The sequence below is a fragment of the Grampus griseus genome (assembly GCF_964374135.1).
Source record: "Grampus griseus genome assembly, chromosome: 1".
Classification (NCBI taxonomy): domain Eukaryota; kingdom Metazoa; phylum Chordata; class Mammalia; order Artiodactyla; family Delphinidae; genus Grampus; species Grampus griseus.
Genome location: NC_139017.1, coordinates 149737334 through 149807690, shown reverse-complemented (window position 1 = coordinate 149807690; position 70357 = coordinate 149737334). Strand labels below are relative to the sequence as shown.

At 55.2% G+C, this 70357-nt stretch overlaps 1 protein-coding gene across 2 annotated transcripts; it reads right to left on the bottom strand.

Annotated features, from left to right (window-relative positions):
- Positions 1–13986: 13986 nt before the first annotated feature.
- Positions 13987–69993, bottom strand: HIVEP3 (HIVEP zinc finger 3; the record flags this gene model as incomplete). Of its 2 annotated transcripts, none has more annotated exons than XM_082666116.1 (6): positions 13987–14799; positions 15919–16817; positions 21047–21133; positions 27512–27687; positions 60937–61082; positions 64924–69993. In XM_082666116.1, the coding sequence occupies 6 exons, from the start codon at positions 69991–69993 to the stop codon at positions 13987–13989; spliced, it is 7191 nt and encodes a 2396-aa protein (XP_082522242.1). The 2 variants fall into 2 exon arrangements, with proteins under 2 accessions (XP_082522242.1, XP_082522243.1); XM_082666117.1 differs by having other exon boundaries at positions 13987–14796.
- Between the last annotated feature and the right edge of the window lie 364 nt (positions 69994–70357).

The following is a 70357-nucleotide window of genomic DNA, read 5'->3' as shown; positions in this document are numbered from 1 at the left end:
GTCCCACTGGAGCTGACCTCTTTCTGAGTTCAAAGTGGAGTCAGCTCACATCTGCGCCGTGGTGGCCCAGGCCCACTGGGACTCAAACCAGTCCTGGCTTGGGGGGGGAACTTCCTTCTAGGGCCTTACCTGGACTATCAGACAAGCCCCAGGTGGGGCATCACAGCCGGGGGAAGAGCTGCCCAGTCTATTTCTGCACCTGAGAACAAAGCCACCTGGTGGCCACCTCATTCCTGCAAAATCTGGGCAGGTCTCTGACCCCGACATCCCACAGGTCCAAAGAGCTCCACTTTCTCTGAAACCAGGTTGCAATGAGGAAAGAGGCCAGGATGGCAGAGGGATCATGGCAGGGATCCTCCCACTGCCTCATTTTCCCAAGGGGTACAGGCAACTCCGTGCTCCCCAGCCTCCTGGGCACCCTAAGGAGGCCCAGCCCGGTACAGCCTGGCCTGGCTGGTGACCCCAGGCATAGCTCGGCTCCTCTCTGTACTTTGGTGTTGGCTCAGATGACCACAGGAACCGGTGGTTGGAAGTCTTTTTTTTTTTTTTAACATCTTTATTGGAGTATAATTGCTTTACAATGGTGTGTTAGTTTCTGCTTTACAACAAAATGAATCAGTTATAAATATACATATATTCCCATATCTCTTCCCTCTTGTGTCTCCCTCCCTCCCACCCTCCCTATCCCACCCCTCCAGGAGGTCACAAAGCACCGAGCTGATCTCCCTGTGCTATGAGGCTGCTTCCCACTAGCTATCTACCTTACATTTGGTAGGTTGGAAGTCTTGTGGAGCCAAATCTGTCTTTTCTTTTGCAGAACACACTTGGATCTTCACTTGTAATTTCCCTGGCAACCCCTTGAGGGCGCCCTTCCGCAGGCACCCACTTTACAGGTGAGGGAATGGAGGTTTAGTGAGGTGGAGTGAGGGACCTGGTCTCAACCACCAAGGGACAGGGGGCGGGGAGGACACCCGCTGCGCGCCAGACACTGTGATCTGCACTTTAGCGTAAAGAGGATACGTGCAGATTCCGAAACCTTACAATCCGGGTTCAAATCCTAGCTTTGCAGCTCACTGGCACCTGACCTCGTGTAAATCAGTGTCCATGCCTCAGGTTCCCTACCTGCAAAACGGTGATAATAATAGTACCTCCGCATTGGGTTGATGTAAGAATTCCGGAAGATAATTCATACCAAGTGCTTGCAACCATGCCTGGCACATCCCCATTTGGCAGATGGGGAAATTGAGGCTCAAAGATAAGCAGTGCCCTCGGGCCGGAATTCATCCCCAGCCCGCCACCTGCGCCCTATCACCCTCCTCACTCCCACGAGGTGGTCCCACTGCCTGACCCTGCACGGCCATCGCGGGAACCAGCGGGAGCCCCGGTATCTCTCCCTCTCCTGCCTGTTTCAGGAAATCCTAGGACTGGGGGCCCCCGCAGCCAGCGCGGAGCAGGCAAGCGAGCGGAGGACCTGCAGCGGCTGTGCTCGGCCCGCCCTCGCCTCGCGACCAATTTTGGGCAAAGCAGCGGCGGCAGCGGGCGCTACGTGCAGGCGATGAGTCAGCGCGCAGGAATGCGCAGGACGCTTTGTTCCCGGCTCTGCCAACAAACGTGCCGGGCCTGGGGCGCGGCGGGTCTTGATTTCACTGCGCGGGCAGCGCTGCCACGTGCCGCCCCGGGACCCGGTCTCAGCTCCCCCGCTGGGGACCCCAGGAGACCTCGGGGAGGCCGGTCCCCTCCCCAAATCTCAGCGGCTCTGCCTCTAAAAGGTCCTGGCAGCCCAAGCGCCCTGTGTGGGTCACAGGGCAGCAGCCACGGCGGGGTGGGGGTGGGGGGGAAGCGCCAGTGGGTGGAACAGAGAGGTCGAGAGGTCGCTTAGCCACAGCAAGACCCTCAGGGTGCCCTGGAGACACTATTTGGGGCCCGGGCCCTTTCTCTACATGAGGCTGGCGTGGGAGAAGGAAGCAGGGCAGGAGGCCTCCAAGCCCTGACACCTTGCTGTGTGTCTCCCCCAAGTCACTCCCCTTCTCTGGGCCTGGGTCTGTCCAGCTGACAAGTGGGATGACACTGTCTGTCTTGCTTTTCCCCAAAGTCCTGTGCTGGGTAATGAGGTCTCTAGATGTGCTTTGGAAAGGAATGCAGGGGCCTTGAGAAATCTTTGGAAACTACAGGGGGCTACAGTGAGGCCTTTTGTGTGCCATGCCGGGCCATGCTTTGACCGTTCTAAGTGCGACGCCATCTAATGATCAGAGCAAACTTGAGTGGTAGGCATTGCTGTTTATAAGAACTGGAGGCTCAGAGAAGCGAAGTCATCTGCCCCAGGCCACACTCTGGTACTGCAGAGCGGGTGGGAACCCGAGGCAGCGCGACTCGGCCACCCTTATTCCTGAGAGTGTGGACCCTCTTCCTGGGCTGGAGGGCCAGGCGGGCCTCCCCAGGCTTCCAGGAGCTGCTGTTGTGGCCAGCCCTGGTGAGTGCAGCAGGAAGCCTTGAGGTTGTCTGTCTGGTTGTCCCCAGAAGGAGCAGTCATGACTGGAGTCAGAATCTTTCTGCCCTGTGTGGCCTTGGGCATGTCACTTGCCTTCTGGTCCTCCCATGACTGCACTGTCATTTCCCCATTTTAGCTCCCCTAGGAAGTAAATGGCCAAGTCTGTGAATAGAACCTGCAGGGGGCAAGCAGAGTGGCTGCTGGGGTGTAGGGAAGGTCCCCAGATGGAGTTTTTTCATGCACTGACTCCTTTCTTCCTTTCCTTATCCTGAGGTCCTGGAGATCAGGGCATAGCCCGCCCTTCCCCCACAGTCCCACCCAGCAAATAGACAGATCTGGAGTGTGGGGTTCCTAGTTGGCCTGGGGGCCTTTCGCAGGAGGCCACCAGCGTCAGCCCTGACCTCAGAGACTCAGCAGTTGGGCAGGTCCTCACTGGGGCCCTCGCTAGCCCCTCCCCCGCTCAGTCTCTTCGGGAACTCTTTGGCTTCTGGTCCCTCTTAGGCCATGTTTTCTATACAAAGAAGATGGAGGATGACCTCTCTCCACCCCAGGGTTGAACTTGCAGAGGCCATGTCCCCACCTTAGTGCCTGTCCTCTCTTGGAACACTGACAAGGCCCCCACCCAGCCTCAGCTGGTCCCCAGGGACGGATGCTGGCAGAAGAGGCCAAAACCCCCAGATGGCTCTCAGCCTGCCCCCCTCCCCTGCCTGCAGCTGCGACCTGGAGAAGGCTGATGCTGCAGGGGCCTGAGAAGGCCTCGCTGCCACCTGGGCCAGAGATCCCTACATTTGGGACAGTGACTTTCATGCTGCCTGCAGTGTTTAGGCCTCACTTGCAAACCTCTCCACCAGGGTGTGAGATAAGCCCTGCAGCAGAGGTCACACAGCACAGTGATTAGAGACTGGTATCTGCAATCAGCCACTTCTGGGACCTGAGGAGGTTATGCCACGTCTGCTCCTAAGATTCCCCATCTGTAAATGGGAGCAGGGTCCCCTTGTAAGCATTCAGGGAGTTGATAGATGCAAGTGCCTTACATAACGCACAGTGGCTGTTGAGTCAGCCTGAATCCTACCTGAAGCGTTCTAGTGACTTCCACATTGTCTCTGTCATCTCTGACTTGAGTCAATGACAACACTCCTCCTCTTGTCGATCTCTGTGGTCATAGATTCTTCTGAGTCTATGGGTAAGTGATTCTTACCCATAGATTCTTCTGAGTCTTCTGGGTAAGTGCTTTGCACTAATCTCATCTCATTTAATCCTCAACAACACTCTGGAGACCAGTGCTATTGTTAGGCTATTATTATTATACTATATGTAAATAATACTATATATAATATTTGTATCATAGTATAGAATAATAATTCTCATTATTCTCAAATTAGAGATGAGGAAACTTCAGCACCAATGTGTTAAGTAACTTCCCCAAAATCTCATAGCTGAAAATGGCAGAGCGGGGATTTGAGTCCATGCTGTCTGCCTGCAGAGTCCCAGTGCCCACCCCCTACACGTGCCGCTCGGGCCGGTATCTCCTAGTGCTTGAGACCCCAGTCTCATCCCCTTTCTGCTGGGCAGTCTCCAACTCGATCCTCCATGCAGGCTCAAGGAAGTTGAGGGCTGGGTGTACCAGGCCCCCATCTCACAGATGGGGAAACTGAGTCTGGGCTGCTGTAGTGCCTGGGCCTGAAAAGTTGACTCCTGATGGCAGGTGCAGATCTAGCTTCACCCACTCCCAAATTACTGTGGGATTTGAGGCCAAGGTCCTACTCTCTCTGGGTTTCAGTTTCTGCCCTGCCCCCAGAGAGCAGGTAGGAAGGGCTGTCCCCAAGTTTGCAGACAGGGAGTCCTGGGAGCAGGCAGGGCAGGCCTGGCAGCAGGCACCAGGTGGGCAGGCAGGTGAAGGTGAGACTGGGCCAGGGCTGAAGTGGAGGCTCAGAGCCGGTTTTCCCTGGCTGTGTCTGAGTAATCCTGTGTCTATATTTATCTCCTCCTTTCTTGGGTGAGCAAACAGAGCCCGATGCCAGCCTGGCCTGCCACCCCCTAGTGCCGGTACGTTTCCCTCACCTGCTGGGTGGCCCTGGGGAGTACCGCAGTCGTGGCCCTGAGCTCAGCTTGGCCCACATAGGACACACAAGGATGCTTGAACCCAGTGGCTTCCATGACAAACCTAACTGTCAGTGATGGCCTGGGAAGCTCCACAGGGGCTGCTGCACACGTGCACAGCCGTGACCATGGCCTGGGCAATGGCGGTGCACTGGGGGCCTGGGAAAAGCCCTACCCCGCTCAGGAACAAAGGACCCTCTTATCTCGGACAATGATTTTCGCTCCTCCGTTCACACTTTGGTCTAAATGGCAGTCCTCTGTCCCTCCAGGATCTGAAATTCCTAGAGGAGGAAGTCTGCAAGCTACAGAGGTCTAGAGTCAGACCACTCTGGGGTTGAATCCTGGCACCCTGACCTTGGGCAAATAACCTCTCTATGACTTGGTTTCCTTGCTTGTCAAATGGGGCCAATAGTTCCCACTCCCCAGGTATCTTTTTTTTTTTTTAATTTTTAAATTAAAAAAAATTTTTTTTTTGCAGTACGCGGACCTCTCACTGTTGTGGCCTCTCCCGTTGAGGAGCACAGGCTCCAGACGTGCAGGCTCAGCGGCCATGGCTCACGGGCCCAGCCGCTCCGCGGCACGTGGGATCTTCCCGGACCAGGGCACGAACCTGTGTCCCCTGCATCGGCAGGTGGACTCTCAACCACTGCGCCACCAGGGCAGCCCCTCCCCAGGTATCTTGTGAGCATTAAGTCAGAGGTGTTATGAGTTGACAGATGGGATGGGCTTTGGTGGGCAGGGGCTGCCTGTCTCCACCTGCTTCCACCATCCCAGGCCCAGATCCATGGCAGGGACAGTGGACCCACAATAGGCCCACAAGGGGACCTATGCATACCTGACTCTCACAACGTGCACTCAGTAAAGCACACCCCAATTCCAAGAGGTGCATGCAGCCTTAGACCCAGGATGGATAAGATGAGTTGAAGCTTGGACCCTGAGAAGACCCCAGAAGGAACCAGATGCTCACTTTGCTGAGACCCTTCCCAGAGGTGAATGGGGAAGGACAAGTGGCCATTCAGGCCAAGGGGTGATGGGAACAGAAGGTCGTCTTATTGAGGGATGGCTCAGCCTGGACCGGACCTGGGCTCCACCACCCCTGAAGCCAGCTGGGATCACCATGGCTGGCTGAGTCTTTGCCCTGACTCTGGCCTCTGCCCGGGCAGTGCTACCTTCCTGACCTTGGGGAAACCCTGGGCGTGGTGCACGTGCGCCGCAGCCCTGCCTGCTCCCAGGTTGGATTAGGCAGAGTCCGAGGACGTGCTGGCTTGGCAGGCTCACGGGCGGGGCGGGTGCCGGCGCTGGGGCTGCCCTGTGCCGGCTGGGGACTGGGCTACAGCGAAGCCTTGTATGGCTCTGGCAGAGAGAGCAGGTGGCCGTGACGAGCCCCATGCGGTGTAGCCCCCTTCTGCTCCCTCCTCAGTCATCCCCTGTCCTCACCTGACTCTTGCTGCTTCCTGTTTCTCTCTGCTCACGCCCAGCTCAGACTGGCCTGCCCTCTGAGCCCACCCTGCCGGCAACGGTCTGTCCCTGGGAGCCTCTAGCACCGAGTGTGACCTCCGGGTCCTGAGCCCAGAGAGCGTCCAGGCCTAGGGTGAGGGCCCAAGGGGGAGCAGCAAGGCCTGGCTGAGGCCTCGGCGGCAACAGGCAGCAGCCCAAGCCTTCCTGAGGCTCTGGGTCAGGTGTAACCCGGGTTGGTGGCCCTGCCACTTGTCAGGGTATGATCTTGGGCTCTCTTCTTCTGTGAAGTGGGGATATGGGGCCCAACCTGCCTCGCTGCGAAAGGGAAACTGCTTCGTGAACTCCAGAGCGGCCGTGGGAGGCCTGGTGTGAGCGACTGGTGGGCCTTGGGCCCCGCAGCTTGCTGGGGAGTCTGGTTCTTCAGAGAATTCACATCCACTTTCCACGCTCTCAAGCACCGGATCCCCAGCCCCGGGGTCCGCTAGCGCATCCCTGTGCCTGCAGCCTCAGACCCGGGGATCCACGTGGCTACCAGACGGCACTGCTGAGCCGTCGGGCAGCTGCCGGGAAGGAGCTCTGGCCAGGGCCCGCCTGGTCCCACTGGTGCCTGGGCAGAAGGAGGTGAAGACCCAGGGCTCCCCTTGGGGCCAGAGCGCAGGCTGGAGAGCAGAGGGAGGAACTTGGGGTCCTCGGAGGCGCTGTGTTGGAGCCGGACTGGAGTCAGTCCTCACGCTGCCTCTGGCTAGCCCTGCACCTTTGGCTGGTGGGGGCCTTTTGGAACTTCTGTAGACATGGGGACAGTAACTCTCACCTCCCTGGGCTGTTGTGAGGACTGGAAATAGGGCTTGTAAATGCTGAAGGCAGGGCCTGGCGGACACTGTGCCCTTCTTCTGGGCCTGCTTGGGATTCCACTTTCCCACTGGTCTCGACTGAGACCTGGGTTCTCCCCGAGGACTTGCTCCCAGGCAGCTGCTCCTTGCCTTCCACATCCCATGATTGCAGCGCCAGGTACCATCTTCGCTCCCAGGCCTCCTTCCACGCCATTAGTTTTTTCACTCCCTGTAAAACCCCAGCACCTTTGAGGCCAGTGCCATCAGGCCCTGCCCCTCCCCTGTCCCATTGCTGACATCTGCTCAGCGCTTAGGCACTTCTGACACTATGTCCTAGCCTCGTGCGATTGTCATTAGTGCTGTATCCATATATCCCTCGTCTCTTCCGCTAGGCACAGCCGTGTGACTTGCTTTGGCTGATGAAATGTGAAAGGAGGAATGTTTGTTCCCAGGTAGAGCATTTAGTTGTCAATGCAATGTTTCACAGCTGTCTCCTTTTTTCTGCCTCTGAGGTCATGGGAGCACGGGATAAAGCCTCCGTCAGCCTATAGGTCTCTGAGTGATGAGGAAGAGTACAGTTCTGCGGCCGACCCACCTCAGACACATAGCAGAAGGGAAAACCTCAGCTTTCATTGTTTTCAGCTCCTGAGCTTCTGGGTTGCTTGTTTCTGCAGCGTGACAGCCCCCATGCTGACTGATGTAGCCTGGCTCACAGCTCAGGTCTCCAGCCCAGCGCTGCAATCGCCAGAGAGGACTGCACAGGGCACTTGCACGACCCACTTGGCATCCTGGACACTCGCTTCCCAGCTTCTTCATCTCCAGTCGTGTCCTCTTTCCTTCCAGCTCAGCACCCACACCTGTGGTCCACATCACCTTCATCCACAATTGTCCTGCCTCTGGAAAAATGAGCTAAGACAATTCCCAGTCTTTTCTTCTCTGTTCTCATCCAAATCCCCAGTCACTTGACCACTGGACTAGCTCTGTGGAAGCCACCCCTGTTTGCTTCCTTCCGAGCCCGTGACTTCAGGGGTCCATAACGTCACCTCTTCACTGGCCAATTCTCTTACCTCCCGTACCCCACTCCTTCTGTCCCATGGCCGGGCAACCCCCCAGCCCCCAGAATGAATCTACCTGGCCACCTTCTCCACGCTCACAGCGTGGCCTCTGGACACCGCTGGACAAACCACACGTTGAGCAGGAGTGGCACCACACCGGCTTTCTCCCACTCCCCTCAAAGGCCATTCACACCTTCTCAAGTCTCCAATCTTCCCCCACCTGCAGCTGCCTCCTCCCCTCTCAGCAGGTGACCTTACTCCATTGCACAGAGAAAATGTCCTCAACTTCTGTCACGGACGTCACTTGCGCCTCTTCCCTTGGGTCAGACTGGGAGAGGTGTCTGCATCTCCTCCTAATCAAGCAGGCTGGGGTCTCACCATCTCCTTCCCACACTCAACGTCTTTCTTTCCTGGACTCCGTACACCCCTCCAGCTGCTGCCCCAGCTGTCCCCTGACCTCCACTGCAGGCTCCTGGGAGGGTGTCTGGATCTGCTGTCCCCACTGCCCCCTTCTCCTCACTCCCCAGCCACCACCCCGGGCCTCCACCATTCATTCAACACTCGGCAGTGTCTACCAAGGGCCTCCCGTGGGCCAGGCGCTGGGCTAGGCCAACTTTTCCCTAAGTCAGCAATGATCTCCCTGCTGCTGAAACAAGCAGGCCCTCTTAGGTTCTTAGTGCTGAACTTGTGGGCGGCATTTTACCCTGAGGACCTCTCTTGATTGTCCATCTACCTCTTCCTCTGCTCCTTCTCCTGGACTCCCCCCACCCCTGCTGCCACGACCCCCCACCCCCCCACCCCCACCATCCCCCTCACCCCCGCCTCCACCCCATCCCCCCCCATCTCCCCACCCCCCCGACCCCCGGACCCTCAAGAGTTTTCCAGGAAAGGTCTCCAGATGTCTGACTCACTCTGGACTAGAGCTTTGCTCTCTCCCACAACAGCAATTATGGCCACTGCCATTGAGTAATTCATGATGTCATTATTTGCTTAAGGATGGCCTCTCCTGTTAGAATGTAAGCTCTTTGAGGGCAGGACTGTCTGTTTTGCTCACTGTTCTATCCGATGATTAGTCCCGCACTGGCGCTCAGCAAGTCATTGTTGAATACAAAAGGTGGGGACCTATACCTGTCTTTTTCATCTCTGTGACCCCAGCACCCTGTGCAAGGTCCGCTCAGAGGATATTTGTCGAAGGCTTACTATGTTCAAGGTTCTGTTAGCCGTGCTGTATACACTGTCTCAGTTAATGCTCACAACAACCCTCCACTTTACAGATTAGGAAACAGAAGCCCAGAGAGGTTGTGTGACTCGCCCAATATCACACAGGCAGTAAATAGCTGTGTCATGATCAGTTTCCAGGTCTTACCTTGTAGTGAGCTGAACGGTGACCCCTCAAAATTAAGTGTGACTGATATAGCCTGGCTCACAGTTATATCTTCACCCCTGGAACCTGTGAGTGTGAACTTATTTAGATCAAGATGCGATCATACTGAATTAGGGTGGGCCCCAAATCCAATGACGAGTATCCCTAGAAGAGACACACAGAGAAGGCAGCAATACGAAGGCAGAGGCAGAGATGAGAGTGATGTGGCTACAAACCAAAGGCCAAAGATCGCCTGCTGCCACCGGAAGCGAGGAGGGAGGCGTAAAAAGGATTCTCCTCCAGAGCCTCCAGAAGGAACCACCACCTTGACGTCAGACTTCTGACCTCCAGAAATGCGAGAGAATAACTTTCTCCTGTTTTAAGCCACTTAGTTTGTTAATTTGTTACGGCAGCCCTAGGAAATGAATATAGACCCCAAACCACATGGCAATGGACCTGTGCCTCCTGCCAAGCCAGGAAGGGAGGGGCCCCTTGAATCCCAGGCTGTGTGACTGTGGCCTGCTCACTTGCCTGCTCTGGGCCCGATTCTCTGTAGCAAAAGAAGCACTTGGGACTCCAGGTGTCCCTCCATTCTACAACCCTAAGAAAAACCATGAGCCGGGCAAGCAGGCCTCTGTTGGGATTTTCAAATTTATTCCAACGTGCTGTTTTTTTTAAAAAATACCCTCAGGCTGAACACTCAGCCGGAGCTGTAATAAAGGCAATTATTATACTTGTAAAAACTTCTCATTCACAGTACAGATGTAATTTACAACAAAGGTCACACACATCAATACTGAGCAGTTTTTTCCTTTTGTACATCAGACTCTGTGCTTTAGACCCGCAGGATTTTTTGTTGAGATTTTTTTTTTTTCTTTTGCACTGATATATACCATACCAACATTGCAAGATGCAAGTGGAGAAACTGGAGTTTAAATAAAATTACAGGCAAAACTACCCTATCCCAGTGTGGTTGCTGTACATATCTACAGTACGATTTTTGGAATGTATTGCCATTTAAGAACATAGAAACTCTCTACAGACAATTTCACATACAGAATACGTACACCTTTTAGAAAAAAAAAGGCAAATTTTTATCTTACAGAGAGCGTGTATCTTACATTTGCCTATACGTTTCTTTTTTCGGTTTCTTTTTTCTTCCTTTTTCAACACTAGGTTTAGTAAAATGATCGTAAGTGCCGAAGAAGCGGTTTTCCAATGGCAAGCGGACGGGATTCTCAATGCAGAAGCAGACCTGGTGGGACAGGTCTTTAGGAACCTTCTCCCCTTGGTCACTGCTGTGGATCTGTCTCCATGGATGGCTGCCCAGGGAGGACTTTTGCTTTAAAGATTTGCCTGGAGGAAGGACTAGAGAGCAATTCAGCTCTGTTATCTTGCTTGTTCCTATTCAAAAGGGCCGGGTGAGGATGGAGCATGAGTTAGAGGGGTCCGGAAACTAATTCTTTCAGACTTTTTCGAGGAGGGACTGCTGGGTCTGGAAGTTGGAGTTGATGGAGGAGGGAGAGTGGGAAGTTCACTGCTGTCAGCCTCCTGGAGGGTCGTAGTGGTCGGGGCTTTGGCGGGGGGAGGGAGATTAGGCTCGTAAAAAGGCGCCTTGGAGAGGAGCAAGGTTAGTACCCAAAATGGCCCTGAGCTTGCTGAGGGTGAAGGGCATCCTGGAGGGTAGCCCTGGGGGGCAGGTGGCTTGGAATCCCCAAGACAAGGCTGGCTCTGAAACCTCGGCAAGTTGGCCCACACCCCCCAACCCTGCCGACACCCGAGGACCACAGCAGGCCTGTATCAAGGAATGGCCATCCGGCACATTTCAGCAGAGCACATGACGGGTGTCCGTGCCAACAGATCAGCACTGCTTTCTCTACCGTGTCCCTTAACAGGGACAACAGGGTCACAGGCAAGCTGTAAATGTGCAAGTGGTTGGGAGCAGGGCAGTGGGTCCCGGGGTAGGGGGTGGGGGAGAGTGCGGAGTGAGAGTCGTCCCTACATTATGAGGGTGGGCGTGTGGGCTGGGAGCTCCGTGCTTGGGGGAGCCGGAAGAGAGGCTGGCAGAGGGGCTTAGAGCCATGCTCAGTGACACACGGCCAGGGCTGGTGGCATCAATTCTATTTCTCTGGGCACCTGTGTAGGGCAGTAGCCCTTTGGCCAGATTGCTCGCACAGTGTGTCTCTGTCATTGAGAAATGGCTCTCCAGTGACTCCCGGCCCCCATCCCCTCTGCCTGTGCCTGTGAGCCCCAGTGGCGGTGAGGACTCTCCCCTGCTGGCCACACAGGCCTCCAGAAAGGAAACCTTGGCAGCTGGGCTGTCTGAATACAGGGGGGAGTGACGCCCAGGAGAGCTGGGGTGCAGGGCTTGGGGGAGGGGCCCAGCCACCCCCAAGGTCACGGGCTAGTCTAGCAGAGCCCAGTCTGCTGCTCTGTAGGTCTGGGGCTGGAAGATCTGGCCCAGGAATATTTCAAGCCTGGGCTGAAGCAATGCCCTTTATCCAGCTCCCAGGCCTCAGTGCTTGAAGTCTCCAGTCCTTGGGCAGCCCCCTGGGGTGGGGCCGGAAGGTAATGATGAGGAAAGCCCTGGCCTCTGGACTAGGCTGTGACTGGGGCTCAGGCTCCTTCCCACCTGCTGCCAGACCTGACCAGTGCCAGTACAGCAAAGGCTGGGCTCGTTGGCCTTCTTCCAGGGGGGCCGGGAGCCCCAGACTCTGGGTCAGACAGCCAGGAAGTGCTGGCTAACCCCACCCCCTGTACCCTGGAGCCCAGCAGACCCCCAGGTAGGCCCTTCCCTATTGTCCCCTTTTTGTCTTAGCCAAAGGGAAATGAACTAGGTGGTCTGGCTGGAGGCTGACCTGTGGCTGGTTTGTCCTGGCAGCAGAGGCCAAGCAGGGAAAGGTCCTGAATGGGCAGAGGAGGGAATTATGCCGGAGGGCGGGGAGCTCACAGAAGTGCCCCAGCCCTATGCACCTTATGGTGTCCCGTCTAAACAACAGCTCAGGAGCCCCTTATGGCCACACGATTCATGCAGCCTGCCTGAGGAATGGGGACTGGCCAAGGAGGTCTCTGCTCTGCAGCGTTAGCACCTAGCCTGGCTGGGCCGTGACCGTGGTCCCCATGCTTTCTCCCCCTGGTAGAAACTACAGAAAATGATTTCAGAATATTGTGGAAAACCCCACCCATCCCAGGGCTGGGTAAACGTGCTAGAGTTCAAGTTCCATATTTCAACTCCGGATTTTAATTTCTAGTCTTTTTTTTTTTTTTTTTTTTTTTTTAAACAAAGCAGGCTTTTGCACCAGGAAACACAGGGCAGCTTCGTAAAGGAGGAGATGGGGATGAGGAAAGAGGCACTAGCTCTTACTGATTGCTTTGGAGAAGAATTCAAATGACCTTGGACAATAGGAGGCTAGGGGAAATATCAAACACCAGGTTTATATATATATATATATATTTAATTTTATTTTTTAAAAGAGATTTAAACCAACCAATAGGAGGCCTGGGCAGTTCCCACCAGTCATGGTTTTGGGTACTTCCTGGGGGTAGTGGAGACCTGACGGTGTGTGGGACGGGGACAGGGGGACCAGTCGTGCTGCAAAGTGGTCCAGAAATGAGTCCTTGCAAACTTCCAGTGCTGAGCACAGGAAAAGCCCAGCCATGGAGGAAATAGGGCCCTTTGTACCCCAGGGACCAAATGTAAAATGAAGCCCAAGCCTGGCCTCAGGAATGGCGAGGCAACGCACCTTGGATCTTGACCCCCAGGGGTTGGGCCCTGTCACTTCAGCCTTGTGGGTAGTTTCTAGAACAAGGATGGCAGCCAGTGGCTGGGACCCTGAGAGCAAGGCCGAGGTCAGGTGCTCAGGAACCAGTGGAGATGGTCAGGAACTCCTTTCCCAGCTCAGACAGAGGGGGAGGGTGCAGTGAGGGGCAGAGGTGCTGGGTCAGGGGGCAGGGGGATTTGTCTACTGGTCAAGTGCCAGGATGGGATCGTGACGCAGGCCACCTGGACGTCTGGGAGTCCTGGGGAAGCAACCAGCTCCTACCTTCTACCCGTTCCAAATATTTTGTGTCGAAGTCCTAGGAAAAAGAAAGTCGGAGTTTTCTGGGCCTGCCCGTGGAGTCTCCCTGCCCGTCCCTCTGCCTCGGGCTGCTGGCCCTTCTGCTGGGAGCCGGGGGAGGCCACTAGCTGGGGTGGGATAAAGCAGCAATAAATAGGAACCATAAACAACTGTACATAGGAGAGCTTGCTTTTACATTTAATTATATATATCTTTAAAGTTTCTTTTTCTCTCTCTCTCTGCTTCAGTGCATTCCCCTTTCTCTTAGCAACTGACCGCCTCTTGCCAGCCTTGGGGGTAGCTGCTGACCACGGTGGCCCAAGGTGAAGCCCCACCTAAATGTTCACAGCCTCAAATACCTCGTGGGGTTTTTCATGTTTGTGTGTGTGTGTGTGTGTGTGTGTGTGTGTGTGTGTTGTTTGTATCTTTTCAAGCAACAAAAGGTCACAGAAAAAGGCACAGGTAACTGCATACATGGTGGGAAGATAAGACAGACGGGGGCTGAGCAGAAGCTTCTTGGACAGAACAACAGATGGGACAGGGAGCCCGTGACAGCAAGATGATTCGAGGAAGTCGGCTGGAAACGTCTGTGGCCAAACACCGGAAGCCAGTTGCTGAAGCGGTCGGGGAGAGGCTAAGTGCTCCGGGGCCCCCGGTCCTCGGGCTGCTGTGGGGGCGCCCCGGGCCCCCCACTTCCCGAGGGCTCGGGGGAGCCCTGACTGGTCCTGGGTTCCCCGGAGAGGTTCCTCCTCCGGGCTGGGAAGCGAGCGGAGGCCTCGGCCAGGCAGCCCACGGAACTGCTGCGGTCCAGCGGCGGGGTGGCGGAGGCCGAGGGGTTGGCCGGCGCACGCGGTGACTCCAGGCGGGGGCTCCGGGACCCTGCCCGGCGGCCCTGGGGTGGCCGGGGCGAGGCCTCGGGTGGGGTGCGGGGACTGTGCGTGGGCACGGGCTCTGCGGGCACCTCGGCTGCGCGGGGCTCCCAGTCGGGAGGTCTGCCCAGGCCCCTGCTCGTCCTGCCCCTCTCCTTGGGGTAGTCCCTGGCCTCCAGCTCCGAGGAGAGTGTGAATTTGGAGACCTTAGCCACGGGGGACACGGAGGCCGATGAGCTCTCGGTGGGACTCCGGCGGGCTCTCTCCTGGGCCTCCCGGGCCCCCGTCAGGTCGCTGCCACCCCCTGAGAAGCCGCTGACCCAGGCCGTGCTGGGCCCGGGGAGCAGGGTGGGGTGGGCCCCCGGCCGGGCCTGTACCATCTGGATCCCGCCGATGGGAATCAGGGGGCACGGGGCGCGGGTCAAGTGCTGCGAGTGCAGAGGCAGGTGGCTGAAGACGTTCTCCTCTGTCCGGGCCGGGGTGTGGCCGTGGAAGTCATGGGGGGTGGAGAAGGGTCGGGAGAAGAGAGGATGAGCAGGGCCAGGTGAACAGGAGGGACTTGGCGACTCGGCCTTCTGCTGGGGTCAGAAAATAAGACAGAGTAAGGCGAGGATTATGTGCTGGGCACGTGGAGACCCCAAGGCCTAGAGTGAGGGGGAGGGACTCGCTGAGATCACAGAGCAAGTCCTGGCTGAGCTGGCCCAGAACCGAGTCCCGACCCCTGCCTACGGTGTTGCCCTGTGTGGGCACCCTCTCTGGAACGGTGACCATGGGTACACTCAGGACATGGTCCCCCGCCTCCAACCAGCTTGTCTGTCTTCCGAGGACGGGGCTGCCTGGTTGGCCCCTAGGCACCTGGCCCTCTGTCTCGGTTCTGTGGCTTCTCTTGTTCCTCAAATGATACTGACCCAACTTAACCCTAGAACATGAGTTCCCACTCCAGTCTCTTGGCCTTCTCCCACCTCCAGGAATTTTCACACGACCCCAAAATTAAAAATCAAGTTCAGATTCCTAGCTCGTGTTCCCCCTGGAGCTTGAATCTCTGCTGGTGGTGAGCAGCGGTGCTGGGTTATGACAATCTGGTGACAGAAGAGGTGTTGGGAGGGGAAAGGTGAGTTGACGATGATAATGATATCAGTGCTGGCGATCACGACAGCGGTGGTGATGGTGATACTGTGACAGCCGTGATCAAGCTGATGGGGTGGCTGGAGTGTAATGATGGCAGATGGCAGTGGTGATGTGACAGTGACAGTGCTGACGGTATGACAGGGAGGGTGTTGGCTGCAGTGACTCTGAGGGTGCTGGTGGCAGTCATGCTGGAGATGTGATGATTTTGGTTGAGCTCTGCCATCTGCTCAGAGAATACGTGGGGATGGCGATGGGGGTGCGGGGGGAGGAAATGGCACAAGTATTTACACTCACATCCAAGGCCACACAGCTTATAAGTGGCAGAACCTGGCTTTAATCCTGGGTAGTCCAGCTCCAGAGTCCGTGCTCTGCTGCTTCGGACACTAAACTAACTGGTTTCAGGCCCCAGCACAGTGCCTGGCACAGGAGGTGCCCAGTACACGTCTTCTTGGTAACCGCTGAGCTGGCAGGGGTGTACCTCCAGGTCTGAGGCCTCAGGGAGGTGTGAGCTTACAGCCCCCCACCTGCCGGCGAGAAGCGGCCCAGCCACCCCGGGGACGGGAACTCACCCACGTGGAGGTGCAGGTCTCCGCTGGGCTTCTGGCGAGCAGCTTGTGAGGTAGAGGCGCGGGTGGGTAGAGAGCCCTTGGGGCCAGCCCTGAGCCTGGGCCGCGCTCGCCCGCCGAGGGGCTGCCCGGCCCCGCCAAGGCCCACTTCCCTGGCAGCGCTGACCGTGGCGGTGACTCGGCCTGGCCTGGAGACCATCTCCTCGTGGGCGAGTGTCTGTGCGGGCCTGGGTCTGTGGCGCCCTCGCATTCAGGGGGCAGTTCCCTACCCAGGGGGTGGGGGGTGAGAGGAGACAGCTCGAGTCTCGGAGACCCACGGGGGAGAGGGCCCGTCTGGGGGCCAGGTGGGCTCGGGGCCGAGGCCGGTGGCTCTCGGGCAGGTGAATGTCGCCGGGGAGACGAGTCGCTTTTGGTTAGTGAGTGTTTTGGGGCGAGTGGTGGGCGGCTGCCTGCTTCTTTGCTCGGGGACCATGGCCTCCTTGGGGACACGGCCTTGGAGCTCAGGGCCGAGCCTGTGTCCTTCTCCATGGGGCCCGGTGGGGCCGGTCCCAGCCGGGGGAGGCACAGGATGCTTTGGCTGGACATGAAGCAGCTGCCGGCTGCCAAGCGCTCGGCTTCTGAGACTGAGCTGCTCCTGGTGGCCTGGCTGCCAGAGGTGGCATCTGGGGGCTGGGGGCCCTGAACAGGTGAGGAGTCTGCCGGCAGCGTGGCGGGCGGGCCGGGCGGGGGTGCCTCCGAGGATGGTCCTGATGGCTCGTCCTGGCTCTCCTCCTCGTCTTCATCCTCATCTTCGTCCAGGTCCGAGTCTGAGTCCGAGTCGTCCAGGTCTGAAAACTGGTGCTCCGCCACGGCCTCTGTTCCCTCTCGCCCTTCCGAGTCCTGGAACGGGTCATCGCTTGTTCCTGAGGGGCAGACACAGGAGACCCGAGGTCAGAGCCAGCCCCAGGCTGCTCTGCTCTAAGCCCCAGAGTCCCAGTCTGCAAACTGGGCCTGACAGCCACAGCAGTGGCACAAGATCATTGAGAGGATGGGAACGCTTTGTAAATAACCACAGCAAAAATTACCTTGTATCTACCATGTGCCAGGTTCAGTTCTAGGGCCTGCATGTGTTAATTCACTTAGTCCTCAAATAATCCCGCTGGGTCGGCACTATTCTTATCTTCGCGTTATAGACAGGGAACCAAGGTGAGAGAGTTGAAGTCACTTGTCCAGGTAAGGTAAGTAGTAGGGCTGGGATTGAACCATAGCAAACAAGATGGGTCTTTTCTTTGTGTTTTTTTTTCATTAGTATTTCAGTGCTGCCTCCACCATGAGCAAGTTAAGTGACCCTGTTGTGCCTCAGTGTGTCCCCCTCTATCAAATGAACTTGACAGTCTCACCTCACAGGGTTTGCTAGGCAGAGGAAACACACTCCTGACACACAGCAAGGACTCAAATAATTATAGTCACTCTTAATACATCCATGAAGAAATCTATTACTCTGGGACACAGCAGCCTTGCTGGCCAGTCCAGCAGCGCTGGGCATGGTCAGTTTACATACACGTCTGCCACTGTGGCTAGGCTGCTGCTGGCTGATACAATGGTATCTGGCAGGTGGCAGGCCCTGGCCTCTCCGGGGGTTTGGCTAAGCTGGCCTCAGGCTGGCTGCAGAGCAGGGCCTCATCCCAGCCACTCATGTCCAGAGAAGGTACTGTCTTTGCAGAACCCCTGGTGCTCCCAGCTGGGGGGTAATGGAGCTCTGAAATACCAGCCTCCTGGTCTGGCTTTTGGTGGGGCAGCCCAACCAGCTGGGTCACCACTAACAGGACACAGGCCTAGTTTGGGGATCTATGAAATCGGCAGCAATCAGGACTCCATGGGGAGCTCCGCTAACATCTAGCCCACCTGGCAGGCTCCTGAGGGTTTGGGTCCTGCTGGCCCAACACTCAGCTCATGTCAGTACCCACTCAACTACTGACCAGGAGAGCTGGACACACAAGCTGACTCAGGCCACTGGTGCAACCAGGCTTCTGCACCCCACCATGCAGAGCTGCCCTGGGGGTAGAAAGCCCAGCACTTGTGCTTCCCAACGGCTCAACACACAGCAGTAAGATGCATGCAGTGGATGACAGTCGGCATTCAAGAGGATGTAGGTCAAAAACTATGGGGTGGAGCTGGAGCTGGCAGGTGAAGGGAGGGCCATGGGGCCAAGGGCATGGCCTCCTGGCAGCCAGGAGCAGAACAGTGAGAGTGGGGAAGGGACTGGGGATTGGTAAAGGAATAGGGCTGGCGAGGGGATGCAAAACATCTCTAAGTTTTGCCCCACGCATTTACTTTTCCGCCTAAGACTTTGGGGGGGGGGGGCGGAGCTCACCTCGCCTCACCTCTCATTTACATGCGGAGAAATCCAGGCCCAGAGCAGGCAAGTGCTTCCCCAACACCACCCAGAGAGTCCAGGACTAAGGTTTACAACCCTTGCAGGAAATGGTCTGGGTTTGAACCTTAGTTCCGCCCCTTCCTTGCTGTATAATGTTGAATAACTTAGTTTTTCTGTCTGTATTCAGTTTCCTTGTCTGTAAAATGTGAGTAAGATTAATAAACACCACCTCATGAAGCTGCTGGGAGGACCGGGAGCGTCGGGCACCCAGTAAGTACCCAACAAACCTTAGCTATTCTCATCCCAAGTACCTCACAACCTCAGCACACAGGCAGCAATGAGAGCATCTCACCTTGCGGTTGAAGGTCAGAGGGGTGGTGCTACTAGTCAGAGTCCTGATATTCACCAGGAAGGATCCTAATGTCCCTTTTTACAGATGAGGAAGTTGATGGGCAGAGAGGGCCGGTGGCCTGCCCCAGGCACCCAGCAGGAGTGATGGAAGCCAAGGGTCCCTTGCCCAGCACAGGGTTCGCAAAGCCCCCCACATCTGGACTCGCTCAGGGCTCTATGGGATGCCCCAGCCGGACGGCCCGTTCCCAACGCCCCTCACTGTCAAGTCTCCACAAAGCTCCGCCTTTCTGTGGCCTGGGACCGGAGGAACGAAGCGCGCTGGGGCGCCGAGGGGGTTCGGCCACACGGTGGCGCTGGTGCTCAACCTCCTCAACCTCAGGGGCGGGGCTGCGGCGCCCGCCCGGCCACCCGTAGGCAATCTTTCCTAAGCTGTGCTCCCAACCGTCACTTCGCGACTAACAGACAAGCTCCTCCCCGAGCCTTCCTCATCGCAGGAAGTGGCAACTCCATCCTTCCAGTTTCTTAGGCCATAAACCTCAGAGTCATCCTTGGCTATTTTGTTCCCTCATGCTTCCCCGCCCCCCGCCCCACTACGTCAGCAAACCCCTTCGGCTCTACTTGCGGAATGTATCCAGAATCCGACCACGTCTCCCCACCTCCCTCGGCCCACCCAAGTCCAACACGTGCTCAGCCTGGATCCCTGCCTCCAGCCGCGCCCCCTACCGGCCATCCTCTGCATACGGAGTCAGGGAACGGCAGAGGGCGTTGCTCCACCAGGCGGCCAAGTCCATCCCTTGGCCTTCACAGCCACGGCTCTCTCAGACTTCATCTCCCCCTGACTCTGGCCCTCAGGGGCTCTGCTCCGGCTGTTCCTTTTGCAGGGAGAGCCCTTCTCCAGGCCCCACTTGGCTTCCTGACACCTCGCCTCATGTTCTCTGTTCACACCACCGAACAGAGAGGCCACTCCCCACGCTTCCCAGCCCCTCAAGGATGTATTGCTTCATACTCATCACCCTTGCCCTATTCCACATTTGTTCATTGCCCAGCTCCCCTCTAGAACGCAGGCTTCCCGACGGCAGGAACTATGTTTTATTCATTGCAGAATCTCTAGCACCCAGAACAGGTCTTAGAACGGGTCTGGTGCTCAGTATTTCTGGAATGAATGCATTGATTTCATCCTCAAATAAGGTCATCCTTTTTGGCCTCATTGGGAAAATGAAGCTGGGAGAGGGGCAGGGACAGCTCAGGGTCCCTCAGTGGACCCCCGGTGCAGTGCTAGTCGGAACGCCCACCTCCCACCCAGGTGCAGCTGGCCCATCCAGCCCGCAGGCACTGCAGCCAGCGTTTCTGTCTGACCTTGGGCAACTGCCTTTACCTGTCTGAGCTTTACTAAATGTCTTCAAGTGAAAACGGGGCAACACAAGTTTCTACCACAGTTACGAGGACTCAGTGAGACATCTGTAAATGGCCTGATGTGCTTTTTTGATAAGAATGGTAACCCCACATCCTCATTTTCGGGGGTACAGCCCCAAGTTCACTGTGTTCTGTTCAATAAAGGTGATTTGTTTCACCTAAAAGGAAATGCGACCTAACTCTTTTGTAAGATTGTAGATACATTCCCAAATCAGAAAAACAAAAACAAACGAGACATAGACGCACACACCTCTCCTTGTCACACTGTAATTCTTGATTCCGATTTTAGGGAATCTGGTCAAAGGTTTGCCCAGTGCAGGAGGAGTACCTCTGGCCGCTCGTCTACCTGCCAAAAAAGCCCCTCTGGCCTCCTCCCTGGATGCTGAGGCTGGGCAGGGCACAGCCACACACACTGTCTTGTCTTCTCAGAAACTGGCTCTAATGTGGCTCTAATCTTGCTAACGGGGGACTGAGGTCAGGGTGCGGTGCTGGGATAGGGGATGGGATTGGGAGGTGACATGGGACTGTCAGGTCTGTCTGAAAACCTCTAGCTCTAAAAGGCCCGGGCGTCAGGCTCATGCCCAGAGTGTGTAAGTGTGAGTGTGGGTGTGTACCTCACAGCGTCATCGTGAGAATTTGCCAAGATAATCATGGCACGTGTCTAGAGCATGCCTGACACAGAGTGGGTGCTCAATCAATGTTGACTGTAATTACTCATGTGCTAATGTATTCACCATACATTCACTGAGCGCCCACGGGGTGCCGGGCGCTCCACCTGCCTGGCAGACCTTAATGCACCACAGCTACGGCTCCCAGCACGCGCTGTAAGTCTAGGGGGTGGGGGCGGTCATCCTGTGAATTTAACCTCTGTCGCCCTGCAGTTGGGAAAACTAGAGGAGAGGGCACAGAAGAGGGAGAGGAGGCAGAGCAGAGGAGAGGAGGACAGAAAGCAAGGGGAGGGCAAGGGGGACAGGAGGAGAAGGGGGAGGCGGGAGTTGGCAATTCATTTACCTTCTTCGGCTTCCAGCTCCTCCAGCACCCCCGTCTCTTGGCACTTTTTGCTGTGGGCCTTCGACTTCATATGCTTAGTCAGATTCCCTGGAAAGGAATGAGAACAGACTCAGGTTCGGCTGGAGGGCAGGGGCCCAGGGCGGCGCCTGGCTGGCAGGTGCTGGGACGTCGCTCCGCCCAGGTGCTCAGGTGGGATGCGCAGCCACAGACCCCGTGCAGGATGGCACTGAGGAGCTGGGGGAGGGTGCGTGAGGGGTGTGAGGGGACAAAGGGTAGAATGAAGAAGTGAGATGCTGATTAAAAAGACAAACAAAAAAGAAATTAAAAGACAAGTCACGTGCAATAAGTTTTTCCTGCCTTTAACTCTGGGCCCAGGAGCTGGTGACACTCATCAAACAGGATTCCCGGCCATTTCAAATACCGGGATGACATCAGGGCTCCCATTAACCCAGCATGGGGGATGGGTACTGAGGATGCCCTCCTGGCTGAGGACACTGTTAGGGCAGCCCACAGGGAAGAATCTTAGGGTTTGGGAAGAGGAACCAGGACAAAGTTACTGTTAGAAATGGAGAGAGGGCAGAAGACGTAGAGAAATCTGCTAGATGCGGACCTGGGGGCCACAAGGCTGGGGCCCAAGTCCTGACTTCCTTAGAGAGTCATGTCCCCTTCCTGGACCTCCAAGGTCACTGCCGTGCAGACACGGCCGGGGGTGGTGGTGCGTGCAGGGAAGGCCGAACTAAGGCTCTGCCCCTCCCCAAGCCTACGAAGCCCTGGGGGTGTGGCTGACTCTGTCCGCAGCGGGTTGAAGAGCAGAGGTGGCCGCTCTGTGGAATGAGGGGAAAGATAGCGACACCAATCCTCCCCCACGTGCGCACAGCACTTCCCAGGCCACAAAGCCCTGTGGGCAGGTATGCTCTATGAAGGCGCAGCAGAGGGCCTCCAGCCGGCCCCAGAAGGACGCAGGCCAGATGCCTCAGGATGCTCCTTTGGGCTCAGCTATCACCTCCAAGCTGGGATGTGCTCACTGTTGCTCTGTAGGTTGCTGAATTTCCATATGGTAGTTCATACAAGAAATTGTCAATTCTTTGAGCCAGGTGCTCTGTCTCACTAATCTTATCAGTTAGCAAGTTTGAGCAGATAGATGGAAGAGGGAAGAATGGACTCCAAGAACAGACACAGAGAGAGAGAGATGGAGGGATGGATGGAGGGATGGATGGATGGATAAGTGGATAAGAGGAAATATGGAGTGATGAACAGGATGAGCGGGAAGGAGCTGGACAGATGGATGGGACACTGGATGAGTAGATAAGCAGATGGATAGACAGATGGAGGATAAAAATAAATGGAAGGATAGATGGAAAATGGATCAATAAACATATGAGAGGATGGAGAATGGGAAAGGAGGAGACATGGGTGAGTGGGAGAATAGCTGGCTGGATGCAGCACACACAAATGCATGGGAGGACAAACAGACAGGAGGATAAAAGAATGGGCAGGTGAATGGAAGGATGGATTGGTGGGAGGGCGAATGGGAGAGGTGGAGGAACAGATGAGAAAATAAATGGGAAGATAAATGGATAGGAAGACAAACTATTCGGATGAGAGGATGGGAGAAATGGATAAACAGGAGGATAGATGGGTGGATAGATGGGTGAATAGGGAGAGAGGGCCCATGGATGAACCGAAGGGTGCTTCTTAATCATTCTGAGAGTTTTAAGGAACCTTAGGGTTTTGCTGAGAGGGTAAAGGGAATCTTAAGCTGAATTGCCTGAGGTGTGCAGGCCTAGGGTGGCAAGGATGGAGAGAAGCTGTTTCTTTCCTCTTTCCTTCCCTTAGTCCTAGTCTGTGACTCCATCCTTCCCAAGTCAGATTTTCTTCCTTTAACTAGACAGAAACCTGGATCTTCTACTCCTGGCCAGATGGAGAGCAGAGCCATAACTTCGAGTCATTCCAGGGCCGGAGGGTCCCCAACATCCCCTGTCCCGCACTGTGGGCCTCTGCCCTCACTGCTGTGAGCAGGCTAAGCCTGAGCAGGACGTCAAGGGGGTGGTCAAGGCATCTGGGGTCTTCCACGGGCCAGAGAAACTGAATATCCTCTGAGGTTCTGAGACCAGCCTGCCATCCCCTGACTATCCCGGACCCCAGGAGACTATGCACACTGCTCATTCTGGCTATGACATTATTGTTGTACCTGTTCGGCCTGGAACGTTCGGGTCTCTACTCAACCAAGTGAGATGATGAGCACACAATGGGTGCGTAATAACCGTGAGCGGGAAATGCTCTTCTCATCCCAGAAGCAAAGTATTGGAAGGAACCTCACAGACCACGTAATCCACGCCCACCAGGCCCAGGGTCTTCCTGCTTCTGTTCTAACTCCCGGCCCTGGCGCTGATGATGCCATTAGACGACATGATCGGGTGACGAGATGCTGTGGGAGGGCTCCCATTCACCAACACGGTGAACCAACCAGTCAAAGCCACACTGCTAGCTAGTGCAGAGTCCCACGTGGGACCAGGTCTCAGGACTCCAGAGACCTTGCGCGCTCCACACTGGCAGAGCAGAACCAGCATGTGTAGGAGGCTGATGGCCTTGGGTTTGAGTCTGGGCTCTTCCACCTGCTAGCTGTGTGCTCCTGGGCAAGTCTCTTAACCTTCTGAGCCCCAGTTTCTGCAACTGTAAAGTAATACCTACCTCTCGGGGACGCTGGGAGGAGCTGATGAGGAAACATGGAGAGTGACAGCAGAGTGTGCCTCGCAGGCAGCAGATGCCCACCACGTGGAACCTCCTTCCTTCCCACACTGTGTGCGCCCCCCCCCCCCCCCACCAAGTAATCGCTCTTTACTGAGCACCCGGGGGACTCTGCCACAGTCACGGGGGTGAGGAGGAGAGAGATGCTGAGATGATGCTCATGTTGTTGCTGGCTTTACCAGTCAGGCTGGGCTTAGGAACCACCAGGAGAAGGCACCGGGCAGGCCCTGGACGCCAGCTTCTCCTCTGCCCCTGCCCTTGGAGGCTGCAGGGAGGAGGTGGGAGTCTGGGTGGCTGCCCAGATAGGCCATGGGGTTACAGGACCGGATGCGCAGCCCCGAGTGTTATCCGGCGCCCTCTTTGGTTTCCCTTCCGTGGGCCTACCTCCCCCTCTGTGAATTGAGGGAGGTGCACCAAATGACCTCAGGTGCCTTTCTTTGGCCTGGACACCATTTCCTTGTCAAGGGTCAAAGCCTGGGCTTGCCAAGCAGAGTTCACAGCTTCTCACCGTCGTCCCAGCTCCCCACCAAAACCCCGACAATCCTGGAATGAAGGAGGAAAGGCAAGTGGATGGAAAATGATGGGTGTCTGGAACAGAGGCGGACCCTCCACTGAGGGCATCAGCCGGTGACCCTGCCCCATTCAGCTTTGGGCTTTGACCAACCACCCTCCCTCGGTCCCTGAGGCCTGCCCCAAGCTGCCAGCTCTGTCCCGAGGCGATCGGTGCAACGGCCTGTACCCAGCACAGCCACTCTGCTGGCCTCTGGGAACCTTCTGAGAAGATGACGTGGGACCCCAGACCCCCGCAGGGACATCCCAGTGGGCCTTTCCTGGCCGCACCCACCGAGACAACCCCTTGCTAGCGCCCAGGGGCCGGAGCTGCTGCCACGATGTCTAACACAGAGACGGAGACACAGACAGGCAGACGGAGACAGACAGGAAGGGCTCCCGGGCTGGGTGCAGCCAGGTGGTGGTGACGGAGGGCCCTGAGGACCACCTGACCCAGCCTCATCTCTCATGCAGCCTGGCTGGGCCCGAGCCCAAGGGTGAGGGGAGGGAGGAGATGGAAGCAGCTGTATGGAGGCAGCAGCCCTGAGAGGAGGGGACCTTTGGCATCTGGGCTGGTGGCTGAAGGGTCCATGACTCCAGGGAGAAACAGGAGTGTCAGTATCCTGCGGCTTCCCTCGCTCCCTGCCTTGTTCAGAGAGAGCCAAGAGGGAGCTGGTTCTGCATCCACCTGCCACCACCCTTACTGGCCCCCCTCTAAGTCCCAGAGGTTGACGTTCCAGGATTTCGGATGCGCTCACTGCTCAGGCTCTGGAAGGTGTCATCTTCCAGAAGCCTCTAGGAGCATTTGCAGAGGGCTCAGCCCTCCCCCCATCACAGGCTGAGAGCAAACCCTCTTGGGCGGGGCCTTCAGGGCTCCACCCCAGGCTCCACCCCCAGGGCACTCAGAGGGCCTGCAGACCCTCCCCTCAGGTTAGGAGCTCTGGACCCTCCAGGGCCGTGTGCTGGCTCAGAGGGACGGGGGGGGGGGGGGGGGGGGGGGGGGGAGGCGGGACGGCAGATAGCTCGGCATGTGGCTTCCAATGCAGGAATCTCCTGGAAAAGGGGTGTTCCTGCCAGGGACCCAGGCCTCTCTCAGACCTGACAGAAAAAGACCAGGCCTTTCCTCTCAACAAAGCCAGAGGGAATTGAAGAGGGATTGCTCTGGGAGACTGCTCTGGCTGGGAACTCAGCCCCGTGGGGCTTTCCAGTCTCACGTGGCAGGATGACGGTTCTCCACGGTGGCAGGCAGCTCTTCATGGCCCTGGCGTGAGGCACTCTCAGGGCCAGGCTCTCCATGCTGAGAACAGAATGGTGTGGTCCCCTGGGCACGCCCTGGGAATAGGGCCAGCAGCTGTGATCCACTCTGGACGCCACCTGGTTGGCCACCTGATTTTGCCACTCCTTCCAGACAAGGGGGCAACTGCTCACAGAGAGGACGGTGGCAGGGGTGATGCCCAGGAGGCAGGGGTCCTGGCTTATAGTTACAGCTCCAGCTTTAACAGTCGTTTCTGTTTTGAGGGACCCATTTTCTGCGCCGTCAAGTGGGGCTTGGACAAAAAGGTTTTTGGTGTTCAGAGTCAAAGGCCGTTATTTGAACTGTTGAGGGATTATTCCCATCTCTCTCCATCATAAAGTCCCAACTGGCCGCCTAAGGCCAGAGAAAGCGGGGTTGTAGGGGGCGTGTGTGGGACAGAGCGCACGACCAGGACTGAGGCATGCTAGGTGAGCTGTCCTGGACACAGCAGGGCTCCAGGCCTACCAGTTCTCTCTGAATGCCCTTTGGAATGCTGCTGACGAGACACCAAGAAAGAAGAGGGTCAGGGCGAGGAAGGAGGATGCTCACCTCTATGCAAACCAAAACCTTGGTGGGAAAGTTTGAGCTCCAGTTGAGAATGATGGTGAGAGGACAATGGAGGGCAGCCTAACGGGGTCAGGAGACCAGAGATGGGCACCCGGTCAGAGAGGGGGCCACGAGCGAGGGGATGAGATAAACTGCCCCCTGACCTAGCACCAAGAGAACGGAAGGGACCAGCAAGAGGAGGGGGAAGTAAGGAAGGCTCAAAGACCCGGAGGGGCCCTCCTCAGAGCCACTGCCCACTGCTCTTTCTGGGAGCAGCTTTGCCAACAAAAGGAAGGTCAACAGGCGTCAAAGCTCTCCAGTTCCAGCTACTGAAAAACCACGTGGCTCTGGTGGGGGCTGGTGTGGAGGCCCCCAACTTGCCCAAAGGAGAAGGCAGGACCCTCGTGCCCAACCCTGAGCCAGGAAACTGCGAAGCACGAGAGGCTGAAGCCACCAGGGGCTCGAGAGCCCCAGGCTTCCCTCTGAGGCACCTCAGTCTGCTCAGCTACTAGGAAGGAAGAAGCGGGTTGCGATGCCTTTCCTGCCTGCCCTGCGGGAGCAGCCGATGGAAGGAGCAGAGACGAGCTCGGTCCGCGTCTCGTGGACACAGCCTCACTGGTCCACACCTGGGTCCTGGGTGGCTGCAGTGGCCCTGGCCACCTCCATCACCCATCACAGCGCTCTGGTTGCGTACCCTCACCGGCCAGTCTTCCTTCCTTTCACAGAGCCTGAGCTGACCCTGCTGTGCAGTGTCGGGGGCAGGAATGACAGGGCTGCCGTTCGGGGGTTCGGGGAGAGCCCGGCCCTGTGTCAAGAGGTGCAGAGAAGCTGGACGGGGCAGGAACGTGGTCTGAGTGGTGAGGCGGGGTGGAGGCAGGGGCAAAGTGTGGCATGAGAGGTGACCATGAGAGTGTGTTAAGTGGCTCGGGGTGGAAAGGATTTCCAAACTCAAGAGCGGCAGTGACCAGTGTGGATGCTGGAGCTCATCGGGTCGGTGGATAACGGGCTAAGGAGACATGCAGAAGGAAGGGGTGATGAGATCAAATACAAAACCAGGAACTGTGTGCGAGAGTGCCACCGCCTGGCCGTGGTGGGAATCGCACGGGTGGAGGGTGGAGGGGCCGGCGTGGGATCCAAAAGCACGGGCAGGGCAGCCGAGGGGTGCCACTGCCCAGTCTGGAGGCGGCTGCTCTGTCACTGGGGAGCCCAGGAATCGGGGGTGCCCAGGCCCCAGGCAGAGAGGTCCGGACCCCGGGCTCTGTGCTGGGGCTCCCAGAGGGGAGCTCCCTGCAGCGGGCAGGGCCAGTGCCCCGCTGACCGTCTCTTACCTTTGGTTTTAAAAGCAAAGTGACAGTGCTTGCACACATAGGGCCGGACGTCAGTGTGGGTGCGGATGTGTTTCTTCAGCATGCTGGGCTTCTTGCAGCGAATTCCACACTCCTCACAAACATATTTCCCTCGGCCGCGGCCTCGCACATATACATACTCTTCGTTTGATTTGTACCTATGAGCAACAGGCGTCATGGTAAAGGAACAAAAAAGTAGGAGAAGAGGCAGGTTCCCACCTCAGAAGATGCGCGCGCTTCCTGGCTGCATCCAGCCCTTAGGGGCATCGGGAGAGGCAGACGCGGAGCAAAGAGAACCACGGGTGGGGGGATCCGCCACGGAGCCCTGCACCTGCCCTGCCCTCACACAGGGAGGCTGCCCCCTTCTCTCCCTCGGAGGCGGCAGACTCTGGTGCTCCCTGCCAGGAGGGAAGCCGCAGGGGCACAGAGGGCCTCTGGTCCAGACCCGGCCCCGGTGCCGGCTTCTGCTCCCAAAGAGCAGCCGCTCTGGGCCACCGTGTAACAGAGTAAAACAGATAACGACCACAGCTCTGGTAGCCGCCATCGACGGAGTGCTCACTCTGTGCTGGGCACGTTGCCCGAATTCAATCACAGTCTCCACGAAGAGCCCTTAAGAGCCTGAGGCTCCCACAGCCAGAAACGGACAGAACTTGAGCTGAACCTGCCCGCCCCAAAGCCTGTGCGTACCCCACGAGGGGCGACACGCGCTGGAACAGTCTGCTAGGAGGCCACCCAGACACGCGTGTGAGGGGAGGGACGAGGGCTTCATCATTTCCCAGTCCTCAGACTGGAAACCAGGGGCCCTGCACTCTCTCCCCCGTCTCATCTCCAGCCGAGCCAGAGCTCTCAGGACCCAGATTCCAGCCACCTGGCCTCTCACATGGCCTCCAGGGATCACTTGGGGTCATAGCGGGAAGTGTCAATAGCTTTCAGGAGCCTCCTGGGGCGGCTGGCCCACCCGCTGGGCCTCAGCGCCACTGCGCTCGTGGCCCAGAATCAGAATGTTCTTATTTCCACTCGGAAGGAACCCACGAGTCTCACAGGCTCACTTGATACCCTACTTGTCGAAATGCCACGCTGGCCTAATGCTGTGGATGTGTGAGTGTCTCGATGGGGACATGGAAGGCTGCGACGGGGTCCAGGGAGGGGATCCTGGCATATCCAGGAGAAGAGCTTTCTGACTCACGAGGCCTGGGGATCTGAAGGCGCGGGTGCCTTGGGGGAGGTGTGGTCTCTTGGCCTGCAGGAGGCCTGCCTGTGCCCACACTCACCCCGCACATCAGGCCCTGGCCAGGAGTTGGCACCCAAACTCGGGGGTGGGGTGGTGCAGAGAGGCAGGAAGGGGTTTGGGGGGAGGTGAGGACGTGACAGCGGCTGGGACTCAGTCCTGCTCCACTGGGGCCATCAGCTTACAGCTGAGAGGATGCCACAAGGATGGGCTTGCAGGAGGGAACTCTGAGGGAGGGAGCTGGCAGGCAGCGGCACAGCTATCACCAACACACATACACACACACTCACACACACACCACCTCCCCACTCTCACACACAAACACATGCACTCACACTCACACACTGACACACACACTGGCACACTCACCCCACCCACACAGTGACACACACTCTCTCTCTCACACACACACACGCGTGTGCCCACACACTCACGCACGGACTGCTCTCCAAGAGCACAAGTGGATCGCCTCAGCTTTGGCCAACCGGTGCCTCTCAAGTTGTCTAAAACCACCGTTTCTTCCTATTACGGGTCCCGATGGGCCAGTTTTAGGCACCCAGTCCTCAGGCTGGGGGCCAACTCTTGCCCTGATCCAGGACAAAGCACCGTCTTGCTTTCAAGGGGAGGCGTGGAAGGCCATGGGGGGCTAAGGGGAGAGGGACTCATTTTGCTCTTAGGGAGACCACCCTGGGGGCAGGCAGGGGGTGTCTCGCCTCCCCATGCCAGCAGTTCACCCTCACGCAGCACGCCCCCCAGACCTCAGCCAGCTACCTGGGTTTTAATTCCTAGGTCCCTTTGTGTCCCGGGGACCCAGTCTGAGCTGGGGTGCCCTTTTCCCATCTGGAGAAGAAAGAAGCGAGGATGGCTTGGTTTCCCCTTGGCACTGGACACCAACCTCCACCTGGCTCTGCTTGGCGGGTCCGTGACAGCCCCCCACTTCCAAGGATGATGGCGCTGTCGGGGTCCCCCTTCCTTCACCCCCTCCTACCCAGGCCCACAGCCGCCCTGACTTGTACCACATGTGGGATTCCCCCTGTGCTCAAGCCAATTCAGAAGAAGGCATTAGGGTCCGTCTACCTTGGCTGTTCTCAGCCCCTTCGTTCTCCTTCCACAGCGAGCTTAAACCACCTGCGGTCGTCTGAATGGAGACACACACACACACAGAGAAAGGACTCGCTTGACCCTCTGTGGGTGGTGCCCTGACTTGGCGGTGGGGTGGGGAGGCATGTATGTAACCCCAGATACCACTCTGTCACACTCCACAACCTGCACAACCTGCTGGGTAGCACAAAGGAGGAGCCTGGGCTGGAAGGGGCCAGAGAGGATGCTGAGAGACGGAGGCGGGAAGGGAGGACCCCAGGCAGGGACCCCAGAAGCAAAGGCACGGGTGCTAAGAGGCCTGGAGTGTTTGGTGGGCAGGACAGGCTGGGTCACCGTCGGCCTTGAATGCCATGCTAAGAAGCTGAGACTTGATCAAAGTTTTATTAAAGATAAACAAAGTCTAAAGAGAAGATGCTTCCTTGGCACCATGGGGAATGGTCTGGAAGAAGAGAGGCTTAGAATCTGGGTACAAGGCACATGTTCTAGGACAGAGATTCAAGTCCTTCTGGACGTAGAATCTACAGGCCTTGGTGGCCACCTGGATGACGCAGGGGCCACCATGAAGGAGTAACAAAGATCGAAAGTTTTCAGCTTGGCCAGCTCAGGTGGTACCATCCGCGGGCTTAGAGAGAAGCGATACGGGACCCTTGTCCTTAACGGCTGAGTGTGAGTTAAGGAAATGTCCAGTACACAGCTGGAAATCCATGGGACTCAGGATGGGACACGTAGATCGGCGCTGAGGCCCAGCGGGTGGGCCAGCCGCCCCAGGAGGCTCCTGAAAGCTATTGACACTTCCCGCTATGACCCCAAGTGATCCCTGGAGGCCGCGTGAGAGGCCAGGTGGCTGGAATCTGGGTCCTGAGAGCTTCCGGCTCGGCTGGAGATGGGACGGGGGAGAGAGTGCAGGGCCCCTGGTTTCCAGTCTGAGGACTGGGAAATGATGAAGCCCTCGTCCCTCCCCTCACACGCGTGTCTGGGTGGCCTCCTAGCAGACTGTTTTAGCGCATGTCACCCCTTGTGGGGGATGGACGGGCTTTGGGGCAGGTAGGTTGAGATCAAGAGAGTATGAGAACAGGAAGAGGGCAATGAGAGGGCCCAGGAGGCACCCAAATGTAAGGGCGGGGGAAAGATGGCACTAAAAGCCACCCCAAGCAGAGATCTCCTGGTAGAGAACCAGGAGAGAATGTGATTTGGGAGCCAGAGAAAAGAGGTTAGAGGAAGAGGCGGCCAGGAGGGTCCAGGTTGTGGCTATCTGGAGGAGGGTGGCCACTGCGGGTCTTGAGACTTGAAGAGAGCAGTCCTGGTTGGCCAGCCTGGAGCCTGTTGACTTCTCTGCTCCTTGAAGGCCACTGGGGTTGTACAGCTTTGTGGTTCCCAAAGGGCCAAGTCCAGGGACAGGTATGGGGCAGCTGTCCACTGTGAGCTGGACCGTCAGCTTCCCAGCTCACGGTCAGCCCCTCCAGCCTGTGCAAGGCCCCTCTCTATGAGGTCCCACCCTCTCCCCAGCAGCTTCAGGTCTCCGCCTTCGGACACATCTCACCAACACGGACGCAAGCTCAATTCTCTTGGTACAAACCAACCCCAAAGTTCCCCGGACCTCAGCCCACTCCAGCGACCGCTCCGTCTGCTTCCCTTCTCAGCCCGAGTCTGGAAGGGGCCGTCACGCTGGCAGAGTCATGCCTCCTCACTGCCCCAGCCCAGCTTCCCTGCTGACTGTTCTTGCCAACAACACAGGGTGCTAAATCCAAGTGGCAGAGGTGTTATTGCCCTGTTGCTCGCCCTCTGGAGACACCTGTTGGCTTGGTGACCGGGTCTCTTCTGCAAGTTCCTTCTTTGACCCCCGCCTCCCATGCTGGTGTTCCCCAGGCACCAACCTGCACTCTTCTCCCCGCACACCTTCCCCCAGGTGAGCTTCCCCGCACACGCCTGACTTTCCACCTGGATGCTGATGGCTCCCGTCTCTCTCTCCAGCTCTGACCCCTCTGCTCTGCATCCAACTGCCCCCTCGGCATCTCCCTGGTGGTCTTTAGGCACCTCACAGCCCACGTGCCCTGAACCATGTTTCCACGTCCCCCCACCTGTACTACCGCCTCCTGGGTCCCCGTGTCAGTAATCGGCATGCGCATCCCATGGTGGCCAGGCCAGCGTCCCTGGTGCCTCTACTTCCTTCAGTCTTCATTGTCACTCCATCACCACAGCCCGTCAATGCCGCGTCCCACATATGCTCCAGGGAGGCCCACCTCCTTGCCACCACTAGCCCAGGCCACCATCCCCTCTCCTAACCCGCAGCATCCTTTCCTCACAAAACATCCAGAGGGGGCTCTCCCCAAATACACTCCTCCCAGCCCAGGGCCCACCATCCAATGCTCCTCCCACCGCTCTCAGGATAAAGCCCCGCCCCTCACTCAACGGGCGCAGAAGGCCCCGGGCACCAGCTGGCCCAGCTCTTCTCTTACCTGCACTTCCCCATCAACAACACTGAACATCATCCCGTGCCTCCCAGTCCCTTTCCTCTGGCCTTCGCCCTCCCCCCCGCCTGCTACTGACCAGCTCCTCTTTCCTTCAGGGCTTTGCCGAAAGGCCCCTTCCTTCGGAGCCCTCTCCCACACCCCTGGGCCTGGGGGTCCCGCCACTCCTCCTTCACGGTGCCTGTCAAGCTGTGTGTACTGTGTGGCCTCTCACAGCGTAGTCCCCATGAACCCCATGCGGAGGGCACCTCTGCCTCATTCACTAGAGCATCCCCAGGGCCTAGCTCAGTGCCTGGTACCCAGCAAGTGCTCGGTCCTCATCGCTGCACAGAGGAAAGCCAAGCCAAAGCCTTCTTTCCTCGCGTCTGCTAGAGACTCTCAGCGGAGACGCTCCCACTCCAAGAGTCCCTGAGCACAAGTTCAGCCTGACACCGTGGGCTCCCCATGGACGCGGCACACAGCCAGTGCCCCCGTAACCATGGTGGACTGGCTAGCTGGACACTCCCCACTCTCTGGTAGGAACCACTGCGCTAGAAGTCAGAAGGTAGAAGTCAGCATGAGACCTGGGTCTGAGTTCTGGCTCCTGTGTGAACTTGCTGGGTGACCTTGGGTAAGTCATTTCCCCTCCCTTGGGAATAGTCAAACTTTGCCCTGAGATACACCAACCACCGCCACATGCCTGACGTCATTCAGTCCTCCCATCAGCCCTTTGCCATTGTCTCCATTTTATAGAAATGTGAACCAAGGCCCAAAGAGTTCAAGTGACATGGCCAAGATCACACCATCAGCGATCTTTCCACTTATCCCCGTCCCCGCACCGACGCTGCACGGATGCTTTTAGGTGATGCTGACCAAGTTTCCTTAGCACCTTCCTTCATGGAGATTCTCAGGGTCCTGTAACACCACAGACAGATGAGAACGGCATCACTCTCCCTGCAGCCCTTCCTGAAAGGCCACCAGCTCTGGGTGGGACCGAGGGTGTTGACAGCTGCAGAAAAATGCCATGCAAAGAGCCAGGAAAGGAAGCCAGAAAAGCATGGTGGGGACCCCAGGGGCATGGTCCTGTCTCCTAGGTCTGCTGGCCCCCCCACCCTCCACCCAAGGCTGCCCTTTGGAGGCCTGTACCACAGGTTGCCCTTCACCCGGTGAAGAAGCACCCGCCAAGCCTCCTGCCTGTTCTGAGCCTGCAAGACAGTTCACCGCCTGGGTACAGCTGACTCATGGCTCTTTAAGCCCCACCACCTGCCCGTCTTCTGCTGATCTGACAAGCCAGGGATGTCAGCCAGTCTGGAAAATGCTTGGTTTTGTTCTTAAAAAAAAAAAAAAAGAGCTGTTTCTGTGGATTCCAGAATGTCTTAGTTAAAGGGGCCCTGAGCTTGACTGCCTGAGGTCACGCAGCACCAGGGGTCCTGGACCCTCCCATGGAAGCAGCTTTCTGTTCCACTGCCTTGGGTCAGGAGGTAAGTGAGGCTGCCAGGAGGGGTGTGGAGCTGCCAGAATCTTCTGGATCTCTTTTCATTCTTATGCTGTAGGTCTAAGACTCACGGACTCAAAGGAAAATAAAAAAGAATCTTGCACAACCCCTTAATCAGGAGGGTCTTATTATTTTCATCTAATGGAGAAGGACACAGAAACAGAGAGGTTGTGTGTCTTGCCCAAAGTCACAAGGCAGCTAGAAAGTGGCAAGGCAGGGACTGGAACCCAGGTCTGACCCCAGCGCTCTTATGCGTGACACAGTCTGCCCTCCTGCCTTCAGCCGCGTCTCTTCCAATCCTGCAACTGGAGATGCTGAGCTGCCTGACTCTCGATCATTCAGCACATGACCCCTTGGGCTGTGGCTCTAGACTCTTGGCAGGCATTTCTGAAACCTGAAGCTTCCACCCAGCACTTGGGAACTCAGAGCACAGCTCCCAAAGGAGGTGACACATCCTCTGCTCCAGATTCCAAAAGAGGGGATGCGGTGGAAATTAAATGGCATTTCAGGCAAGATGATGGGTGAGTTGTTGTTCTTGGACTCAGCATATGACGAAGACTCAGCGATGAAGCTGCTCTATGAGGTAGTGAGCTCCCCATCGCTAGTGCTGGGAGGCCCTAGAGCAGGAGGGAATGAGTGGTTATGGCAGCTCACTGATAGAGGCAGCTTTCAGCGTATTAGCCTGTTTGCTCCTGTAACAATGCTGTAAAATGCATATATTTATCCTTCAAATATTCCATATTTATCCAAAAAATATAAATAGATATATTCATTCCTGACCAAATGGAGGCTCAGGACACTAGATGGGAGGGTGGGGTGAGCTGGCCACATGACTGTGCAAAACAGAGGAGGTATAAGGAGGGGGGAGGGGTCGGGATTAAAGTGAGCTGGAAGGCAGCGCACAGTCCCTCGCTAAAGGAACAGTGGACACACCTTTCCAGCCAAGTGTTGTATGAGGCTGTCAGATCTTCCAGGTTTTCAAGAAAACCACAAATCCAGATTTTTTAGAAAACTAATAATATTAGCGTACACTTATATAGCTCTTACTGTGTGCCAACCAGTATTTTAAATGCTTTGCATACCTTTCCTCATTTAAACCACAAGGCAGCCCCCTGATGCAGGGACTCTAATCATCCCAATGTACACATAAGAAAATGGAGTCACAGAGAGGTTAAGTAACCTGCCAAAGGTCACACAGCCGGTAAGTTAACAGAGTCAGAATTTGAAACCAGGTCACGTGTTACAAAGTTACCAGGTGCTTAATTGCTATTAAATTCTAAGACTTAAAATCTCCTCTTTTGGGACTTTCCTGGTGGTCCAGTGGTTAAGAATCCGCCTCTCAATGCAGGGGGACGTCGGTTCGATCCCTGATTGGGGAACTAAGATCCCGCATGCCGCAGGACAACTAAGCCCACGCGCTGCAACGAAGAGCCCACAAGCTGCAACAAAAATCCCGCATGCCGCAACTAAGATCTGACGCAGCCAAAAATAAATAAATAAATATATATTAAAAAAATCTCCTCTTTTAAAAACACAGTTTAAGGCAAATAAAACACGAGAGGCAGAAATAGCCCAGAGCTAAACTTCTGGCTCAAAGAGATTTCCCCAAGGTCATGCGGCCAGTAGATGCCTGTCTGACCTTCAAACCCATGACTTCTCTTTCCACCAAGCTTCATTTTTCTCTTAAATGAGGGGATAAACTCAATGACCTCCGAGTGACCTTCCTCATCTGAGCTCCTAGGAGGCTGTTCTGCATGTATATTATTGACGTTTTCATAGATCAATATTTTATCATAAAACTGTCACCTCTTCTCCAAATTTGGATATTTTAAAGTCTTGTCAAATGTCTGTTTTTATTATGATCTTGTGGCCGAATATGCCTTCCCCCAGGGGCACACAGCTCGGATATAATCTTGCGAAGCGAGAGGAAGACGCGGCCAGCAACGTCCACACTGTTGCTCGGAGGCCCACTTTTGCGGGCAGCCTGTGTCCCATGAAGGGAGGCTCAGGGTCGGCTCCTGGCGGTCACTGGCCCCCAGGAGGTCCGGCCCCAGCGAGCCCACCAGCTTGTCTGCAGTGACGCGCTGCTCTCCGGGTGAAGCTCAAAAAGGAAGGGATGTCTGTGGGAAGAGGAGCAAGTGCCAGTTGGCACTGAGCTGTGTATTTGCTAAAAATATTCAGTTGCCAAGAGGTCGGGAACACACCCCTTGGTGACAAATGTACTGGGGAGGCTGAGCTGTGGGTCATGGGGGAAGTTCACGCCAGGTTCTGGGCACATCCCAGACTCTCGTTTTGTCAGGGTTCTGCAGAAATCGTATCACATCACTACATCCGGGATGGAGGGCATTTAATGTGCTGTCCAGGGACAGGCCTGCTGTGCCCGGAATTCCACGGCACATATGTAACACAAGCACGGGCTCAGAGCCCACCAGCGGAGGGTCTATTTTAAGCAGTATTCTTTGTATTTACTCAACAATACTTACTAAGACCTGGTCTGAGCCTGGCCCAGAAACGCAAAGCTAAATAAGACTCTGACCTCAGTCTTGAGTGTGAATAACAGCTACTTAAAGGACTGTAAAACAAAGAGGTAGAATCCATAACCCAGACAACGTACCAAGTGCCATGGAGGATCAGAGGAGGACCAGCAGGGTGGGCCTTAGGTGGCTTTTGCAGAAGAAATGCTTTTCATCCCGGTCTTTCCGGGTGAGTCGGGTCTGACTGGTGAGACTCCTGCTTTGGGAGCCCCCGTCTGGTGCAGGGTGGAGGATGGTGTGGGCTGACAGGCCTGGAAGCTGGGGAGTGGTGTTGTAGTTGTCTAGAGCCCCAGCCGCGGCAGAGGCAAGGGCGGGCGGAAAGAGGACACAGATTTGAGAAGTTGGGGCTGTCTGACAGGGGCTGGAGGGGAGAGCTAGTCAGGAGCCTTCTTTTACAGCTTCCAGGACTCCCACCACGGAGGCCAGCCTTCGTCCATTCTGCAGGTTTGCGTGTGTGCCATCTGGGCCCTTTCCTCGCTTTTCCTGGTGTGAGTTTTCATTCTAGGGGGTCATCAGCAATCGGCATCAGCTACCCGGAAGACAGTAGCTCAGGGGTCTTGATGCCCAGCACCGGTCTAAGGAGAGGAGGTGACTTTTATTCTAAAGCAATGGATACTATAAAGCTGAGACGCTATGCAGTGCATGACCAAGTGCAGAAGCCCAAGAACCACCGAGCAGGCAGCCAACCTGCGCTGAAGCCAGCTCAGGTCCGAAGAATGTAGCCAAGGCCCCGTTTCCGACCAGACGGCGAGATTAGGGAGGGAGACAGGATGCCAGAAGCTGGGTCTGTCGTGTTCAGAGAAATGAAACTACCGAGGAGGAGTGGACTTCTTAAAGGTGCCCATTACGTGGGGGTGCCCCAGCTTTCAGCAGGCCCTGACCTGCAGGGTCTAGAACAATGACTTTCACAGTGTGCTCAGGATTCATGGCGGGGGAGACCAAGCAGCAGGGTCAAGCCCTCACCTGCCCCACCACACTGCGCTGCTTTGCAGAATAGGCATCTATGTACACCAAACTTCGTAAAAAAGAGTTCTGTGAATTTAAAATCAATTTGAAATTACTGTTAAAGCACAACCATGCTCGGAAGGACCTTAAAACCTCTGACTTCCTGGGTGGGAGGGGCCTCGTGCATCCTCTGATGTGGTCATTCTCAGGGCAGCCCATCCACACCCCACCATGGGCGCAGCTACCTCTGGCACCTGGGGTCCCTCGGTGTCCCAGGCAGCACCTTCCGCCTCTGGGCAGCTCTCCCCCTAATAAGCTAGAGTTGCTGACCTTCTGTAGTCTGAGCTCTGTTTAGTGCAACCCCTCTTTGCACACGACAGTGCCCCAAGGATGCTGTTCTACCCAAGATCTCTCTGCTCCAGGCCTCCGACAGGCACACTCATGATGGATTCCAGATTCCTCCCCAGACTTTCCCAACCTCTCCAGGTTGTCCCTCTTAAGATGGGAAGGCCCAGAGCACCCAGAGACTGCTCCCCCCACCCCCTGCACCCACTGTGGCTGGAGCCAGCCCGGCCTGATGCAGGACTATGGTCAGCTAGTTTCCCAGCTTCACTTCCTTGTTCCCCAGACAGGAAACAGGCCCAGAATGGGGAAGTGACCAGATCCTGGAGATTGAATGCATGTCTTATTCTTTACTAAAAAAACACTAAAAAGAAAGTCAGCCAGGGTCAGAGGTGTTTCTTTTGTCATGGAAAAAGAAACAGCTAGTATTTGTGGAGTGTTTACTCTGTGGTAGGCGTGTGTTACAGGAATTATACTGTGGAAGCCTTGGCATGATTCTATATGGCAAGTAGCAAGAATGGAGGCTGGCTTAGAGAAACCTCAGGGGCTGGCGCAAAAGCCTGGCCTGTGTCTTGTGGGCAGAGGGGGATGGGGAAGGTGTTCAGTTACAGCCCTGCTCTGGAAGCAGCCCTCTGGGGCTGCGTGCAACAGCAGCTCGAGGGGACCCTGACTGAGGCCATCTGGTAGCAGCTGATGAAATACGTGTAGACACTGGGTGCCTGATCAATGCCTGTGGGCCAATGGCTATGAGCTGCTGTGTCACCACACCCTGGGAAACCTCAGTGTTTCCTCGATGCTCAGAGATTCATATGCCTTGAGAAGCAAATAAGATGAGAAAAGGCCGTGAACTGTATTAAATTCCCATAATAAATGCAAGGTATCATTTCTGTGCTGGGGAATACTTGTGAGGTAATGACCGTGGCAAGGCTGTCCCAAACATCTGAAGGCACTGGGGTAGCTGCTGCGAGGCACGTCAGACCCCTTCTCAAGAAGGGGCTGGCTGGCATCACTGGCTGCTTCAACCTGCAGAACACACAAGTGGGCTGTGTGTTCAGGCCTCAGACTCACAGACTCGAATCTTATGGGAAGAGGAAAGAGAGGCCATTCTAATTGTCCCATGATGGCAGGCACCTTCTTGGCCCTTGCTCTGAGGAGATCTGCTCCCCACCAGCTGGGAGCAGAAGAGAAACCGGGCTCATGGAAAATCTGCCCACAGATACCTTAGGTCACAGGTGCAACCACTGCCAGCCTCCTGGGAGGTAGCTCAGTCCACAAGCAGAACCAAGATAGGGAGGAAGATCTGGGCTCATTTTCAAAAAGAATTTTCCAACCCCAGAGCAACAAACTTGGAACAAAGCAAGCTTGAGCGGTAGTGAGCTCCCGACCATGGACAGTGTGCAAGCACAGACTAAATGACCTCTAAGATTTGGGGCAAAATATCAATAGAGTCCTATGCTGGGAGGGAGGCTGGACTTGAGGTAAATAGGTCTAGCTGGAATCTAAATGGACACAGCACAGTCACTGAGCTGGAAATCAGTACGATAAAGGATCAGGGCCCAATAAAGAAAACGCAGGGGTCATGAAAGCCTCAGTGAAGTTAACCGAACTGTCAGATTTATATCAGGATGATAGAGGTGCAAGACGGGGAGCAGCTTTAGAAGAAATTCCAAGTTTAAGAATAAAGGGATTTGGTTATTTGCACTTGAAAAACAGGAAACAAGACTTCCCAGGGAGGGCTGGTAGACTGGACCATATGAGCTTTATGTCTACAGACAGCCTTTCACCAACCCCTCACCTTAAGTGACTGACCAAAGCTGCAGCCAACTTAGCGTCCTCACCACTGGAATGTGGGGTTGAGGTCACGGCACAGACACAAGCAGGAATGGTCCACGGACGACGTGAGCTCCTGCCGACCGATCATATCTCACCTCCCCTTCAGTTAAAAGCTTTCTATGCTTTGGACAGTTCTTAGTATGACAGAAGGGCTGGATACTTTGCACAGAGGGAGACAGGGTGAGAGGCACGGCTGTTGAAAGCTTCCGGAGCGCGTACGTTGAGATCAGACTGTTGCCACTGCTGGCTGGGTTAGCCTTCAGAAACGCCATGTCTATGAAGCCTTGTCAGAGATTAGCAGATGTGCTGACCACTTAGCAGAGAACACTTCATCTGTTCCCAGCGCAGTGAACCAGACATGACCAGGCGCCGGACGTGAGAAAGCAAACCCAGGGTGCGAAAATGAGGTGCTGGTCACCAGGGACATGGCCCTTTTGGAATCATCTGATGTACAGGGCAAGCAGAAGTTTCTGAACCTCCTTGAAGACATTTTTCATGGACTGGGAACTACACCTCACACAGTGGGCCATCTCCTGTGTGGCCTTTGTCACGCTCTGCTCTCCTCAGTCCCCTTACAGCCTTCACCTCTGGGAGCCGGTTTCCTCGTTTCTGTTAATTCCAGTGCTCACCCTGGGGCTGCAAGTCTCAAAAGATTACAGCTTCTGACACAGTCTCAGAAGGGTCTTCTTTATGGTCTGCCTGAGTGTGAAGCAACACTCTCATTGGTCAGAGCTCCATGTCACCTTTATGATCAGGCCTCTGGTCTGACAGAGTTGCCCATGATGCCTTTGCCTCTGGCTACTGGACTTGACACTATTGCTCAGCCCTTTTCTGCACTGGACAGAGCAGCAGTGATAATAATACAAACCAAACATCTGTGATCCTTCAGCACTTACTGGACATCTTCCAAATTATAGGACTTCATTTATCCCTTACTAGAAATCGGTGAGGTGGGTAATGGCATTCCTCTTTTTCAGATGAGGACACGGAGGCTCAGAGAGGTAAAGTAACTTGCCCGAGGTCACACAGCCAGTGAGCACCAATCTCTCAAGGCTCCTTTTTGGATTACACACCCTTCTGGCTCTTCTGGCGTTAGAAGATGCTGCTGACGGGAGGAAGGTTCTCCAGCACATGGAGAGATAGTGGGAGAGGGGAGAGGACGCTTCCCCCTGCCAACTCCGTCCTACACCACGGGCCCTGGGGAAGCACCACCATCATCACCATCTGTATCCATAAGCATTCACTGGGGTCCACTCAGGGCCTGGCCACGGGCACATGGAGGGGTAAGAACAGGGTTCAGCTGGGGTTTGCCCCGCAGGTGGCTGAGAGTCAGAGGATGCAGAAAGCAGGGTCCCCAGTTAGTGGCAGGGGGCTGTGAAGGAAAGAACACAGGATTTGGAGCCACAGAGGTCTGGGTTTGAATCCCTGCTCTGTTTCTCACTACCTGAGCGACCATGGTCAAGTTCCTTCGTTTCTCTGAGCCTCCACCCCTCATCTGGAGAATGGGTGTGTGTGTGTGTATACATATAAGTGCTATTCAGCAGGGGATGACGAGCATTAGAAATTCTATTTGTGAAGTGCTTAGTGCTGAGTTCTGTACCTGGGGCACAGCAGGCCCTCAACAGACAACGGCTGCTGTTACTACAAAGGAGGGTAGGGTAGGTTGGTGGAAGGGTAGGGGCAGCAGGGCGAGGGGACTGCCAGGTGGGACAGGGCTCCATCTAGGAGGCCATGTGCTGCATCTCAATCAGTGGTCACCAGAGGTCAGTAAGTTGCCTGAGGTCCCCCCTCAAACGTACACAGGCGTGGACAGTAGAGCCAGGACTACGAAGGCCAGAGTCTGCTGCCCCCAACCTGGGTCCGGGCCTGATGGTTCTGGGTGTGAGCTCCTCACAAAGGACCACTCCATCCCCACGCACCTCCCTGCAGCAGGCCCGGTACCAGTAGAGAACTGAGTCAGCACACCGTGTCTCCAGAAAGCCCGAGGGACGCTCTCCAGCAGCGCCGGCCCTGTCTGGCTGCAGCATCGCTTACAACCGCTATCTACAGCACGTGAAGGGCCTTTCAGAGCAACCGTCGGCAAGAAGGCAACCCCGTGGCTAGAATGAAGTTCAGACGAGATGCAGAATCAGCTCGGAGCCGCTGAATGAGAACAGAGCCTGCTGAGGCTTCCTGCAGATCTCCTCGGTGTTTGCTGAGAGTGGAGGCAGATGCCGCACGTGTCCTCCAGCTTCACAACAGCCTGGGAGGCGGAGACAGCTGCCTCTGCTCCAGAGACGGAGAAACTGAGCCCAGAGACGCACAGAGACTTGCTCTCAGCCACGCAGCTAGTCAGTGGCACCACAGCAAGCCACAGATCGCGGTGATCGGCCCACCGCCTACCTTGAAAAATTTACACGTGGTAAACGGTACACGCTTTGTATGAAATGGATTTCCCCTGCCTGTGGGCTCTAACGTTGGCCATCAGGGGAAACATCCATTTGTCTGAACCAAACGGAAAATAATAAATGTCAAGATGAGGTGAGATAACAGGTCCGGGGGCTTCGGAAGGGGAGGCGATGTCTGGCAGGCAGTGGCAGGGTGGGGAAAGGTCTGGGAGACTCCGTGGAATGGGGACATTTGACCTGGGCTCTAAGGACAGTCCACCGTGGGGATCTGGAGCTGGAGAGGAGGAGAGGTCCCTCCAGGTGGAGGTCACAGCAAGAGCAGAGGAGCCTGGGATGTACAGAGGGTCGGGCTGGGGCCGAGAGAGGAGCCTAGGGAGACAGTCTGGGGCGTAATCAACCACAGCGTGCTTTGGAAGGACCTGGGGAGCTAGTAAGAGCTCTTTCTGAGCCGGCTTTAAGGCCAAATGTCTAGTGGAGTTATAGGAATACCAGGCTTTGGGGATTTCAAAATAGCCCCAAATGCGTGGAGTGTTTACAATTTATAGTTATTTTCATTTGTGCATTCCCACTTTCCCTTTGAAAAACATGAGATGAATGATATAGCTTCTTTTATTTGATGGAAAAGGGACAGTGGTCCTTCCCCATCCCCCAGTGACACCTGTGACCCCATCCCAGGCCCCTTCCCAGCCTACCCATCTGTCTCGTCCTCTCAGGCCGCCCCCCACTCACTGCCACTCCCTTCCCCCTCCAGCCTCAGCCTCACCAGCATCCTGGTCCTCCAGCCTTGGGCCAGTTCGTCCATCTGGAACAATCTTCCCACCCCCGCCTTCTGCCTTTGTTAACTGCACCTCGTCCTCAGGCTCAGCTCACCGCTATGTCCTCAGAGGTGTTTCCTGAGCACTGCCCAGCCCTCCTGGTCAATGGACACAGGCGCAAAGCCAGCCAGGAGGTGCAGGAGCGCAGTTGCGGGACTCGCCAAGCTGCCGTTTTTGAGCGTTCAGTCCCCAGAACAGCCCCTGGCTGTGTCATCAGTACTCTCCCCACTTTGCAGACGAGAAAGGGAGGCCCAGAAGGGCTGAACAACCTGCTCCAGGTCACATACCCAGCAGTGATGGCGCAAGGACTCAACCCAGGTGGCCCAGCCCCAGAGGCCACGCTCCTGACCCCACCCATCCCTGCCTCTGTCCTGCCCCGCCGGCTTCCTTCCAGGCATGCCAGGCTCCATCTCCAGACACATGCTGGTTCCAAACGCTGGGGTGGTGCGTTCGAGGCCGTCTTCTCATTTAGTCCTCACCTCAACCCCAGGAGGTGGCACTGCTCCCATCACCCTCCAGGTCAGGAGCAGCTGCACAGGTGGGCTAACAGTCTGCCCCACATCACACAGCATGTTAGGGCAGAGCCAGGGCGGCTCCCAGGTCTGTCAGACTCCAGACGCAGTGGTCTTCCCTGAGACCATAGAAGACAGCCCAGGCCGGCGTGCCCAGCCTTCTTCCCGGTTATCGCCACACCTGACCCCCAGGAAGTGAGCTTCCCGTGAACTGCATAAAGGCCTGCGGTGATGGTCCTCAGAGTCATGTTTCAAAACCCACACCAGGGACCCACATCGCGGGCCTTCCAGGAGTCTGAGCTCAGAGACAGGCTTGCCTGAGCAGAAGCCTGAGCTTCCTGCCCCAGCGAAGCTTCACCCCAAGGGCTCACAGTCACAAAATCTCAGGTGCACGTGCAGGGTACAAATTCCTAACAGACATTAAAATAAAACATGACAAATGTAACAAGGAGCATTTGTCCAGGTGCCGCCTGAAATCGACCTGACGGTTTGCATCACAGCCTGCAGGAGGCTCTCACCTGGGTAAGCAGGTGCACGATCACCTGGTATGAAGTGGGCCAGGGAGGATGGAAGCCAAAGGCCCAGGAGTCCAAGGAGGGGACAAGACACGTGAGGGATTCGTGCAAGGACGGAAGCAACCTTCCCAGCATGATATGGGCGCGATCACCCTGATTCCTCGCGAGCAGAGGGATAGCACCCAGGCCCGGGCAGCAGGCGGGGTGCTGAGAGGGTGCCCGGCCCCACGGTGGACGGTCAGGGTGCGTGCAGAGCCTGCTGAAAACCAGACCGCCTCCTCACTCCATCCTTCGGGGACCAGGTGCTTGACCCTCATCCGGGCATCTCATGGCTGTACTAGGTAGACAAGTGAGGAGGCCGGGCTCCTGCCAGGGCTGGCCCGACATCTGGGGGAGCCCAGCTGGCTACTTTCAGTGAGTTGTCCCTGCTGGGAGGGCCCTTCCAGGCACACTGAGCAGAGGAGGCCCAAGGAAGAGGGTGAAGGGTGAGGGCGCTTCGTGGGGATCTGAGCCAGCACAATGGATGCCCAGGGCTGTTAGAGCCCAGGCAAAGCCCCACTGCGTTCACAGTAGCCTCTCCCCCGCCTCAGGTAAGGGCTGGCTGACTAAAGGCACTCTGGCCCCTAGAAGGGGGAAGGAAGAGAGCCTGGACCAGCGTGCGGATAGCCGTGGTCACTGCTCTGCCCTTTCTTGCAGCAACCGGACCCCACGGGCACCGCGCTGGAGTCCGGGCGGGGGACGGCCCCCTGCCCAGTATGAATCCATGGCACCGCTGCCTCCTTCAGCTCCAGCTGGAGCCCCTGGGTCACCGCTCAGCCCGTGGCTGGCTCCCTGGGGACACTTTGTTCTCCTGGTCCAGACCCATTCAAGTCCCCACCTCCACTCTGCCCCATGGGCTCCTCCCTCCTCACTCCTGACCATGAAGGAGGGGGACACAAGTCCCCAGCTGCCTCCTCCCGGGAAGGGTTTACCGCTTGACGGTGAAACCAGAGCTGCCAGAGGGCAGCCACTAGGAGGTTACAAAGCTCAGGAAAATCATGGTTTATAGAGTCTGGACCTGAGCTCCCGAGTCCCAGAAACTTCCGAGAGACGGATTTGAGGCAGCCCAGTTGCTAGATCTGCTGACGCTTTGAAAGTCTACGGGAACTGGTCTCCTCCTCTCTACTAGGGGATGGCTTCCCTTCCTCCTGAATCAGGCTGCACCCAACCTGGCCCCCCTGGGCGAGCACACTTTCCTCCCTGGCCCCTAAAGGTCCGGCCCCCGGCTGAAGAGCACAGCCTGCGGACCAGCCTCCCTGCCCTCGGGCCCACCAGCTGCCTCCAGTCCTTGCCGTCTTCCCTGGGGAGGCGCCCTGCCTGCTCCTGGCTTCAGTCCCCAGAAGCCCAGCCTGGCCCCTGGCTGGTGGCCTCCTGGCCCCAGTCTGCCGGCCACACTCGCCAGCGGGTTACAAGACCCTGCTCACAGCCTGGCTTCTCCCTGGCTGCCTTAGGTTCACTTTGGCTCCTGTTTCCGCCCTGTCTGCTGCCACTATGTTCCTGGGAGCCTGCCTGCCCAGCACGCCCACCCCCTGCTGCCCGGGCTCCAGCCCAATCTGCTTTCTGCTGGCTGCTGTGCCCTGGGACACACTCTCCTGGGGACCCAAACTCTCCCGCCATCTGGGCTGCCCTTCTTTGGTCTGCAAGCCACCCATGGTGACACATGACGCCTGCTCACAGCACAGATCCAAACTGCTGCTTGGAGTTCAGGCCCCGCTCCTTCCTTGGTCTGACGCCTTTCGCTTCCTCTCGTGGCCTTGGCTGACCCACTTGTTCAGAGATCTGCCCGGCGGCCCCTGGCAGCCTCTGCCCTTTTAAACTCTCCTCAATTCCTGGCTTCCCTGGTCTCCTTTCTTCTGAGCCAAACTGTTTCTCTCTCTTTTCTATTTTAAGTTTTTATTTTGAAACAATCACAAACATACAGAAAAGCTGAAAGTATAGTTTAAAAAAAAATTCTTTTTCCTGAACTGTTTAAGCGTAAATTGCCAACCCCATGAACCATCACCCCTGAATTCTCTAGGGTATGTTGCTTCCATCCAAGGCCATGCCAGGTCTCCCTGTCCGGTCAGGCTCTAACTCCCCATGCAGGGTCCACCCCTGAGGGGAGGCCCTCCTTAACCTGCTTGGCTTTGGCTCCCCAACCAGGCCACCCTGTTATCTCTTGAACCCAACGAATCCTCTGGAGTTGAACGTCTCTCTTCACGGGAGCTGAAAGTGCTTCAGAATCGCAGCCTGATTCACCACAATGCCACCTCCCTCCCATCACCACAGTCACGGTGAGATGGCACAGGTCCAGTACCCTCGTACACACTCACCACACAGCCTTCCTCCCTTCCTCCTGTTGGTGTGTTTTGAGTGAAGGCCAAGAGGCTGGCTTCTATCATTGCTGTGCTGTGTTAACGCCTCCCTGGGCCATGGTTTCCTCACTGGCAAAGTGAGGAATTTGGATCAAATGATTTCTAGGGACGCTTTCATAATAATGATAACAGTGGACTTTTATTAAGTGCTTATTATTCATCATGTACTGTGAATTCTTTACATGCGTTAAGCCTCATATGAACTCTTTGAGATGTAATTACTATTATTGTCTCCATCCTACAGATGAGGAAACTGAGGCACAGAGCAATTACATAACTCACTTAAGATCAGCTGGTCGCCGTGACAGAGCCAGGATTCCCACGCAGGGCGTTTGGCTTCAGTGTTTACAGTCTGCCACAATGTGCTTGCAGAAGGGGGAGATATTACTTGACCCCTTACTTGAAGAGACAATCATGTAAGGAAATATTGATCATTCATGGCAGAATAAGACACTGTGCTGGGTACATTATACATCAACATCTTCGTTTCCTTTACTTCTCAACAACTTTGATCAAGAGGTTACTATTATTATTCCCATTTTTCAGATGAGAAAACTGAGCCATAGAGAGGTTAAGTGACTTTTTAATCAGTAGCACAGCCAGGATTTGAACCCAGGTCTGGCTGATACCAAAGCCGTGATTTTCTCATCATGTTCTGCTGCTGAACTGAGATACGAGCTCTGCTCAGAGGGCGGGAGTGAAGGATGCCACTCATCCCCTCTGATTGGCAGGGCGGTGGGATGGAGCGTGCCAGACCCTGGACAGCTGATTCACGCGTCTGATTCTATTTAACATTCACAACAGCACCGAGAGGAATCTCCACCTCCAGAGAGGCAAAAAGCATGACTGAAGGCACCCAGGTGGGCAGGCGCAGGTGGGATGTGGCCGCTGGAGAGTATCAGTGTCTCCTGGGACTGGGCCTTCACTCCTTGGGCACCAAGGTGCAGCGGATGCTCGGGGGGACAGATCACAGCAGGGACCCCTCCTCCAAGAGACCAAGAGGCTGCCCACCAGCTCTCTCCTTATTTTTTTAAGCTCCTCATTTTTCGAGTGGGTTCTGGAGATTTGGTATGTCTTTTGCCCCCCTCATCTCCTCACCTGTGTCCAGGCAAGCAATACCCAACACCCAACTCTGGGCTCCAAGAGGAAATTCTTCCCAACAGATGTCTTATCTCAGGACGGGGCACACTGTCAAGGTCTCCTGCCCAGGAAGGGGTACCTGCAGATGAGTTTGGCTTAGATTCTCTGACCTTTAGAAAAGGCAGCTTCTCTGAGGCAGAGACAAGGGCTTGCAACCAGCCCGCACAGACCCCTCGCCCAGACCTTTCCCGTAAGCTGCCTCTGAGCAACAGCTTCCTCAAGTATTGGGTGCAGAGCTGAAATGGCTCATCGACTGACAAGAGCTGGAAAGATCCCACACAGCACATCACAAGAGCCAGAGATGGTTCACCCAAGCCACATGGCCATCATTCATGCTACAGATGAGAAACCTGGGTCCACAAGGAGCAAAGGCCTGCCCAAGCCCTCAGCTCTAGTAAAGGCAGAGCCAGGACAGTCCCCAGCCCTGGACTCCAAGGCCCAAGCCCTTTCCCACATCCTCCAATTACCAACGGAGAGACTGCAATCCAGAGAGGAAACACGATTTGCCCAAAGTCTCCAGCTCCAGGACTCACCCCACTTACCTCCCTCCACGTGAGGCCTCATTTCAAACAACACCCAAAGATGGAAAAGGTAAAGTTTCCTGTGATTTGCAGCTAATAAAATTCAGGTGGACCCTAGTGTCAGACTCTCCATCTGCCCAACCCATGTGTCATTTTTCTTTTCCGATTTCATTTTTATTGTCCATAGATCACACTCGACCTCTTGCCCACCTGATGTGCTGTCCGCACACAGCCATCAGAGACATAGCCTGGCTTACACCTTCAGCGGCTTTCTACTGACTGGGAAGAAAGACCACCTGAGCCTGGGGACGATTACAGTCATGCTGGCGGAGGGAAGTGGGTGGGAGGAAAAGAAGATGGAAGGAAGTAAAGACAGTGAAGAAAGGAAGCAAGGAAGGAAGTGGTCTCTTTGCTGAGCACTTCCTCTAAGCCAGGCCCGGGAAAACAGCCCGTAGTATCTTACCATTCAATTCTAACAAGGAGCCTGTGAAGTAGATACCACTGTCCTACTTCAGGGACTGGCCAGTAACTGCTGCAGGCGGGCCTAGAATCTGATTCTGTCTCAGGCCAATGCCCAAGGACTTTCCAGACTTCCTACAACACTGGCCCTTTCCGTGTTCCTCTGAGTCCTAGAAGTTCAGGAAGGTGCCACAGGGGCCCCAGGAACCTGTGGGGGAGGTTGAGAGGGTGACCTTCCCTGAAGACTTCTTTGGAAGAATGAATTCTGTGCCTAAAACATATTTAAAAACAACCCTACTAGGAGTCTGTTATTGCAGATGGTGGGGAAACATTCTTTATTTACCTTTCCCTTCCCTTCCCTTCCCTTTCCTTCTTTTTCTTTTTCTCTTTCTTTCTTTCTTTTTCTTTCTTTCTTTCTCTCTCTCTGTCTCTGTCTCTCCCTCCCTCCCTCCCTCCCTCTCTCTCTCTCTCTCTCTCTGTCTCTCTCTCTGTCTCTGTCTCTCCCTCCCTCCCTCCCTCCCTCCCTCTCTCTCTCTCTCTCTCTCTCTCTCTCTCTCTTTTGGCATAATAAACCCACAAAGCAGAAAAGAGCAGGAGAGGAGACTGACAATAAAATTGTGGAAGCTGGAAAGAGATGGATGGGTGAAAAGGACTTTGCAGACTCAAGACAATGGAATCTAAGTTGACAGCAGGGAATGTGAGAACCAACCCAATTTACACCACAGGGCCCCTCAAGGACTCTGCAGGTGGGGATGGAGGGAACCAAGATAAGGATGACTAGTGGAAAGTCTTGTTAGAAGCAGTCAGACCCCATCCCTTCCTCAACTCCAGCAGCCAGGAGATCACCCCTGAGAAAGCCTGGAGGTTTATTCTCCGCAAAGGGGGAGATGGAAGGCATTTGAGGGGGACATCAGGCCAGGTAAGGGCAGGGCAGGTGAATCACAAAGAAGTGAAGGGATGGAGTGAATGCATCACTGGAAGCTGAGACCCCTCTCCCTTTCCCCTCCCACCTTTTTCCTTTCTGTGGCTCCCACGCTATGGGAAATGAACCCTGCCATCTTTAGGCGTGAGACTGGAGTCTTCGCCCAAGAAGAACGACGTAAGACTCTGCCACTGCAGCCTCCCCAGTGGAACAGCCCAGATGGGCAGTCACGGGGAAGCCTCGCTCTCACACCCAGGCGCCCAGCCGTCTCTGAGCCTCCCACTCTTAACACAGGAAGACAGCAGAGGTTATCAGACACCTGAGAGAAGAGACTAAACGAACACAAGGATGAAGGGAACCTGAGGGAAACAGAAACCAAATGGAAAAGAACACTAAAAACAAAACAAAACGAACTAAAGTTAATAGCCTCTGAGAGAGAAAATACTGAAATCAACCAAATACGAACAGGATATTATTACAAGGAACGTTCAGAGAAAAGAAAGCACTCTTGAAAAATGAAAACATGAGTGGCTGGAAGACAAAATGGAGACAAGTACCCAGAAAGTAGAGCAAAAATACAAAGAGATGGGGATTCTGACAGAGAGGTGTGAAAATTAGAGGAACAAGCCAGGAAGTCCCACCGCAATGAAGAGTAGCCTCTGCTCGCCTCAACTAGAGAAAGCCCGCGCACAGCAACGATGACCCAATGCAGCCAAAAAAAAAAAAAAAAAAAAAAAAGAGCCAGGAGGTCCAACACCAGAATAACAGGAGTTCCAAAGAGAGGAGACAGAAAAATGGAGAAGAGGAAATCATCAAGGAAACCATTCAAGAAGATTTTTTAAAGCAGAAGTCCCTGACTTGCCAGATTAACAGAGTCACCGAGTGATGCAAACAGCCCCACACCGAGATTCACGCCTGTGAAATGTCACTGCGCTAAGGAGGAAGAGAAGAGCCTTAGACAGTTGCAGAGGACGGAGCGGAAACCAGAATGGAGCTGGAACTCTTGAGAGCAACCTGGAAGCTTGAGGACAAGGGAGCAATGCTCTCAAAACTCTTTCAACCCGGAATTTGACACATCAATCAACTGAGGAATTGAATATTCCAGTATTCTCAGTCATGTGACACATCAAAAAGCTCACCTCTCATGGGCCGTTTCTCAAGAAGACCATGCTGAAGGACGGTCTCTGTGACAATGAGGAAGTAAACCGGGGAAAAGGAAGACATAAGTCGATGAGGAGATCCAACATAGGTAAGAGAATCTCCAGGGCGAAGAGTGAAGGCAGCCCTGGGATGGCAGCTGTGCCCCAGGCAAAGGGCCAGGGGCCAGCTGGACCCCTCAGGGAGGGACTGTGTCAGCAAGATGAGTTTATAGAGGACCCGCTGCATCTGAACATCTGCAGGGGAGAGTTGGTGAGGTGAGAATTGGGGGGTTGAATTAGCAATACACATATAGAAAACTAATGAAGTTAACGCATACACAATTTTTATTCCTAGAGAAAATAAAAGCCGTACAGGAAAGCCAGGGTAACTACAGTTCATTACGTGACATAGCTGTGAAGGATAAATGGTACAGTCTAATGAGAGGAGGGGGGATGAGGGGGCATATGTGGACCAGGAAAGGCTCTTGAGTCACTAGCTAATACCTAAGCTGAAGCGCCTGGTAGTAGCAACCCAGGCACATTATTTAGAGATGTGGAGGTCAGCCAAAAGAGACGCAAGTTATTGCTTCTGGGGGTGGGGGGTCGGGCAGAAAATGTGGGGGAAAGAAGGGTGCTGCTGTTTTCCATAACGAAATTTGTAGAAGAATTTGGCGTTTTCAACTCTGTGCAATTTTGATAAAAATAAAAACTGAGACAGAGAGAGAGAGAGAGAGAGAGATGCATGCCACTGTTAGCTAAGAGGCTGCTTCGCCTACAGAAGAGACGGGGAGAGGCCAGCTTCCTCCTGGGCGCCCAGGCTGACTCCCCAGGACAGGAAGGAGGCTGGGACTCAGGCAGATGCTGTCCAGGCCCAGGGGATGCCTGGTCCTCGCTGTAGCTGCCAGGGGCCACCACCTGCTGGCATGGGGACTCCACTTCCCACACCCCCAAACCCTCAGGCTGAGCCCCTTGCTGCCTTCGACCCCCTACAGCAACCAGAGGCAGTGTCTTCTTGAGAAATGGATTCTCCTTTAAATTTTAATAGGATGCATTTAGGTCTTCCCTGACCATCATCAGGGCTCTGGGGACTCTGGCCCCAGCATACTCAGACACTCAGTCTGCCCCGTGATCAATATGTCTTTTTTTTTTTTCCCACTGTCGGTGACTCGGGTTTCATAGTGACATAATCAGCTTTCTCTAATGCCTGGAGCCAGTGTTCCCTGGGAAGTATTTTGAGTGCTCAGGAGAAAGATGCTAGGCCAGTATAGACAGCCAACCTAACTAGACAATTTAACATCTGAGATGTTTATTTGGAGGATAATCTTTACAAAGGAATAACTTTTCCAAGAATCTAAGTGGCTTCCTAGGAACAGACATTTCCTGCTTTTGTTTTCAAAACAGCCATTCACAAATCTATTGCTGGGAATGTAGCTGTCCAGGAACAGTGAGAAGAGGTCTGGATGGGGCTGAGAGAACCCTCCCCACTCCCCCGCCCAAACCATCAGTCTGCCTGCAGCACACCCACATATGTCTTTCCTCCTGTTACTCTAGGAGAAGCACCCCCTTCACATCAGCTCAGCCCCACCCCTTGCACCTCTTCTAGAACTCCGCCCTGCGCTCGGCCCCTTCTCTCCCGGCACTGTCATCTGCGCCTACCACCTCCACACCCCCAGCAGCACAAGCACACTGAGGATCTCTCTGTGTAAACACCCACCTGTCAGCCTCATACACACTCACCCAGGTCCCACCCCTCACCCCCTCGTTGTTTCCTCCTTCCCTCCATAGCCAGCCTCTTGGGACAGGTTTACTTACATGTGCTGCCTTCAGGACTCCACCTCCCAAAACAGCTCCCATCAAGGCCCCATCAGTGACCCACATGTGGCCACATCCCGTGGACACTTGCCTGGCCTCCCTGTCCTGGGCCTGTAAGCGGCCCTCAGCACAGATGACCTTGAACTCCCTCTGCCCTTGGCTTCCATGACTTCTCACTCTGCCAGGTCTCCGCCACTCCTCTGGCTTCTCCTTCTCAGACTCTTGCAGCTTCCTCTCTGCCTGCCCTCTGACTGCTGGCATGTTCCGGCTCAGTCCTGGATGCCCTATTCTTTTTTTCTCCTCCCCTCTCCCTAAGTGACCCCATCCAATTCCATCCTCCTAAACAGCATCTATGCATTGACAAACGCATGTCCCAAAGGTGTCTTTCCTGTCCTCTGAAGCCAGGCTCACATATCCAATTGCCACACGCCTCCCTGAACACTTGGATGTCTGACTGGTATCTCAAAGTGAACATGTCCACCAAGCTTTGATCTCCCCTTCCCCGAGCCCCTTCTTACTGTCTTCCCCATCCCTGCCCATCTCGGTGTATGGCAGCACCACCCATCCAGCTGTTACTCGAGCCAGGAACATGGCAGTCACTCTACATTCCAAGCTCCTCGTCCTCACCCTTCATATTCAATTCACCAGAAGTCCTCTAGCTCCACCCCCATCTCTAATGTGGTCTCCCTGGTCTGAGCCACTGGATGTCGCACCTGGACTCTGCAATATCCCACCCTCCCCTACTCCCACCCCCTTCTCAAAGCTCAGGTCACATTCCCTAGGAGAGATGAAACAACGGGATTTGGGGGAAACAGAAAGAGAACAAAACCAGTGTGGGCGCATGTGATGGAGGTTGGACAATTCACTCCCGGCCCACTGGGGCCACACTCAGAGCTGCCTGTCTACACTTCCAGGGAGAAGTCTGAGAATTAAAGAGAAACCAAGGCACTGGATCAGGAAGAAGACAGGGACCTGGCAGCCTGGACTCACCCAGGAAGGACAGCAGCCTCTATCCAGAGTTGGGTGCTGAAGACCACTTCTCTCCGGCCCCCAAGACACAAGGGATCTGCTCAGAGCAGGCACTGGACTAGGAGCTGGCAGCCCATGAGCCGGTCCTTTTTGGAATCATGTTTCATTTTTACCTGTAACACTTGAAGGCAGGTCAGCAAGCAAACGACCTTGGCTCCCAGCCCCAGGTGCTTGCCCCATAGCCGAGGCCACCTGACTTCACCTTCCCAGACCAAGTCTGACTCCAGGTTGGTGGGTTGGTCCTGTCTGGCCTGGTTTGGCCCTGATTCTGTGTCCTTGCTCCTTCCTGAGACCCAGAGCGTCCACCCTGCCACGGATTCTGAGAGCTGCTGAGGTCAGGGATCCTGTCCCTCACCTGAGGTCTCAGTTAAAGGGAGATTCCTTCACTTAATAAACATTCTCTAGCACTGCTAGGCACCATTTTCAGCACTGGGGATACAGCAGTGAATAAAGCATAATTCCTGTCCTCTCACAGGGTGTACATTCTGGGAGGAAACAGAAACAAACTAGTGACTTTCTGGGGAAAAATAAAGCAGGGAAGGGAAGGGGGATAAGAAATGCTAGAGGAGGGTACATGTGGGAGGGTGGCCTGGGAAGGCTTCACCAAAGTGTGAGTGAAGGAGCTGCAGGACCCTGGAAAAAGTGTTCAAGGTAGAGGCTTCCCTGGTGGCGCAGTGGTTAAGAATCCGCCTGCCAATGCAGGGGACACAGGTTCGAGCCCTGGTCCGGGAAGATCCCACATGCCACGGAGCAACTAAGCCCATATGCCACAGCTACTGAGCCTGCACTCTAGAGCCCACGAGCCACAACTACTGAAGCCCACGTGCCTAGAGCCCGTGCTCCACGACAAGAGAAGCCACCACAATGAGAAGCCCGCACACTGAGGCGAAGAGTAGCCCCCGCTCGCCCCAACTAGAGAAAGCCCGCGCGCAGCAACGAAGACCCAACACAGCCAAAAATAAATAAATTTATTTAAAAAAAAGTGTTCAAGGCAGCGGGCACAGCAAGTGCAAAGGCCCCGAGGCAGAAGCATGTCTGACAAAGAGATCCTCGGCTGGAGCACAGGAAGCAAGGGGTAGAGGGGTAGGCAGAGGTCAGGGAGGACCTGGGGCCAGCACACACAGGCCACCTGTGGGCTGTGGAGGGTGCAGAGCGGGAGTGCCAGGGTCTGCTGGTGTTAAACAGGATCATTCTGGTTGCCGGGTTGAGAATACACTGTAGTGGGTAAGGGTGGAAGCAGGAGATTACAGCGGGACACTGTGACAAACCAGATGACTCTTGGCAGGGGTTTGACCCAGGAGGTGGGAGAAATGGGCAGATTCAGGGTGAGTTGACAGGATTTGTTAATGGAGGTGAGACAGAGCCGTCTGGGGCCTGACGACAGGAAAAGTGAAGTTGCCTGTGCAGAGTTTGAACAAGTGGTTTTGCTTCCTTCTTTCAAAGTGTATCTTTTTTTCTTTGGCCACTCAAAAAAACTTTCAAAAAGACATTCAGCGAATGAGCAAATGCACACAGTTTCTCTGCCTATGTTTACAAATCACCACCTTTACGTTACGAACGCTTTGGTAGCAGGCTTTTTTGGTTCCAGTTTGGATTTTTAGAGCGGTTTACCTGCGGAGTTTATTCTTTACCCCTATCCCAAAACCTCCAACTTATTATTATGTATGTAATTCATAGTTTAATCAATTTGTTCCCCAATAAATAGAGAGGTAACAAATCTTCCCAAAGGCATACTTCAACAACGTCCTTAATCTGGAGTTCACAGTAAGATGGGGCTATACAGAGTAGAAATTTAGGATGGAAAATATGCTGCACTTTTAGGTTTCAAAGTCCAAGAAGGAATGGGTTTGTGAAAAATTATTAGCAAACCAACTTTAAGTTTTTTAAAATTAAAACTATTCTCTCCAAGCTACTATTTCATAAATACGCACACACGTATGCGTGCGCATGCGTGCTTGCTTTAAAAATACAGGTACACGATAAACAACACGTGGATATACCGCATAAACTCTTAGACCTCAATAAAAATAAATTCAGCTATTAGAAATGAAAATACATGAGATAGAAAAGCACACCTGTTAAAAATATAACTCCTTCAAGTGGAACTGTACCAAATTAAGCAAACTTTCAAAATAATTTCTTTAACAAATATACCAAGAGCCCCAGGAGTCACAGTGGTTCTTCAGCGTCTGCTGTGCTGTGTTCTAAGGATGAGTTCATTGAACGCCCAGGTGACCATCACACGGATGGCTGAGACCTGACACGGAGCTCCGGGGAGAAGTCTGGCGGGAAAGGCGAGTCTGGGAGTCATCAGCCTATAGATGGTACACAGAGCCACCTTGGGAGTGAGTTTACACAGAGAAAAGGGGAAGCCCAGGGGCTGAGCCCTGGGGGCCCTAATGTTTAGAGATCAGGAGATGGTGGGAAATCACCAAAGATGACGAGAAAGTGCTGCTGGCAAAGAAGAGGAGGGTCAAGAAAGATGGCCGCCTGGAAGCCAGGGGACAAAGTGTTTCGAGGAGGGTGGAGGGGTCACCTGTGTCAAATGCTGCCAGTAGCTCAGGAAAGAAGAGAAATGAGAACTGACCACGGAATTCCTCAGCGTTGGAGGTCACTGTGGACCTTGATAAGTGCAGCTTTTGAGGTGTGATAAGTCCAGCGCCCCACCGGCATGAGTCTGAGAGAGGATGGGAGGAAAGATGAGACGTGAGCAAGTATAGTCATCGCTTTCCGGAGTTTTCCTTTCGAGGAAAACAGAAAAATCTGGCGAGTAAGCCCTCTAGTCAAAGGAATGTTGTTAAGGTGGGCAACTTTAAGTTTGAATGTACTGAACTGAATGGGCTAGGAGAGAGGCAGTGGCTGGAGGGATGTATTGGGCGGTACTGGGGAGCTGAGAAGAGATGGGAGTCAGTACCCTTGGACAGGAGCACAGATGGCCCTCCCTCAATGGCTGAGTCCTGCCACTGGCAGTGGCAGGGTCTGGCGTGGATGCCTTCTGCTGAAGGCCTGAAGGGCTTGGGGGGCAGCCCCGGACAGCCCCATGCCTGTGAGTCACCATAGCCACACTCACTGGCCCAGCCCACAGCTGGGCTTCTGTCCCCTGCCCTGTATTCCAGTTCCAAGCTAAGGCTGGGCTGCCCCTCTAAACCCAGCCCACCCCTTGCCCCTTGACAACGGCCACCTTTCTGAGGACTCCCCACCCCAGTTGGGCCTGACCTCTATGGTTTCACCCTCTGATCCCATCATTCCCTTCAGGCCTAAGCACCGACCCCTCCCCCGCTCGCCCCCCCAGCTGGGCCTGGATGAGCACTTTTGGCATCCAGGTAGTTCCTATCAATTCTAGCCTCTTCTTCCACACCAGCCCTTTGGGCTGAGCTCTCAGCTTTCCTTGCAACAAGTGAACTTGAGTTAGGACAACACAGGCATTACCCTCAATGAACCGTATAACCTTGTAGGTGTAAAGTCAACATTCTCGTAACAAAGGAGCCCTTCTAAAACAACCGAGGCAAATGCAGGGATGCTGGGTGAGAAAGTCAACATGCTCTTGATGGGCACTCCCGGAGGCTGCCTGGAAGATGCAGACTGTGTTCGGGTGTGGAAGGGATGGGGAATGCAGGGCAGGGGCTGTGTGCCGGAAATCAATGCGGTAAATAGGAACGGATGCATAGTGTGGACAAAGCATGGCCCTAGGACCCAAGGCAAGAGGGGACTTGCAGGGGAGACAGGAATGGATTTCAGTACCACTGTTATTCCAGAAGTAATGCAGAGAACTAGGGAGTATGGAGGGATCTGAGAGGTTTATCGGAGGAAAGGGCTGAGTACTGCCCTTTGGAGGTGGCTAGGATTTGGCAATGGGCAGAGCCCACCAGGCACAGAAGGTGAAGCACAACAGGGGTGAGTGAGGCTGTGGGGCCGGGAAGACCAGCCTGAGTTTCAACTGGATCCGGCAGGTAAGGCGGCCACAGAAGGCCCTGGAGCAGAGGTGTGACACAGGCAGAACCATGATCAAGGACACCCAATAGCACCAACATGGAGGCCTGGAGAGAGGGGGTAAGAGCCGTGGTACAGGGAGTGCAGAGAGACCACCTCTGAGTCATGGACCACTTGGTGTGGACACCAGACTCTGGGGACTAATTGGAAGGGGGAGGGTTGGGGGAGAAGAAGGTGTCCAAGATGACACTAAGGTTTTGAGTGTGAAGGGCTGGGCACATCATCTGGGCTCTGGATGTGGAAGGAGATGTCGTTGGTGGCAACTGGAGGGCTTGGTCCAACTCACGCTGAGTTCGAGGTGCCCTAGTCTCCCAGGCAGAGGTGCCTGTGAGGCATCAGAAGCCATGGTCTATAGTTCAGGAGCGAGGTCCCAGCTGGACACTCAGATTTAGTGTCCTTGGCACAGTGAGGTCTGAAGCCAAGGAGGTGGATGACGGCGACCAGGGAGACCACTCATGGCCAGAAGAAACCAATCCGACTGACCAGGTGCGTGAGTCACCATCATACCCAGACCGACGACCGACCCACCTTTCCTCTCTGCCTGTCCCAGTCTCACGAACCCTCCAGGCCTAGCCCTCCCCCTCCAGGAAGCCAGCTCTGGCTACTCCAGCCTCGGGAGTCCTTGCCCACTGTGAGCATCTCAGTATTGGGGGTCCACACCTCAGCACCGGGCCTTGTGCTGCACCTGAACCAGGCTCCTCGAGAGGAGAACCCCAGTTTACCCCCTCGGCTCTGGGCATCTTCTGGCACAGAGCACCCGTAAGGCACTGAATAAATAGCTCCTCCTGGATGGACTGAGCGATTGATCAACTGCTGGGCTGGAGATCAAGAAGAACAGTAAGGAGACTAGTGATGAGAAGACTCCTGCCTGCTGGACGCATCCAGCATCTACTCTTGCTGTCTGGTCTCTTGACTCATGGCCATGAATTAGATCTCTATGGATCAACCTGACTACATCTCAGAACATCACTGAGTAGAAACAACAAGTTGCAGATGTACGGTAAATCCTCTGGTGTAGTCAGTGCTATCTACCAAAGAGCCCTGGTCCTCCCCTGTGCATGGCAAGGCTGTGCTTCCCTACTCTCAGGGAGCTGGGTGAGGCCTGCAGTTTGCCCTGGAAGATGAGATGGGAGCAGAAGCTTCTGGGTGGAAGCCTGAAGAGTCAGTGCACAAGGCACCACTGTCCCATCTTACTCTCTCGGCCTTGGCTGGCCTGGATCTCTGAGTGACTCCCAGGAACAGAACCCCATTGCAGACCCTCGTCAAATAGGTACTGGAGTGAAGTACAAATACTTGCTGTGTTAAAAAAATACACAAAAGAAAGAACGAAAAAAAGGGAGGGAGGAAGGGAGGAAGGGAGAGAGGAAGGAATGGGCCTAAGGCAAAGCCCTGGTGACCTCAGGTGGGTGTGCCTGAAGGTTCTAGTCAGTGTTTCTGGGTGGGGGCACCCTTGGCATTTTGGGTGGGACAAGTGGTTCTGTGGTTGGTGATAGGATGGTCACATACCCAGCCCTGTCCATGAAATGCCAGAGGTGCCCCCAGTTCTGTGGCAACCCACACTCTCATGCCCAGATTTGCAAATCTTCCTGGGGGTGACACCAGCCCCAAGAGAGCTGTAAATGTTGAGGGGTCACCAGAAGGGAGGGTGGGAGGTACAGCGGGGGCCCAGATGGGACAGCGGGGCTGCAGGAGAAGATGACCTGACCGGTGGCATTACATAACCCCCCCACCAAAGTGCTCAAATTAGATGTGACAGGTAGAGGCAGTGAGGGTGACGTTCTTCGCAGCTGACAGATAGAGTGAGGTTATCCTGGAGGGGATAAAAGCGACGCACGCAATAGTGAAAACATGCTCCGATGCCCTTTGTCAGCACCATGAACTGCAGCCTTTACACGGGGCGGCAACAGGATCCCCCGACCACCCACAAAGTATGTCATGATCCCCTTTTACAGACGGGAAGCAGAGCTGGAGAGGGGAGGGGATGGTCTGAGTGGAACAGCTAAGTGGGAGAGCTGCTCGGGGGCAGGGATGCTGGACCTGGGAAGAGAGGGAGATTCTGAACAGAGCGGGTAGGATTAAAGGATGACCTGGGTGGGACGGTGGGGGTAGGTTACAGTGAGGACCACTGCCTAGGCTGTAGGAAGAGGAGAAGGGGACTCAGGTGTGGCCTTCACCTTTCAGCTGAAGGGAGACCGTGTGGCAGAGACTCTGGTGGCTGAAGCTGTGAACTAACGGCGGTGGGGAGAGGCTCCTGACAACTGCCCTTCGGGGCTCAGGCTTCCTGGCGGGGGGGGGGGGGAATGAGGGCAGCAGGGAGCCGCCTGGCACCAGATCTCCAGTCTGGGGACAGTTGCCTGTCAGGGCAGAAGCAAACCCCCTCCTTCATGGCCGCTAACACTCAGCCACCCCCTGGGGCCCCACAGATGGTCCTTGAAACTGCTGGGAGAAGGCTGTGACCGACGCACCCATCCCAGGAGGAAGTCTCATGTGGCCTTTGGAGGACCCCAATGATGTGAGAACACAGAGACACACGGGGGCGCTCTAACCAAGTAGCAGAAGAGGATACCCGTCAGTCCCCAGATGGAAAGAGGGCAAATATTTCGAAAAATCTCTGGTCTAGTGTTTCAGTGGAGCAGTTACTGGAACTCTGAAAAGGATATTTCTCTCCCCGGGCGTCGTGTCCCTGCCACTGCAGGATGTCTGCCCTCGCTGACCCCCTCCCTGTCACTATGACAACCCAAACCCCCAAGTTCAGTTTCCAAACACTCCCTCTCCTGAGAGGCCCTGCTGGTCAGTGCCACCGGAGGATGCCCACTGGTGGCCTTGGGGAGCTGGGTAGTGTCTGCTCTCCCAGCGCTACAGAGGAATCCAGCACCTCCCACTTTGACCTTGTGAGTTAGGCACCTGCAGGTGCTGGAGGACTGTAGGTACCATAACGTTCCGTGTTGGCTGGGGCTCAAGGGGACCATCCTCCTTTGGAGGTAGGTTCTCCTCCGTGCTGTTATCCCTCAGGACTGGGTAGGACGAGGGCTGCATTGATCACACTGGGGACACAGACACAGGACCCTGAGACAGACACCACGGGACCTGCGTACAGACACCCACGTCCCGAGAAGCACACACGTGGTCACAAAGAACACAGCTTGCACAACACTTCTACAAAGCAGGCCTGAAACCAGGCAGCCTGCTGGAGCCCAGGGAGCCCCACAGTTGAGAGTTCTGAGATGTTTCTATCATGAGGTTTACAAAGACAAAGAACCAACGGTGAAAAACCAGGGGTATTATTCTAAATGTTTACCAACCAATGAATCCTGGACTGCAGCCAGTCAGAACAGAGACCAGTGTACACAGCTGGTAGGTGCAGTGCGCTACCAGCCCTGTAAACAGCCTTGTCAGCAGAGCCCGAGTCCCCCTGGGGGACACCACGCCTGCCACGGTGGCTGCTTAGAGGACAGAGGTGACTTCTGGGGAACACACACCAAGGTTAACAGCAGTCCGGACAGGACCTGGGAGAATCACTATCAATCCCAATGCGGGGTCTAGGAACCCAGCCAGCATGTGAGGAAAGAGGGGCTGGGGGAAGACCCAGGCGGCTCCAGTCCCCAGCACATACCTGGCATACCCCACCCCCAACCAAGGAGCCCGCATTCCTTAACAGAGGTGGTCAGCGAGTCGCACAAAGATGTCACCTCCTGGAAGGCCGGAAGCCCAGGGCTCCTGTGGGCACAGCCCTGCCCGTTGAGATGCTCACCACCTCTGAACGCAGATGACACCACCCCCAGCCCTCGGGCGGGCGCGAGCTCTTACTGCATGGGAAGCAGACATTGCAAACCAAAGGTGATTCTTACCCTCCTTCGAAGATTTTGATCCTCGCCGGCTCCCCTCTCTTGGAGGCAGGAGCATCCTCCTCCGGCTTCCCTCGCTTCTCCTCTTCCTTCTCCACTCTAGCTATCTCTTTCTGGCCTTCCGGGGGAACCAGCGAAGGGAGGCGAACCTGGCCCACCGCAGGAATGACAAAATCATGGCTGGTTAACGGGTGGTCATGGAATGATGCCTTCGATGGCATCGCACACCTACACTTCATCCTCCCTCTACCCAGTGAAGAGGTGCTCTTAGCCCCACTTTACAGAAGGAGGGAAACGGATCCTCAGAGAGGTGAAGTCAGAACTGGGACTCTGACCAGGTCTTTTTCAGGGGAAGACCAGGCCTTCCCATGAGAGCTGCATTTGCTCGCTTTTTCACACTAGTCTAGGGGCTTCTGGGGACAGGTCCTCATCTTGGTCTCCTCGGTCACACCAGCCTCAGAGAAGGCATTTGAGGAATGCTGAATGCATAAATGAAGGCCCCACCTTTGGAGATTAACCAGCCCAATTCTCTTTTATAGATGAGAAAGTCAAGGTCACACAGCAAGTTAAGGGCATTGCTGGGAGCAGAACGCAGGTCTCCTGAAGGCCCTGACCAATAGCATCCCCCCAGCCCCCCACCCCCGAGCCGGACACAGAGAAGCTGTACCGCCCACTGATGGGCCTGGGCCTGGTGGGTGTGCATCTCAGGGAAGCTGTTCTCTTCAAGAGATAAGGGCCTCGGTGGTGAGAGCTGGCTGGATAACATGTCCCCCAGATCCTCTGATGGTGGCAGGGGTGGGTGCACCCTTTAATAGGGAGCAGCAATGCTGGGTTGGGGGCTGGGGCCAGCAGTGAGATTCTTATCCTACTTCATGCCACTGTCATTAAGGTCATGAGGAACTGCACTGTTGACAGCCCACAGGAGGAGCAACCCTGTCTCCTGGTGCTGGGACAATCTAAGGACAGAAGTCCCTGTGCCAGTCACCACACCTGCCCCTACAAGGATGGGCTGGGGCTGAGCAGAAAGGTAGCTGGTTGGGAATCAGGGAATCTGAGTTCTAGCCCCACATAGGCCACCGCATGCAGAGCCACACTTGGGTGAATTACTTCACCTCTCTGGGCCTCAGAGTCTGAGGGGATTAGACCATCTTGGAGATTCATTCCAGGGTCAACTTTTATGACTCAGTGACCGCCCCCCAAAAAATCTCTTCAGAATTGGAGATGGGGAGTGGAAACCAAGTGAGGTTACAGACTGCTGCTTTGGCAGAAGGCAGGTGATTTTATGCAATACCCAGGGATTTCCAGAGCATTGCTGTTTTCACTTCCATCTCAGTCTGCCATCTGGGCCACCCTTGGAAGGACAAAGAGGCCTCCCCCAGGCTGATGAATGACTTCTGTCTCACAACCAGCTGTGATGTCAGGGCCAAGCTAGAGGAGGCTGGTTTTGGTGGCAGGAGTCTCTCTACCAGGAAACACTGTTGGAATTGAGCAGGGATCCACTTTAGCTTTTAATGATAATAATGTGAATAACTGCAGATAATGATGACCAAGTGCCAATGTGCCAACCACTGTTCTAAACACACTTTGCATATTTTAACTCATTTAGTTACCTCTACAGTCTTATGAGCCAAGAATTATTATTGTCTCTATTTTATAGATGAGGAAACCAAGGTGCAGAGAGGTTAAGTAATTGGCCCAAGGTCAATCAGTAAGTGAGATAGTGGGATTCAAATTCGGGCAACTTGGCACTGAAGCCCTTGCTCTTAATTTCTTCACAATAGTGCATGTGGTTGTCAAAATGATCCCCAAAGAGAAAAAGGAAGGAGAAACCTGGGGGATGAAATGTGGCTGCAGAGTGAACTCTTGTATAAGCTTGGGTTTCTCCAGGGCTTAAAATTGAAAAAAAATGTATGTGACCAAACTCAAACCTGATTGGGTGGCCTAGACCTGCACAAAGATGGTTAGGAAGAGCTTTGAAATGCTGATATAGCCCAAAGGGCCTTTTCAGAGCTACTAACAGGGAATGGAAGCTATGGGATGACAAATGTCAGCTCAGTATAATAGGGACCTTTCTTAAAGCACTGTCCCAAGATTGGCTGGGTTGTACTAAGAGGTTCTGAGCACCCAGTCACTGGAGATATGCAAGCAGAGACCAGAAAGAGGTGTAATTATAGAAAGGCATCAATCAGTGGGCCATGCAGTTACATTAACGGACCAGACTGGTGAGCTTCTGGTAGGAAACATGCCAGTGAATCAAATGGAATATTCCAGGAAAAAGTGTGCACGGTTCAGCTCATTTTAGGAAAGCAGCATTTTGAACAAATGATTGCCAAACCCAGTTAAGACAAATTAACTCTTTGTTTTTCGTAAACCACCTTTCAGTGTTCAATCATTAAAACAGAGGGGCAGTCCTGAGCATCCAGAAGAACTTTGGAGTGAGATCTAGTTTTGAATCCAGGATATTTACTGTGTGTGGGGCCTTGTGCAAGTCACCTGACTTCTTTATGCTTTTGTCTCTTTATCAATCACATAGTGATATAGAACCCTGTCAAGGTTGGTTGTGAGGATAAAAGTAACACTGAGCACGGTACCTGGTACACAGTAAGTGCACTATAAGTTCTAAGTGTGAATATAATTACAACAGCTTCTTGGGAGTAGCCATAGCCCGTAAGAGACACTGGAGAGAAAATCAGTCATGATGTTTATGGCGAAAGTGGAAACCTCATTTAAGGATGTCTGTAGACTGACAAGGATATTTAGAGAATAAATTTGGGAAACAGTTTGGTGAAGAATATCCAGTAGAGCTAAGGACAAATTCAATGCACAAAAGTCACTCAATAAAAGAGCAGGATACAAATATAGGAGAAGTTATCGAACATAGTTTTGTTCATTTATCTACAATAGGAATTTAGGGGACTTATTTGGTCAAAGAATCTGAAGACACACTAATGAACATCTCTAAACTTGCAGTCACTTTTAAGGTTTTCTTTCCTCAAATAACTGAAAGAAGAAAAATAGACTCTCTGGAGTCAGACAGGTTTGGGTTCAAATTCTGGGTTTGCCAAATATTTGCCCTGTGACCTGGGCCTCTCTCACCCTCTGACCCTCAGTTCCCTCATCTACAGAATGAAGATGATGCTGCTGCCTCACAGGTAGAGACGAGTATCAACTGGATTCAAGGGCACAGAGCAATGCCTGGCACGGTGAGGCTACTCAACCAATAAGACCAATTGTTATTCCACAAATATCAAGTCAGCATAGCACATCATGGCCTAAATCCTTATGCTGGCCTTGTCAGGATATGGAGGTGTCACTGGTCTGAAGCAAACTTGGAATTATCAAATGTCAATCTTCCTGAACTTGCAGGGATCAGTTCATTTTATGCCTCCTGATGCAGCCTCAAGTCAGAGGCAATGGAGTAAACATGAGCCCTTGGTCGGGGCTGTGCGCTACCACCAGCATAGACGAGTCAAGCTGTGACATTGCCACCTACTGGTAAAGAGGGATACTGCAGCCAAGCTCTATTTGCTCTCCTACTCACAGAAAAGAAAGAAGGAATATTTCAGGAGTCATTTGCGTCCAATTCTAGACTCTCTGACAATGGGAAGATTTCAAGTGGCATCAGAGAACAGAAATAGTAGATGTGAAGAATAGGAAAAGACTAACCAGATAAGGGAGAAATGTATGTTGGAGTGGCAGTTTTCCATCTGTCTTTTGGCTGAGATTGTGTCTTTGATTTTTCAATAGAAGCTAATGGGAAAGTGGATCACTTTAAAGCTCACTTTATTGAAATGTATCTAGTCCAATGATATGAGGGGCACTGACAAAGAAACCCAATAAATAAGGTGATCAGTCACAGCTGATAGAGAGGAAATCTGCCCACTCAGTTGGCTCTCATTTTGCAAATGGAACTTGAGGAGAATGTGGCTTTAAAAGCTCACCAAAGACTTTTAAAATCAGTGGGGAGAAGAAAAACAAGGCTGAACTCACCTCTGTCATGCGGGGCTTGCGGGAGCTGGATGGCACAAGCCTTCCCGTCTCAGGATGCGGAGCTGTGGCCATGGTGTATGTCTCTTTGCTCACCTTCTGCTTAGACCTCAGGAGGGACAAAGCAGCTTTAGTGGAAACCCCCGGAAGGTTGGGGTTGTACAAACTTATGCACCAACCAGCGTAAACAGAGGACCTCCTATCTGCATGCTGGATGTGATTTGGCTTAATGTAGTTTAAATAGCACCAACTGACATTAGTGGTCGTGTGGAGGCTGGGGAACTGCAGTACCTTCTTTGAGTCCGTACCTTCTTGCAACTTGGCTGGCCTGGGGGACGTTTCTGACAGAGGCTGTGAGCTGAGAGGTGCCAGTGGAGGGAGGTCAGGTTGTTCCTTGGAATCTTCTTTCTTCACACTCAGTGGGAGCAACCCTCTTCGGTGAGGTTTACCAGACGGCTGGGCATATTCCTTCATAGCCTCTGAGCCCGGGGTTGTCACACGGGGCAATGAGGGCTGAGGAAGGGGAGGAATTTCCTTTGGGTCGGATGGATCTGAGGACAGGCTGGACAGTGTCTCTACTTCCCTCCTGCCCTGGCCCTGGCTGCCCAAGTGGGACTTCTCTAGTCTCCTGCTATCCTCGGTGCTGCTAAGCACCACACTGCATGGTTTCACCAGCTCGAGTTTTTCATCTGCCTTGGAAGCCTCCTCTTCCTTCACTCTTTTTTGCTGCTGGGTTTCCATGGTAAGTTCAAGGCTGCCAGCTGGTGAAAGGACACGTTTGCTTCCCCCCACTGTTGATGAACTCCCCTCCAGGCTCAAGACACTCTCTGATGACAGGGAAGTGCCTTTTCTTTCAGGTAATGTCACAGGCACTCTCAGGTATGGAGTCGGGAAACCTCTGCTTTGCTCTTCACTTACCCCAGCCGGTCTGGGCCCAACCTCGTACACATCTGCCCCACACACAGTCGTCCCCTTGCATGAGGGCTCCTCAAACTTGGGAAGAGCCACAGTTGCTGAGCTGCCCTGGGACTGGGTGACCAGGATCTGGGAAAGAGTGGTGTACATGGCGCTCCCATAGGACGGCATGTTGGTCTGGATGCGGACAGGCACAACCAGAGACACCATGGTGTCTGGACAGGCAGGCAGGGCCAGCGGAGGGGCTGACGTGGGTGCTGAGCAGCTGGATGGCGGAGCCACGGGGGGCAGCTGGATGTCACTGCTGTACTCTGTGCTGGGGGAGAGGCCAGGGGTTCCTGTTGCCAGTGTGGCCAGGCTGGTTTTGACCTGGGGTACATGGCTTTCCACATCACCAGGGAGCTGAAGGGCGAACTGGGACTGCAGAGGCAGGAAAAAGCCAGAAGAAAGTGCTGAGGAGGCAGGGTAAGGCATGGGGAGAAACGAAGGGGGCTGCCGGAAGGGGATGTTGGCTGGGTGAGGCATGAGCTGGGGGAGGTGGAGTTGGCCTGGGTGCAGAACAGTCGGTTGGAGAGGAAGTGGGGGGGCTTGAAATAAGGAGGGAGGAAGCGGGGGCATGGAGTACGGTGTGGAGAGCAGGCTGGACATGGCCTGGGTGGAGAAGAACTCTGAAGACTGCCCTGGCTCATGCTGTAGGAGGTGCTGGAAGGAGAAAAGGGAGACGGGAGGGGGCAGGTACGGCTTCTCCTGCAAGGGGAGCTGAGCAATGGGGTGGGGGAACACCTGCAGTGCTTCTGTGTAGGGTGGCGTGGCCCCCAGCGGGGGTCTGTCCTGTGCCTGGCTCTTGCCTCCCGGGTGCCCGCTGTGTGAGGTGGCTGCAGAGGAAATCGGGGGCAATGGGCTTTTGGCCGAAGATTTACTGGATGAGGGCTTTGGTTCCTCACTCTCCTGTCTTCCCTTGTGGGTGGCCTCTGGCTCGGTTTCGGGAGGCCTGCTCAGAGAGGCCTGTCTCACCAAAAAGCATTTCCTTCTCTCTGCTGGGGCCGCTGAGGCTGCTGGGGCCGCTGGAGCTGCTGGGGCTGGTGCAGAAGGGCCTGTCAAGGACAAGCTGCCGTAGTCGAAGGATTTGCTGCGTGTCTCGGTCATATGGGTGGAGTGGGAAACATTGGGGCTCTGCTCTGAGGCTGACCTCCGCATCTCGCGGGTGTGCGGGTGGTGGCTGGGGACAGTTAGCATGTGGGTGCCCAAGGGTTTGGAGCGTGTGTCGGACGAGGGCCCGGCAGCCTCGGCTTTTCCGTGGTCGTCCCTCTCGAAGGAGGCGGAGCGGCTGGACCCGCTCAGAGAGACACCGCTCTCCTGGCTCGGGCTGCGAGACAGAGGCATGGAGGACTCGAAGCTGGACTCCCCGGATGACTGGGCCATCTCCGCCAGGCGCAGTCTCTTCTTCTTGGGTGGCAGCTTCTCTGCTGGGAGCTGGGCAAGTGTCTGGCTGCGCTGGGGCCACTGGAACTCCTCCGTCTTCTCGGGCTCCTTAGGGGGCGGCTCCGGCTCTGTGTCTGGACGGTTGGGCTCCTCGGTCACCAGGATCTCGGGAACCTGAATGTTGGGCTGACGGACCAACCTGGGCTGCAGGGAGTGAGCCGAGCGTCCGTGCGGGGCGGGTGGGGGCGATGAGAACGGGGCCGCAGACCTGTCTTCCCCTTCCAAGCCGCTGGGCTGCTCCAGAGAGTCGGATTTCTCAAAGGAGCTGGTGTGCTGGATGACAGAAATTTCTTTGGACGTGGTTCTCCTCTCCTTCCCTGATTCTGAACTGGACCCTGGCTTGGGAGTCCTTGGCTGGAAGCTGGCGGATCCCTCCAGGGAGGGCACTGACTTACTCGGCTCTGCTGGTGACTTGGCGGATTCCAAGGGAAGGTTCCGCGCAGCCTCCGATGGCCCGGGGCTGCTGAACTGACTCTCTGTGGACTCAAAGGCGGGTGGCTCCTCCTCGTCCCCGAGGCTCTTCTCTTTCCTCCTCTTCCTCAGTGGAGTGAGCTCCAAGGTGGTCCCCAGTTTGTAATGCATCATCTGGGACCAGGGCTCGTGCTCCGCCTGGCTCTTTTCGGCTTCCGGAGACGCGTGCGCACCTGCGGTGACGGGCTTTGCCATCTGAAGCTCCGAGCAGTAGTACTTTTTATGCGCTTCGTAGTTGTCCCTTTTCTTGTACCGAGCACCACATATGTTACATTCATAGATCACCCCTTTCGTTTTCAAACCCTTCTTGGTCTTTTTGGTGAGGTCGCTTTCCCTGGGTTCCGGTTCATCTGCGGGTTTGGAGGCTGCCTCTTTGCTGCTCGGCCCCGCCTCCTCGGAACTGTACTCCCCGCCCAAAGGTAGTTCGATGGCCGGCTGACGCTTGAGCATCCGGGGGTGGGAGGTAAACAGTTGACTGCTGCGGCTCAGGGCTTCCGAGTCGGCGACGTGGTCGTCGAAGGAGTAGCTGCCTCGGAAGGTGTGTGGGGGGGTACTGAGGGTGCAGGTGGCAGAAGGCATTGAGTGGCTTCTCAGCAGAGGCACAGGGGGGGTGGTGCTGGGCGGGTGCTGGAGGCTCAGCAGTGATTGTTCGGGCTTCGTTTTCTCGCTGTGGGAGGACAGGGGCTCCCGGTAGAGGCTGGACTTGGGTGACTCCATGCTGCTCCGCCGTGACAGGGAGCTCCTCCTGGGCTTCACGCTGTCTATCTCGCTGGTGTCCACCACGGCCTCGTTGATGGTGATGAGCTTGGTGATGTGCTCGATCACCTGCGTCCGGGGCACAGACAGAGGCACCAGGCTGGGCTTGTCTTCGGTGGGCAGGGGCAGGAGGGGCTGGGTGGAGGTGGCCGTCAGCATGGCGGTCCGCTGCCCGATCCGCCCACACTTGCCGAAGATGATCTCGGCGTAGGACCTGGCGTTGGTGTTTGGGGGGCTGACCTGCTGCTCGGCGCTCTCGGAGCGTGAGAAATACCCAGATTCAGTGCTCCCTTTGCTGCCCGGGCTCAGGAATGCCTGCTCGTCGATCACCTTCTTCCTCTCGCTCAAGCGGAGGGCCAGCTTCTGCTTTATCGTGTGGGTGTCTTCGGGTTTATGGCTCAGGGGGTGTTCGGATGAGGCCTCTGCGAAGGGAGCAGGGTCCTCGAGCGACGGGGCTGAGCTGGACTGGGACAAGGAACAGCGTTCGTGGCTGGAACCCTGGCTCCCAGAGCTGTACAAACCGCTGGACAGCAGGGGGTGCTTGGGCCTCGGCGACAGCTCTGCGGGGTGAGCGGACGTGCCGCCGGTTTCCTCTTCCGAATCTGTGCTTTCCCCCTCAGTGGGTTCCTCAAACTCTTCCCCAGGGATCCTCTCCATCTCCAGCCCTGGGGGGTACATCTCTCCGCCCATTCCCGAGGCCAGGCCGGCTTTGATGCGGTGGGCATGGGACTTCCTGTGCTTGTAGAGGTTACTCTTGGTCTTGAAGGAGAAGCCGCAGGGGCCACAGGGGTAGGGCCTCTCGCCCGTGTGCGAGCGGATGTGTTTCTGGAGCACGCTGGGCTTGGCACAGGGGCGGCTGCAGTATTGGCATATGTACTTGCCCGGTTTCTGTGGTTTCCTCTCCTTCTTGTGTGCCTCTTCTGTGGGCTTCAAGGAGACCTGCGAGGGACGGGGCACAAAGACTTTGGGGATGCCAGGCAGGTCCTCGGGAGGAATGATGGAAGCATGGGAAGGGAGGAGCTGGCTCTGAGGATGGAGCCCAGGGCTCACGAAAGAGCCTGAGGGTCCGGGTCTCATGGGGTCAACCAGCTGCCACGTGGACCCCTCCAGGAGATGCTCGGGTTTGCCAGGCGACATGAATGCTGGTGTCAGAGGGTGCTGCGGAATCTGCGAGATGTGGACCGAGGCTTCGATGGAGGACCTCTTGGGGGGATTCTGTGGCTGGCCTGCTTTCTCCTGAGAGCCTTCCCTAAGAACCGATGAGGGGCCTGGGAAGGGCTGTGGGGCTAGGAGCTCTTGGAAGGGGCCCTCTTGGGTGGCAGCGGTGCTGCTGCCTGGGTACGGGGTGCTGGATGAGACACTGGTCTGAATGGCCTCTCCTTTGGTCAGCCGCTTCCGGGGACTTCCCTCAGCCTTCTTGGTGCCCTTGACACTTTGTTCAGGATCCATGACCTCCACGGGACTTCAGATGCTATTCAGGGAAGGTCGGGGCAGGCCGCATTCACGAATAATCCAAGAGTCCCAAGGAGACGTCTGGCTTGGGCCACATTGGTCAAGAGCTGTGGAAGCCAAACCCAAGATGGTTTTGGGAGTTTTTTTTGCAAGTGTCACTGGGTGCTAGTGGACTCAGAGCAGGTCATCAGGGCCCAGTCTATTCACGTCAGTGAGGCATGGCCCTCTACTTTGCAGACAGAAAACGCGCCAGCACTTTCTGCCTGAATGTCTGTCGTGGAAACGTCATGAAGGATGTCAGTGTTGCCATTGTATTGTTTCAGTTGGCAGTGGCAAGTGGCCCCCCACAAGTCCCCTGTGT